The following is a 67,111-nucleotide window of genomic DNA, read 5'->3' as shown; positions in this document are numbered from 1 at the left end:
CAGTAGCTGGGACTACAGGGGCCTGCCGCCACGCCTGGCTAATTTATTTGTATTTTTGGTAGAGAGGGGGTTTCATCGCGTTAATCAAGATGGTCTGGATCTCCTGACCTCGTGATCCACCCGCCTCAGTCTCCCAAACTGCTGGGATGACAGGCGTGAGCCACTGTGCCCAGCCAGTCAGAGAACGTAAAAGAAACAAGAATATTACTGCACAACCAGAAATCAGGTGCACATAAAAATTAAGGTCAGGACCTTGAACGGAATCTTGTCCATTGATATTAGGCCTGCCTTAAAAAAATTCGGACATGGTATCTTTATTAGTACTCTTTTTTTTTTTTTTTTCCTATAGCAGCAATGGTAGAATTTGTATTTTCCCATGGGCAACTTCATTACGCTTATAGACTATTTTTACATTTCAACATTTCCTTTTCTTTGAGTCCTTTTAAGGAGTTGTTAAACAACGCTGAAATTTGCCTTTCAGGATGCTGCTAATGAATCATATTTTCTCAAAGTAGTTTGACATAATGTTTGGTTAAAAGAAATATGTCTAGTATAATTACACTTGTTCATAACAAAAGAGTATTTAAAACTTTAAGAAAAAATATTAGAAAAACTAGTAAAGGAATATGAACAAATATATAATTCATTAGTAATAAATGTGCATGAAATAGTCAGAATTTTAAAAGTTACAATTTTTAAATAGATGATACATTTTAAATTATAATAGAAAAAGGCTGATAAAATGTTAGGTTTAATATTTTACATCAATATAAAGGTGTAAAAACTAGTCTGATGTTACTTATTTTGGAAAGCATATGAAGTAATGGGAATTTTCATACACTGCTCCCAGGATTGTAAATCAGTGCAATTACTTTGAGTATGGCATTATCTGATTAAGATGATGGATCACATTCGAAGACCCAGTATTTGTGCTCTTACCAGAATATACACGAACACACATGCATATCACTGAGTTTTAGTAGCTAAAGTTGAGAAGTCTCTTACATTTCCATCAGTGATAAAATGTATGAATAAATTATGGCACACTTATACAATAGAATACTATAAAACAATCAAAATGAACCAATTAGAGAGACATGTTTACAAAGAAGATAAATAACAAGGAAACTGAACAAAGTTGAACTACATAGATATGAGAGATACTAAGATGGAAAAAAGATTCAGTATAATTCCATTTATATAAAGTATACAAAAATATATTTGTAATGAATTGCAATTTATTACATTGTTGTCAAAATTCTAAAGTGAGACATATGAGTGACTATCATAACAATTAGGATAGAAGGGATGGAGGAAACAAAAGGGAAATGATATCAATGGGAAGGCCCAAATGGGGAGTGTCTGGATTGCTGGCAAATTATATTTTATGACCAAGATGTGGTAACATGACTCTTAATGCTATATTTTTTCTTTACTGTACATTTAGATTTTATTACTTTATATATATGTTACCCATTAATGAAAATACTTAAAAAGTAGAAACATATAATAAATGAATGCATACAAAATAGCCTGAAAAAACATATTCTTATAGACATGGCAATTAGAGTTTTTGCTGAATAAAGAAGAGTAGAGCATTATGATAGTAAGAAATCCAAGATAAAATTTTAAACTTTTCTTTAAATTAATTTAAAAAAGAAAGAGATAAGCAGGAAGTCTATGTCCACACTCTTAATATTATTTTTACTTGGAAACATCAGATTTTGAGCATCTGTATTTTACCAGACACCTTTTTTTCTTATTTCCTATTTAATTATTTATGATAACAGCATTTCAACATGGCAGAAATTAGTGAATTTCCAATAAATTATAGTAATACAGACATTAGATATACAGGACAATTTTTCTAAATTTATCCCTAAATCAAATAATTCTACATATATTTTTACCATTCAAAGATTATAACACCATGCATATGTACACATGTGTGAGGAAAAATATTTTGATACTACAAATTTTTTGAATATTAGAGAAAAATTAGTAGAAAGATAATTTTGTTAAGGCATAAAACATATTTAGTGTAACTACTTTGACTACTGTAATAAAATCACCCAGATTTTGTGACCATAACTGAGAAGGTAAATAAGCAGTCAAGAGAATTTAACTTGGTAATAATGCTATTAAAAGATGAAATGCAGTTTATACACTCTATAAGTGCACAGAGTATTTAAGTTCATATGAAAGTGGAAAAAAATTAAACAGCCAAAAAAAGAGTATTCTTTGCTAGAGGTCACTTTTGCCATAATTTTTAGAATGTGAGTCTTGAGTAAATCATTAGATATATGTTGGTTTTATGTTTTTCTTGATGAAATACTATGTGAGGGTATTTTTCTAGCCCTGATTCTGAGAATAATATAAGAATCATGCCAAACACCATGGCTCATGCCTGTAATCCAAGCACTTTGGAAGTCAAGGCTGGTGGATCACCTGAAGTCAGGAGTTCCAGACCAGCCTGGCCAACACAGTGAAACCCACTGTCTACTAAAAATATAAAAATTAGCAGAGCGTAGTGGTGGGCACCTGTAATCCCAGCTACTTGGGAGGCTGAGGCAGGAGAATCAATTGAACCTGGGAGGTGGGGTTGCAGGTAGCCGAGATTACACCATTTCACTGCAGCCTGGGTGACAAGAGTGAAACTCTGTATGAAAAAAAAAAAAAAAGTAAAGCCATGAGTAAGAATAATAGTGTTCCCCGACGACCCTTATCTCTAGTACTTTGAAAAGAAGACCCAAATAACATTTATTAAATAACATTCTCCCTTTTAGCTGACATCATCATCATTATTACATCATCTACATTGACATGTATCTTAGTAAATGATTTATTTCTGAAATATTTACATACATAATTTGGATAACGTCTATATAATTTCTAAGAGATGTCATTATGGGAAAGTTATATTAGTAAACAGCAAAGTTCAAGTCAAGCTGAATACTTTAGATTTAGAAAGTTAGGTATAGTGCAGTTTAAAATACTTTGCTTAAGAAAACAATTATAGATGATATTAAACTAATCCAAGGAATACTATAAAAAAAGATTTTGATTTTAGTATAAATAAAATCACTTCATAAGAAAAATAAATAAACCATTTCATGATCAAGCTCTTATTTCTAAAGAGAGCATTTTAGGCCTAAATAAATCAAATAGAAGTAAGCCCTCCCTCATATCTTCTCTATGTCATTTGGATAATGATGGAATTCAAAGGCACAGGCAACTGTTTCTACAACATAAGCAAAGTGAAAATTAATTCATGGAATACAATGATGTAGCTGTTGCTGATGAACTATATTTTATCTATTGCAATGATGTTCTGAGATTCAGTGCTGCTCATTGAGTTCCCCTGTGAGCACAGTTTATGGTGAGGACCCAGCAAAAGATAAGCTACTGTCTCCAGAAAGCTACTCACATCAACTTCATTTCCAGTTTCTTTCAAATTGAAGGTAAATTCTAACACAAAGCTTTCATTCTAGTCTCTGACCAAAGTGTTGGGAAAAGAATAAAATTGTTACCATTTTCGTTTCTAACATACTGAAACAGAAAACAAAAAATCCAAAAATCCAAAAACACTTTAAAAAGAACATGATGGTAAGAGTAGTTTTTTCAGTTTCCCCATGGAAAATGATTTATGGAAGGAGAATAAAAGATTATTCTGAACACAAAAGCAATAAGACTGAAAACATGAATTATCAATATTGAGAATCCAATAGACAGAGTTAACCAGTTAGATGCAGTAGAAGAGAGAATTAGTGAATTGGAAGATAGCTACACAGAATGAAACATAGAGAGAAAGAGATGGAAAATACAAGGCCAGAGGGTAACACATTGATGCTACCATCAGAACACCTAATGTACTGCTGGAGTTCTGTCAGATTAGAGGAGAGAAAATTGTGCAAGAGAAATGTTGCAAGGATTTTTCCAAAAGTGATAAAATGTATCCCTCCATATATTTTTTGTAATCTCCAACTTCAGGCATGATAACTAAAACCAAATTAACATCAAATAATACAGGACACTAAAGACCAATAGAAAATCTGAAAAGTAGCTAGAGGTAGAAGATAGAGTATGTTGAAAAGAACTGCATTCTAGATACCACCTGATTTTGACAGAAAATATGGCAGCAGGAATTCAGTGGAATCATGTCTTCAGTGTGTTTCCAAAGAGTGGTAAACCTTCATAAACAGAAATTGAATATGACATTTTTCAGATAAAATAAAAAATACTGAAAATACAAAGTTCAACATGCAAGGAGCAATAAAAATTAATGACAATGAAAAATAAGTGTTTAATTCTAGATAAATGTTGACTGACTAAAACAATTTTGTCTTGTTGGATTAAATGTAGAATTTATAAGATATATGCAAGTAGCAATAAAGAGACTGGAGATAAAGGTGACAGGAATAAATTTAGTCATACTGTGGTTTGGGCTTTTCTTTGTCTGTGAGGAGAATTTAAACATCATAATCAAGGACCCTATAATTCTACACCCAGCTATATATATGCAAAGGAATTGTAGCAAATGATATGTGAAAGAATGCTCATTGTAGCATTATTCTAATAGTTCAAAAAATAAGCTGCCCATATTTACATCAAATAAGGATGGATAATTATATTAAAATCATAAAATGGAAAAATCTACAGAAGTGAAAAAAATTAATCACGTGTACATGCATCTATGTTATTAAATTTCAGTTACATAATCTTGAGCCCAGGATGCCATGAATAGGAACATGTAGGATTGCACCTATACACAGTTCAAAGCAGGCCAAACCAAGCTATTGAGTTTAGGGTTGCATACCTAGTTGGTAAACTAGTAAAGAAAACTTTAAAAAGATCATCATAAATTATGGATGTTGCTTATCATAGGAGGTGTGAAGAAAGGTGTAGCGAATTGGAAAGTGGCATTGAGGTAAACCTAGGCTCTTAACAATGTTCCATGTCTTGCCCTACATAATAGTTACATGAGTGTTTATGACACATTGCTACGTTTTCCATTTATGTTTTGGCCCATTTCTAAGTGTGCAGGTCTAGTTATAATGTAAAAATTAGTAATTAGAAGACATGCTCCATGAAAATTATTATGACTCTGCTCATTATATACTGAAGGGAAAAATCCACTATTTGTATACATTCATGTACAACTGTAAAAGATTTTAATTAGAAACTTTTTTATTTTAATTGTAACTATTGAAAATTTGACATGATGCTTCCTGCCAACCCGAGTTTTCAGCAGATGTTTCTTCTAGCATTAATTATCTACTTCATATGAAAAAACTTTGACATTCTCCATCTATTATTCCACCCTTGGATCCTGAATTCCTGACACAATGAGGGTGGACATGTTTCCCAGTCTCGTCTTGGCAGAATACTTATATCACTTTTGTTTTTCTGCAAGAGAAAATCCTCCAAAACTGCCTTAGATATTTATGTCTCATATGTCTTTGGATTTCATTTTTGTAAGCTAGGTTTGGTGGATGGCTGTGGAGATTGGAGATGGGCCATGTACTGCATTTCGAAGCTATTTTGGCTGATTTAGGTTAGATAAGGCAGTTGCATTCTGACTCCACTAGTTTCACATTCTTCTTCTGGGAATAGTGTAGTAGCCAGATGATGTCCTCATGGTGAATGGAGAAGAGCAAGAAGCTCCAATATGGAAGCCATCTTAAATCTCTGCATAAAGTCTGCTAATTTCCTGTTCCCTGGAACAAATTACATGAGTGAATTTAGAGTCCAAGTTGCAGGTAGTCAACCAGCCTGTGATGGGAGGATACTGCAAGATTATATGACAAAGTGTAGGGTACTTAGAAATATTTGCAAAATTGCTGAATATTTTAATTAAATAATTAATTTAATTAATTTAATTATTTAGAGTTGAGAGTAAATTTACCAAAGGCCTATGTTGGGTACAGGCTCCTGAATCTGGCTGTAAACTGGCCCCAAAACTGGCCATAAGCAAAATCTATGCAGCACTGTGACATGTTCATGACAGCCATGATGCCAATGCTGAAGTTTGTGGGTTTAGGGAATGAGGGCAAGAAACAACTGGCCCACCCAGGGCAAAAAACCCCTTAAAGGCATTCCTGAACCACAAACAATAGCATGAGTTATCTGTGCCTTAAGGACATGTTCCTGCTGTAGATAACTAGCTAGATTAATTCCTTTGTTTCAGCCCATCCCTTTGTTTCCCCTAAGGAATAATTTCTGTTAATCTATAATCTATAGAAACAATGTTTATCACTGACTTGCTGTCTATGACGCTCAACTCTGAAGGCTGTGAGACCCCTGATTTCCCACTCCACATGCTATATTTCTGTGTGTGTGTCTTTAATTCCTCTAGCACTGCTGGGTTGGGGTCTCCACGACTGAGCTGGTCTCAGCAAGTGGCACCCATACATTGGGATCAAACGCACGTCAAAGGGTCACCGGAGTGATGGTTGGAGAACATGGAACTAAGCTGGAGTACACTCAAGTACTCTTAAGCAATCCCCATGGTGAGTAAGAAGGGGAGCTTGGAAGCATATTTTCACACTAATAATAAGGGGGAAGGAGAGTATAATGAAGTAACAGAAGAAATGACAGAGCAGGTTTGTTTGCAAACTAAAGCTGAAGCAGCAAAGGAGGAAGAGGTTCATCCCTACCCCCTCCTTATTTTGAAGGAAAAGAGTGGCCTGACTCTCCAGATCTTTCTTTTCTGGAGGACACTGGGTGAAAAGTAGTTGCCCCAGTGACTGTTTGAGAAGCGCCTTGAGCAACTGCTCTCAGTTCTATTCAGGCAGAAATTCAGCAAGCTAGATGAGAGGGTGATTTAGAAGCTTGGCCATTCCCTGTTAGAATACACCCACCTGATCAACAGGGAAATATTATAGCTACATTTAAGCCTTTAGGGAAACCACATTTAGTTGATTATATCAAGGTCTGTGACGGAATCGGAGGTAATCTGCATAAGGCTATTCTGCTAGCCCAGGCAATGGCAGGACTGAGAGTGGATAAAGGAAATATTCTGTTTCCTGGAGCTTGTTTTAACTGTGAGAAGCATGGTCATACTAGAAAAGAATGTAGAAAAAATCAGCTAGTCAGGCCACTAGACAGGGGAAAATGAAAACTGCTGAGCCTGAAATATGTCCAAAATGCAAAAAAGGAAAACATTGGGCTAATCAGTGTCATTCTAAATTTGATAAAGATGGAAACCCAATTTCAGGAAATGCCATGAGGAGTCTGTCCTGGGCCTCATTCCAAACTGGGGAATTTCTGGCTCAGGCCATTCCCTCACCCCTGTACAATGACTGTCCCCCACTTCAGCTGGTAGTGCCACAGTAGATTTATGCTGCACAAAAGCTGTGAGTCTTCTGCCTGGGGGACCCCTGCAAAAGGCCCCAACAGGAGTCTGTGGACCTTTGCCAGTGGGGATGATAGGATTACTTCTAGGAAGGTCTAGTTTAAATTTAAAAGGAGTACAAATACATACAGAAGTCATTGATTCAGATTACAATGGGGAAATTCAAATTGTTGTATCTACTTCTGTTCCCTGGGAAACAGAGCCAGGAGAGTGTATAGCACAGCTCCTGATTGTGCCATATGTGGAAATGGGGAAAAGTGAAATTAAATGAAGAGGAGGATTTGGAAGCACAAATAGGCAAAGCAGCTTATTGGGTGAACTGAATTACTGATAATGTCCTACCTTTGAAGTAAATATTCAGGGAAAGAAATTTAAAGGTTTGGTAGATACAGGAGAGGACATTTCAATCATTTCTCTAAAGCATTGGCCATCCACATGGCCAATTCAACCCACTCAATTTAACAAAGTTGGAGTTGGTAAAGCCCCTGAAATATATCAAAGTATTTATATTTTGCATTGTGAAGGGCCCAAAGGACAACCTGGAACTAATCAACCAATTATAACTTCTGTACCTGTAAATTTATGAGGGAGAGATTTATTACAACAAAGGGGAGCACAAGTTCTAATTCCAGAGCAATTATACAGCCCTCAAAGTCAACATATGATGCATGAAATAGTGTATGTCCCTGGTATGGGACTAGGAAAAATTTGCAAGGTTTGAAGGAACCTCTTCAAGTGGGAAGACAAAGTTCCCACCAAGGTTTTGGGTATCATCTTTGATGGTGGTCATTGTTAAGTCTCCAGAACCTATACCTTTAAAATGGTTAGCAGATAAGCTAATTTGGATACAACAATGGCCGTTAAGTAAAGAGAAACTGGAGGTTTCAGAGGACCTCTTTGCTGAACAATTAGAAAACCAACAAAAAAACAAAACATAGCTCCAACAATTTCCCCTTGGAGTTCTCCAGTTTTCATAATTAAGAAAAAATCAGGTGAATGGAGAATGTTAACTGACTTAAGAGTCATTAATTCAGTTATAAAACCTATACAGTCAGGATTGACTTCTTCTGCTGTGACCTTTAATAGTCATAGATTTAAAAGACTGTTTCTTTGCTATCCCTTAGCTGAGCAAGACTGTGAAGAGTTTGCATTTACAATTCCTGCAGTAAACAACCTGCAGCCTGCTAAGCATTTTCACTGGAAAGTGTTGCCATAAGGCATATTTAACAGTCCAACTATTTGCCAGATGTATGTAGGGGAAGCAATTGAACCTACTCGTAAAAAATTTTCATACTGTTACATTAATCATTATTTGGAAGATAAACTTTGTGCTGCCCCCACTCAAGAAATATGACTCCAATGTTATGATCACTTGCAAAATTCAATGTCCCATGCTGGTTTAATTATAACTCCTGACAAAATTCAGACTACTACTCCTCACTCCTATTTGGGGACCTTAGTAAACGAGAAACTACAGTAGTGCCTCAGAAAGTAACCATACATAGGGATCAATTGAAAGCATTAAATGACTTTCAAAAATTACTAGGGAACATTAATTGGATATGACCTGCTCTAGGCATTACTATCTATGCCATGAGTAATCTACTTTCTATCCTTAGAGGAGATCCTAGTCTCACTAGCCCTTGACAATTAACAAAGGAGGCTGAGGCAGAGTTACAGTTGATTGAAAAACAAGTCCACGAAGCTCAAATAAATAGAATAGATCCAGAGAAGACTCTAGATCTGCTAATTTTTCCAACTCAGCATTCACCTACTGGTGTTACTGTCCAAGAACAGGACTTAGTAGAATGGCTTTTTCTGCCACATACTAATTCATGGACTCTAACTCCTTATTTGGATCAAATTGCTACTATGATAGGTAATGGGAAAACTCAGATTGTTATTACTTGTATACGATCCTGGAAAAATTATTGTCTCTCTCACAAAGGCACAAATACAACAAGCTTTTATAAATAGTCTTACTTGGCAAACCCATTTAGCTGACTTTGTGAGCATTCTTGATAATCATTTTCCTAAAACGAAACTGTTACAATTTTTGAAATTAACTAATTGGATCCTCCCTAGAATAACTAAATTTAAACCAATTGAAGGTGCTGAGAATGTTTTCACAGATGGGTTAGTAATGGTAAAGCTTCTTATTCTGGCTCCAAAGGTAAAGTTTTTCAGACGCCCTATACTTCAACTCAAAAAAACAGAATTTGTAGCTGTAATTGAGGTATTGACTGCTTTTGATATGCCTATTAATGTGATTTCTGATTCTTCATACTTGGTTCATTTCACACAGTTAATTGAAAATGCTCAGTTATGATTTCATACAGATGAACAACTGATGACTTTATTTACCCAATTGCAAACAGCAGCTAGGAATAGAATGCACCCTTTTACATCATTCACATTAGGGCTCATACACCTCTTCCAGGACCTTTGACTTCAGGGAATCAAATGGCTGATCATCTAGTTGCTACTGCAATATTTAGTGCTAGACACTTTCACAATTGAACCCATGTTAATGTCTCTGGTCTCAAATGCATATACAGCATTACCTGGAAAGAAGCTAAAGGTATTATCCAGTGATGCCCAACTTGCCAAATGGTGCACTCCTCATCTTTTACAGGATTAATTAATCCTTGAGGATTGGGACCTAATTCTCTTTGGCAAATGGATGTCACATATGTTCCCTCATTTGTGAGACTAGCTTATGTACATGTATGTGTGGACACCTTTTCTCACTTTATCTGGGCTACATGCCAATCAGGAGAGTCTTCTGCCTGTATTAAACATCAACTTTTGCAGTGTTTTGCAGTGACGGTCATTGTAGCTTTGATTAAAACAGATAATGTCAGGCTATACTAGCCAAGCTCTAGCTACACTTTTCTCTGTATGGAATATTAAACACATTACCGGTATTCCATATAGTTCTCAAGGACAAGCCATAGTGGAAAGCATGAATCTCTCCCTGAAACAGCGGTTGCAAAAGCAGAGGGGTGGGGATAGTAGGAACTATAGGACACCTCAGATGCAACGGAATCTAGCATTATTAACTTCAAATTCTTTTAGCCTGCCTAAAGGCCAGATGTTATCAGCAGCTGAACAACATCTACAGAAACCAGCTGCAAAGATAGAAGCAGAACAACAGGTTTGGTGGAGAGATCTGATAACAAAAGTTGAGAAATAGGTAAAATAATAATTTGGGGTAGAGGTTATGCTTGTGTTTCTCCAGGACCGAATTCACAGCCAATTTGGATACCATCAAGACACCTGAAACCTTATGAGCCAGATGCCAAGGAAGAGTTTCTGGGAAGATCCCAAAGACCCCTCAGTTACAGCCATGTCAAGACTGATGCTGAGGAAGACCCCGACTGTCACAAGCAACACACGTTGAACACAGCCACCTGCCTGGGGACAGATCAAGAAGCTGTCACAGTTGGTGGAAGAAAACCTGAGGAAAGAGGGACAACCAGTTGCAATGAGTAATTTAATGGTAACTATGATAGTGGTGATCACCACTGCCATGAGTATTCCTTCAACAAGGCTGACACAGAGAACAATTATACTTATTGGGCATATTTATCAATCTTGGATGGCAATAACACCTGGATGTAATCACTCTATGACACACTTAAACATGCTTTCTGACCTTAGTATTTACCATAATAAATCTGCTCCTATAATTTAGGTATACCTCTCTCAAAAACCAATTTGTAAACAGAATTGGACCTGGCCAGAAAAAAATGAACATATTTGTTTAGGAAGATTGCATTGCAGAACAGGCAGAGGTGCTGCACAGTGATTCCTACGGAATCATTATTGATTGGTCCCCTAAGGGGATGTTTAGCTTGAATTGCACCTCTCAGTCTGTGTGCCACAGCCACACTATGTTCAACTGATATGAACAAAATGGTCAGATGGTAGAAATGATAAGAAATATGGCAAGAGTTCCTGTTATCTGGAAACATGGTGGTATAGTGGCACCTCAACCTCCAGTGATATGGCCCACTGGAGGAATTAAACATAAGAATTTATGGAAACTCTTAATGGCTCTTAATAAGATCAAAATTTGGGAAAGAATAAAAAGGCATGTAGAAGGATACTCTACAAACTTGTCTTTGAAAATTGCAAAATTAAAAGAACAAATATTTAAAGCATCCCAGGCACACCTAACCTTAATGCCAGGAACTGGAGTGCTTGAAGGAGCTGCAGACAGATTAGCAGCTAGTAACCCATTAAAATGGATGAAAACACTTCAAAGCTCTGTGATTTCAATGATGATAGTGCTTTTAATCTGTGTTGTTTGTCTTTACGTAGTCTGCAGATGAGGATCTGACTCCTGTGAGAAGTAGCTCACCGTAATAAGGTTGCTTTTGCTTTTATCACTTTGAAAAACAAAAAAAAAAGATGGGGGACATGTTGGGAACAGGCCCCCAAATCTAGCCATAAACTGGCCCCAAAACTGGCCATAAACAAAATCTCTACAGCACTGTGACATGTTCGTGATGGCCATGATGTCCATGCTGAAGGTTGCGGATATACTGGAATGAGGGCAAGAAACACCTGATCCACACGGGGCAGAAAACTGCTTAAAGGCATTCCTGAACCATAAACAATAGCATGAGTGATCTGCACCTAAAGGACATGCTGCAGATAACTAGCCAAACCCATTCCTTTGTTTCAGCCCATCCCTTTGTTTCCCCTAAGGAATGCTTTCAGTTAATCTATAATATATAGAAACAATGCTTATCACTGGCTTGCTGTGAATAAATATGTGGGCAAATCTGTTCAGGGCTCTCAGCTCTGGAGGCTGTGGGACCCCTGATTTCCAACTCTGCATGCTGTATTTCTATGTGTCTGTCTTTAATTCCTCTAGGCCCACTGGATTCGGGTCTCCACGACTGAGGTGTTCTCGGCAGGCTGAAGCATGAGAAACATGTTTGATAAATATTATTCATTGTCCTACAACCCTGAGTGGAATACGACTAATTCCACCTGGATGACCTCCTGGAAACTCATTTTCCAATTCAGGAATTACAAGAAAATAATTTCTTGCATCCCCTAAGGGTGTCAGTGCATGTGTGTCTATGTATTTAGGAGCTTATTAACAATGATGTCATATGAATTTATTGGTTATCAGAAACCAGATTTTAAGGTGTATTTGTCTCCCAGAACTTTCCAAGATAATCTTGGATGATTTTGATATAAGGTTTAGATTCTGGTATTTACATTTGGTATTAAAAAAAACCATACTGGTATTATCCTAGTTATGACCAAGCTCCTTAAACAATTTAGACATTTCCTGCATGATACATTTACTGGGTTTTAAAATTTCCCTATGTAAAAACTGAAGATTCTGGACCCAAATTATGGAGAGGTTAAACAAGGAAAATAATTGCAAAACAGAGAAAAAGAATATGTCTTTATTTGCATACTAACACATGGGAATTCACTTTCACTTCAGCCTCAGTATAAATGTAAAATATTTCAGCATATAGCAAGACAGGCAGTGTATGAGGAGGAGTGAATTTGAGCTGTTTTGAGAATAACAATATTTGTATTTCTATAAAGACAGCTTTGGCCTCATCCATTAGCATATGCTGGTGCTTTCCTGTTGATGTTAGTCACAGAATTTAAAGGCAGACAATGTTATTGCACATTTAGAAATCAAGTGTTTATTGAAGTTAAGGTCTGGATATTAAGGGAATCACAACTAGTGTTATTAAGCCTGCATTTTTCCTTTCTTTTTGTTTGTTCAAACATGGTATGTTTTCTGCTTATTATTTTATCAATTCTGGTAGTATTTGCATGTGTTCTTGGAAATGTTGCCAATGGCTTCATAACTCTCGTAAATGTCAATGAATGAGTTAAGACAGGAAAGATCTCCTCAGCTGACCAAATTCTCACTGCTATAGTGGTCTCCAGAATTGGTTTACTCTGAGGCATATCATTATGTCAGTATGCAATTGTGTTTAATTTGGCTTTATATAGTTCAGAAGTAAGAATTGTTGCTTCTAATGTCTCAGCAATAATCGACCATTTCAGCATCTGGTTGCTACTAGCCTCAGCATATTTTATTGGCTCAAGATTGCCAATTTCTCCAACCTTCTTTTTCTCCACCTGAAAAGAGGATTAAGAATGTTGGTTTGGGCCGGGCGCGGTGGCTCAAGCCTGTAATCCCAGCACTTTGGGAGGCCGAGACGGGCGGATCACGAGGTCAGGAGATCGAGACCATCCTGGCTAATACGGTGAAACCCTGTCTCTACTTAAAAATACAAAAAACTAGCCGGGCGACGAGGCGGGCGCCTGTCGTCCCAGCTACTCCGGAGGCTGAGGCAGGAGAATGGCAGTAAACCCGGAAGGCGGAGCTTGCAGTGAGCTGAGATCCGGCCACTGCACTCCAGCCTGGGTGGCAGAGCAAGACTCCGTCTCAAAAAAAAAAAAAAAAAAAAAAAGAATGTTGGTTTGATGATACTGTTGGGACCCTTGGTATTTTTGATTGTAATCTTGCTCTGGTAACCACGGATGAGGGTGTGTGAAGAAAAGAATATAAAGGAAATTTGTCTTGGAAGATCAAATTGAGGAATGCAATACACCTTTCAAACATGACTGTAACCACACTAGCAAACTTCACACCCTTTACTCTAACACTAATATCTTTTCTGCTGTTCATCTGTTTTCCATGTAAACATCTCAAGAAGATGCAGGTCCATGGCAAAGGATCTCAAGATCTCAGCACCAAGGTCCACATAAAAGCTTTGCAAACTGTGATCTCCTTCCTCATGTTATTTGCCATTTACTTTCTGTGTCTAATCACATCAACTTGGAATCCAAGGATACAGCAGAGCAAACTTGTATTCCTGCTTTGCCAAACTCTTGGCAATCATGTATCATTCCTTCCACTCATTCTTCCTGATTATGGGAAGTAAGAAGCTAAAACAGACCTTTCTTTCAGTTTTATGGCAGGTGACATGCTGAGTGAAATAACAGAAACCCTGAACTCCATAGATTCACAAGGGGAGCATTGTGTGTCTTCTAGAAGAAAAGAAACTGACGGTGTCTCGAACATTTTATATTTCCATTCATTTTTCCTTAGTGTATATATTTACATAACCTCAAAACAGATACCCAGAAAAGTTACATATATATGTACATATGTGTGTGTGTGTGTGTGTGTGTTTTCATGTGTATGAATAACAACATTGACCATAAATTATGAAGCCTAATGTATTTCACATATATGGTAGGTATATTTTATGATAGTTCATTGTGTGGTATTTCATGTGAAAAATTCATTATCTCTATTTATAATTAAGAACTCACAGCTTTTAACAGGAAATCATTGTTGTTTTCCATTGTAATTTGTACCACATATATGTACTTAAATATCACTGCGTAAGCCTCTAATTTTTTGGATGGTAAAAACATTGAATTCTAAATCAATGATGAGTATGAATCTTTGGGGTAGGATTTATTTCATTATGAATTTGTATTTTATGTTTAGTATAAAGCAAATAAAATTATTGATAACTAATGATACACACCACTAAAATATGCGTGACAAACATGTATAGAGTAAATTTTGTATATGTATACAAAAAACAGTACTAAAGAATACTGGATTTTATACCAGTATGTGAATAGCTTAGAAAAAAGTCATTTCTATAATAGGAATGAAGACACATGATCATGATCATTTCAATGCTGTTACAATTTTTTTATGTGTAGTTAGAAAAGTCATTTCTTACACTTTTTGAATTAAAGAAAACCTTTTTTTTTTGAAATTGACATCTGATGTCAATTATTTCCTTTTATTTTGCTTAGCCAACTCTGAGCCCCTGAATCTCCAATATTCTGCTTTGTCTCCCATTCCTAATATTTTTTTTAAAAAATTCAAATATTCCCTCTCTATAAAGAAGCTCAATGTAAAGAGGGTATAGAACTATGGATCATAATTGAATGAAAAGTTCTGCAAATATTAAAAATTATCTGTCTAGTCTATATATTGATGACAGGAAAGGTATTAATGATATGTTATATTGTGGGGGTGGCAGTGAGCTGAGGATCCTCAGGCATCTCCTTCTATTTTTATTTTGTTTCTCTACATAGTTTCTCCAGCATTTAGCTCAAGGCCCCAAGGGCACATGTGACAAGAAGGCACCAGCTTTTTAAACCTTGGAAGTTCTTCTGTGTCAGTTCTGTTACATAAAATTTACTTAAACACATCATAAAGCCCCGGTTTGAAGTATAGGAGAATAGACTATGTCTATTCATATGAGGTGTGTTGAAGCACTTGGACATGTTTTCAAGCCACCAATCTTGATGATTCAGAAATGTGCTCCCTTTTTCAGTTTCATCCTGATAAAAATGTATAATGTCTGGATGATGCCAATATTTGCCCCAATTCCATCCTGAGATTTTCTCCATAAGTCAGAATCTGTAGACTAACCTGTAAAACTAATGACTGTCAACCTATTCTAAATGAAATAGTTGTCCAAAGAAAGAGGAAAACATGATAAGCATTAAAAATATATACACAACATTTTTTGCTTACACTAATGATCAAATAACACACATGGAACCGAGCCTCCCACAGATGCTTTCTATGAATTCTGGATAAAAATATTAAGAAAAAATAAACAGTCATCTGAAGGCAATGGAGTATGAACAAAATAGGCAGATACTGGAGAACGGTCAGCACTTGAAAGAAGGTAATATCAAGGAGCGAGTTTCCTGATTTTATAGCTGGCCCTAGTGTGCACCATGCAGGGGACTAAAATGTCAATAGAAAAACTGTAGACTTACTGGGTTGAAGAAACAGAGGACTGAGTTTGGGATAACATGAGCAGCAGGAGGACAGGAGAGAATCTGGGAAAGGAGAAGGCCAGAAAAGGGGAGACCCAACTTCTGAATATAAACTATTCAAACTTTGAATGGTCCCTATACCATGCATATATAGGGCAGACTTCATGTAGCCCAGTTAAAATAATTAAATTGAGATTTCAGTTATCATGAAGCACAGTGAAGACAGAGATAACAACAAAACACATTTAGGCGAAGATACTCTTTTCTTGAAAACCCAAACCACATTCTATCGCCTTACATAACAGTCATATTTCTTGTCCATTCTTGTTTCTAGCATGGTTCTAACTCCTACTTTTATTCATTACATTAATCAAAGTAATTCTCTTTCATAGAGAAAACAGGAAGTTATGTAATTGAGGACTCTTAAAAATAACTATTTTGGCAGATGTGCAAAATTCTCAAGCACATATATTACAAATTTCTAAGGTCATATACATCCTTTTTACACTTGCTCGAATTAGCCTACAAAACTCCCAAGTTTGTTAATGTAATCCAAACAGCCACTCCATAAATGTAAAATAAGAATAAAAGTTACATATATTTACTTATTTATTTATATAACCTGTGATTGGTGACCACATTTCAGTATTCCATCTTACCTAGAAATTATCCAGAGATTTTCACGAAGTCACTGAATTTAATATTAGTCTAAGGTCTTAAATTGAACTAGGAATCTTGAAAGTTGAATTTAAGCTGATAGGCTACAGAAAATAATTGCTGTCGATATGTGGAATTTTTCATAATTTGTATTCAGTTTATTTGAAAACATTATTTTATATTTTTTGGTATTTTAACATTATGTGGGCATATTAGTTTACCTTATCAGTAAACCGATACAGGAAGTTTAGGTGTTTCTTTTATTAAAATGTATTTTTAAGTTTTGTGGATACATAGTAGGTGTGCATATTTATTGGGTACATGGTATGTGTTGATACAGGCACATAAAGTGTAATAATCACATAATGAAGAATAGGGTAGCCATCCTCTCAAACATTTACCCTCTTTTGTTACAATCCAGTTATACTCTTTTACTTATTTTAAAATGTACAAGTAAGTTATCATTGACTATAGTCACCCTGCTGTGCTATCAAATAGTAGGTCTTATTCATTCTTTCTATTTTTTTTTTTTTTTTTGGTAACCATTAACCAGCCACACCTTCCCTTTAGCCCCCACTACCTTTGCCTTTCTGTGCAAACCTTGCAGTTATTTCTGACTTATTCAATTTAACATAATACTCTCCAATTGTCTGTCAAAGCTTGCTGGGAGGTGTCTTCCAATCAGGAGGAACAGAGGTCAACGACCCACTTGAGGAGTCAGTCTGTCCCTTGGCAGAGGTCAAGCGCTGTGCTGGGAGATCTGCAGTTCTTTTCAGAGCTGGCAGGCAGGAATGTTTATGTCTGCTGATACTGTGCCCACAGATGCCCTGTCCCCCAGGTGCTCTCTCCCAAGGACATGGGAGTTCTATCTATAAGTCCCTGATGGCAGCTGCTGCCCTTCTTTAAGACATGCCCTGACCAGAGAGGAGGAGTCTAGAGAGGCAGTCTGACTACAGTGGCTGTGCAGAGCTGTGGTGGGCTCCGCACAGTACAAACTTCCTGGTGGCTTTGTTTACACTGTGAGGGAAAAATTACCTACTGAAGCCTCAGTGATGGCGGACGTCCCTCCCTTGACCAAGCTTAAGTGTCCCAGGTTGACTTCGGACTGCTGCACTGGCAGTTAGAATTTCAAGTCAGTGGATCTTAGCTTGCTGGGCTCCAAGGGGATGGAATCTACTGAGCTAGATCACTTGGCTTCCTGCCTTCAGTCCCCTTTCCAGGGGAGTGAATGGTTCTGTCTCGCTGGCATTCCAGGCACCACTGGGTTATGAAAAAAAAAACTTGTGCAGCTAGCTTGGTGTCTGCCCAAATGATCACCCACTTTTGTGCTTGAAACCCAGGGCCCTGGTGGCATAGGTACTGGAGCAAATCTGATTTGTGAGTTACGAAGACCATGGGAAAAGCGTAGTATCTGGGCTGGAATGCACTGTCCCTCTTTGCATTGTCCCTCACTGCTTCCCTTGAGCCCACTGTCTAACCAGTCGCAACGAGGTGAGCCATATAAGTCAGTTGGAAATGCAGAAATCACCCAACTTCTGCATATATCTCATTGGGAGTTGCAGACCGCAACTCTTCCTATTCAGCCATCTGGCCAGCCACTCTGCTATTTTTTTTTTTTATTGGTTCATAATTTAGTTTTTCTGCTTAAGCAAGTTTTATGCACCACATTTACAGTGTTATACTAGTCTGTGTTTGTCTCCTTACTATTACCAGTGAGTGTTGTAGCTTCAAGTGATTATTTATTGTTCATTAATGTCCTTTTCTTTCTGACTGAAGTAATCCCTTCAACATTTCTTATAGGACAGATCTGATGCTGATGAAATCCCTCAGCTTTTGTTGGTCTGGAAAACTCTTTATTTTTGTTTCATGTTTGAAGGATATTTTCTCCAGTTACACTATTCTAGGCTAAAACATTTTTTTCCTTCAACACTTTTAATATGTATGCCACTCTCTCCTGGCCTTTTTCGACTGAAAAGGCTGCTGCCAAATGTAGTGGCGCTCCATTGTACATTCTTTGTTTCTTTTCTTTTCCTGCTTTCAGAATCCTTTCTTTATCCTTGACCTTAGGGAAATTGTTTATTAAATTCTTTGAGGTAGTCTTCTTTAATTTTTTTCCCAGCAATGTTTGTGAGGATAAAGGAATAATTCCTATTGAATTGCAATAGTCCCTTTTTTGAAATCAATTGACCATGAATGTTGGTGTTAATTTCTGAACTCTCAGTTGTGTTTCATTGTTCTTTGTGTCTACCGTAATGTAAGTACCATAGAATCCTGATTAGTGCAGCTTTGAAGTCAGCTTTGAAATCAGAAAGTGTAATCCACCAAATTTGTTATTTTTTAATAATTTCCTTTGGTATTCTGGCCATTTGACGTTTCCAGATATATTTTAGGAGTGGTTTTCTACTTTCCACAGAAAGTAGAAACCCCCTCTCTGCTGGGTTTTGATAGGGATTGCACTGAATATATAACTGCAATCTATACAGACTCTCCCTGTGCTGGATTTCAGTTCAGCTGGTCATCCTTGCTTGTACAACTCTGTGATGAATTGGAAATATAATTTTGGCCTTTTATTTCTCTTATCTTAGTTGTAGCAGAAGGATATCATGCTTTTCTGAGCCATGTGTGTTCTGCTCAAAAATAGAAGTTCTCAACCAGGTGCGGTTGTTCATGCCTGTATCCAAGGGCTTTGGGAGACCAAGATGATGGGACCACTCAAGAACACGAGTTGAAGTCCAGACTGGGCAACATAGGGAGACTCTGTCTCTACAAAAAATAAAAATAAAAAAATTAGCTGGGTGTTGTGGTGCATGCCTGTAGACACAGCGACTCCAGAAGCTAAAGTGCAAGGACCACTTGCATCCAAAAGTTCGAGGCTGCAGTGAGCTGTGATCAAGCCACTGAATTCCAGCCTGGGTGACACAGCAGGACCCTGTCTCCCTTGCTCCCCCACCAAAAAAAAAAAAAGGAAGTTCTCACTGGTATCTTTTATGTATCAAGTAACATAAGATCATATGAAAAATTAATAATTGTTTCTTCCTGCCTGTACCATAGAGCTAAAATTGAAAGAAGTTATACATAGTATACTAACTCCTCATAAAGACTACCCAAAGAGAATATTATTATCCTCTGAATTTTACAGATGATTATACTGAGGGACAGAGTAGTTGTGAAATGAAGTCTCAGACCACAGTTATATGAAACAGAAAATCTGGTTTCCTATCTTGGCAGTCTGACTCCTAAATCCTCTCTTAGAAACAGTTATACTAAAAAATGGAAAAGAAATAAAATCCAAGATTGGAGACTGATTTTAATATCTATTCCTCTTAAACCATTAATTAATCAATAAATTAAATAAGGAAATATAAAACCAAGTATTTACATACAAAGAAATCTAGACCTTTCAATGGAAAATGTTTTTCAAGTAGTCCACAATAGTGACACAATTGCTGAGAATTTTAATTAAAAACTTAATATTTAAGAATTAGACTCAAGAGAAAAACTTATTCAAAGGCCTCAGCATGAGAGATAAGTTTGATAAATATTGAAAATGGGTTGAAAAGCCCAAATGGGAAAATAGGGCTACGTCTACCTGGATGATCTCCCCGAAATTAATTTTCCATTTTAGATATTATAGGACAACAATTCCTTCTGTCCATGAGAGGATGAGTATGTGTGTATGTGTGTGGCTGTGTTTGTATTAATGAGCATGTTAACAGTAAGTTATATAAAAGTATTAGTAGCTGCCAGGTTTTAAGAATTATTGGCCTTTCTGAGGTTCCCAAGAAAACCTTGAATGCTTTTGGTAGGAAAAGTTGGGATTCACTCTACATGTTACTGGCACTGAAAAATTAAATCTACTTTGGTGGTGATCCTAGTTATGTCCAAGCTCCCTTTACTGGGTAATACAACCAATTTGTCATCTATGTATTGGGCTGTAAAATTTCTCTAACAACTGATATTGCTGAACACAAATTATGGAGAGGTTAAACAAGGAAAAAATTGCAGATCAATTTAAAAACTCTTCATTGGGAGTCTAGTAGATGAGAATTCACCTTTCACTTCAACACCTATATGGAAAATTTTATCTTACAGCAAGGACATTGTGTTTGAATAGGAGTTAATTTGAGCTGTTTTGGAAATTATCATGTTTTCCATAAAGGCAGCATTGATTTCATCCATTAGCATACTGAGATGCTTTCCTGTTTGACATTGGTCACAGAATTTAAAAGGAATGAGAACATTACTGCACATTCAGGAATCAGGTACACATAGAAGTTAAGGTCAGGACCTTATAGGGAATCTTGACCAGTGATATCAGGCCTGCCTTTAAAACATTCAGATATGATAAATTTACTACCAATCATTTTTTCACTAACAACAATAATACATTTATATTTTCCCATGGATGCCTACATTAAACTTGTAGACTATTTTTATATTTCAACATTTTTTCTTTGAGTCCTTTGCTGTTAACTAATTATATTTTTTCAAAGTCATTTGACCTAATGATCAATTAACAGAAGTATCTCCATTATAATTACATTTGCTTATAACAAAAGAGTATTTGAAACTTGAAGAAAAAAGGTTAGACAAATTTATAATAAAACATAAATAAATATGCATAATATATAAGGCATTCTTAATGTGTATATGAAATAACAGTCAAAGAATGAAAAAAGATTAATGTAATTTTTTGAAGTAAAAATACATTCTGAATAAAAATAGAAAAGGGCTTGGAAAATGTTGTTTAATAATATTTTATATAAATACAAAAGTGTAAATGTTAGCCTGACATTACTTATTTTGGAAAGGATTTGACACAATGGGAATTTTCATACACTACTCCTAGAATTATAAATCTGTGCCATCATTTCAGCTGAGTATGGCATTATCTCATTAAAATACACATTTGAAAGTGTCGGAAATTCATGAATTTCCAATAAATTATAATATGATGGATGTTAAATATAGTAAGTATATTAAAAATGTTTCTCTCAATGAAATATTTATATTCATATTTAGCATTCTAACTTCACAATACTATTCTTGTGTACACTGGTGTGTTGGGTAAAGTATTTTGTTACTATAATTTTTTTGGCTCTGCGTTAGAGAAAAATATCATAAACAGGCAAATTTTTTAAGGTATGAAACTTATTTAGCATGATCTTTGAGTATGTTCGTGCATATTTAATGCTACTTTGACTGCTAGAGTAAAATAATCCAGATTTAGTCACCATGGTTAAGAATAGGAAAAAGCATTTGCAAGAATTTGGCTTACTAATGATGCTATTGAAAGATGAAATAAAGTTGATATAATGTATTATTGCACAGAGTATGTATCCATGTTCATATTGAAAAATGCCCCAAATCTTCAAAATAGAATCCTAATTGTTGCAGGTCATTTTTGTTATCAATTTTTAAAATGTAGTGAAAGAAAAAAAGCAAATAAATCATGAAAATATGTTCATTTTACATTATTCTTGATGAAACACCATATGAGGGTATTTGTCTAGGCCTGATGCTGAGAATCATAGAAGAATTATGAGGCAATGAGTAAGAATAACAGTGTTCTCTCATTACCCTGAATTCCGGTACATAGAAACAAGGCTGAAATCACGTTTATCAAAATAGCATTATCCCTTTCACCTGCCATCATCATTATCATCATCATCTGTATCTTCATCTAGCTCATGAAATGATTCTTTTTGAAATATTTAAATACATAAATTAGAAAATAAGTAATTTAAAAATGATCACTATTGTGGGACAGGTACAGTAGTAAACAGCCAAATTTAAGTCAAGCTCAACACTTTAGATTTAGAAATTAAGTGTATTTTATTTTAGAATATATTACTTAAGCAAATAATTATTTATGGATGACCTTCAACGAATCGTCCTTTCACTATGATCACTATAGAAACAATTTAGATTTTAGTGTAAATAAAATTCCCTAACATGAAAGATAAAGCAAATAACACATTTTAAGAACACATTTTTATTTCTAAAGAGCGGATTTTAGGACCAAATTGTCTAACAGAGGTAAGACCTCAGATCTTCTGTTACACTTGAGTGAGTGATGATGGAGTTTGAAGATTATAGTTCTGTAACCAGAACTATATTCAAGGATAGGGAATGAAAAGTGGAATTTCACAGAAGCACCAGATTCAGTTTTGTTTTCATGGAAATTCAAGCCTACTTATGTCAGATGTCCTTCATTTTTTTGATAAACTTGTAAGTACTGCTTTACTATTTGATCACTTAAAGTTTGTTATAAACTAAGAAGTCTTGATTTCTTCTAATAAAAACAGTAAAATTTAAATCATGGAATAGAATGGTGTAGCTGTGGTTGAGATACTGTATTTTAATAATTGTATGAAATTTTGAGATCCAGTACTGCTAAATGAATTTCCCTGTGAGGAAAGTTTGTGATGATGACCCAGAAACAGACATGCTACTATCCAAAAAAAAAACTATTCACATCAAATCAATTTCTAGTTTCTTCCAAGTTGCAGGGGGATGCCTAGCCTTTCTTTTATTCTCTTCTTTGACAAAAGTATTACAAAAAGAAGAAAATCATTACCATTTCATGTCAGGAAAGTGGCATGGAGATGGAACTAGACTGTTTTCCATATTCCTTCTCTTGCCCTGCATCATGGTTACTTGAGTGTTTATGATATATTGTTGAATTTCCCATTTTTAAATTGGTTTATTTCTAAGTGTGACTTATAACTTTAATATACAAATTTATAATTAGGAGAAATGTCTCATAGAAATTACTATTACTTGTCTCATTCTATACTAAGGGTAAATATCAACTATTTGTATACATTCTTATACAGCTCTTAGTTGAAATGGGAACTTTCTTATTTAGTTGCAACATGAGGAAATTTGAGATGATGTTATTCCAAGACCAGATCTTTCCAAAGGATTTCTTCCAGCCTTAATTATCCACCTCACAGGAAAAACCTTTGCCATTCCCCATCCATTTTTTCTTTTGGCTCCTGAATTCCTGACACAACAAGGTTGTACATATTTCCCACACTCTTGGTTTAGCAGAGTTCTTTTATCAGTTATGTTTTTCTGCAGGAGAAACCCTCCAAAACTACATTAGACATATATGTCTCGCATGTCTTTGGATTTCATTTGTTTGTTTGTTTGTTTTTGGAGATGGCGTCTCATTCTGTTATCCAGGCTGGAGTGCAGTGGGGTGATCTTGGCTCACTGCAACCTCTGCCTCCCAGGTTCAAGTGATTCTCCTGCCTCGGCCTCCCTAGCAGCTGGAACTACAGGTGCACAGCACCACGCTCAGTTAATTTTTGTATTTTTAGTAGAGACAGGGCTTCACCATGTTGGCCAGGTTGGTCTTGATTTCTTGACTTAGTGATGTACCCTCCTTGGACTTCCCTGCTGTCAGCACTGATTTCATTTTTCTAAGCTGGGTATGGTGGATGGCTCTGGAGATTTGAGATGGGCCAAATTCTGCATCTTGGAGATAGAGTTTTGCCAAATTAGTCTGAATCAGGTGATGGCAATCTGACTTCATTAGTTTCTCATTCTGTGTCTGGGAACAGTGTACTAACCAGGCGATATTCTCATGGTAAACGGGAAGAGGAAGAATCCCCAGCATGGAAGCCATCTCAAAGCTCTATGCAAAGTGTAGTAATTTTCTGCTTATCAAAGCAAGTTAAATGATCGATTTGAAGTTCAGGAGCAAGGTAGTCAGTCTTCCTGTGATAGGAGGATACCGCAAGATTATATATCAAAGCGTCTGGTACTCAGGAATTCTTAGAAAATTGATAAATATTTTATCTAATAATAAATATTTAAACATTTGACTTGAGAGAAACTTTACCAAAGTCCTAAGAATCGGAAATATGTTTGATAAATAAATATTATTCATGGGCTGAAAACCCTGAGTGGGAAAATAGGACTAATTTCATCTGGACAATCTCTTGGAAACTCATTTTTTATTTTGAAAATAATGAGAAAATAATTTGTTCCATTCATAAGTGGTGTGCACGTGTGTGTATTTGTGTGCATATTTATGAGCTTGTGAATAATGAAATTATACAAAAGTATTAGCAGGAGGCAGATCTTATGGAGTATTGGCCTGACGGTGGTTCTCAAGAAAACCTTAGCTGCTTTTGATAAAAGCAGTTTGGATTCTGTGTATTTAAATCTGGCATTTTAAAAAGTCCATATTGGTGATGGTCTTAGTTATGACCAAGCTTCCTTTAAGGATTTAAACATTTACTATATGATCTCTGTACCGGGTTATAAAACTTCTCTAACAACTGAAGTCTCTAAAAACAAATGATGGAGAGGTTACACGAAGAAAAATTGTAAACACTGAAAGTGAATTTGTTCTTATTCGTGTACTAACAAATGAGGATTCAGGTTTCCCATCAATTTCAGTATGAATAATTCCAGTCTATAACAAGAACAGACCATGAATGAAATAGTTAATTTGAGTTGTTTGAAAATAAGAATGTTTTCCATAAAGAGATGATTGAACTCATCAATTAACATGCCATAGTGATTTCTGGCTTGACACTGGTCACAGCATTTAAAAGTAAAAAGAATGGGCCGGGCGCGGTGGCTCAAGCCTGTAATCCCAGCACTTTGGGAGGCCGAGACGGGCGGATCACGAGGTCAGGAGATCGAGACCATCCTGGCTAACACGGTGAAACCCCGTCTCTACTAAAAAATACAAAAAACTAGCCGGGCGAAGTGGCGGGCGCCTGTAGTCCCAGCTACTCGGGAGGCTGAGGCAGGAGAATGGCGTAAACCCGGGAGGCGGAGCGGAGCTTGCAGTGAGCTGAGATCCGGCCACTGCACTCCAGCCCGGGCAACAGAGCGAGACTCCGTCTCAAAAAAAAAAAAAAAAAAAAAAAAAAAAAAAAAAAGTAAAAAGAATGACCCAGCACATTCACAAATTAGGTTTGCATAAAATTTAAGGTCAGGACATTCAAGCAATCACAACCAGTGATATTACATTGAGAGGTGAAGCCAGCTGGACTTCTTGGGTTGAGTGGGGAATTGGACAACTTTTCTCTAGCTTGCAAGAGGATTGTGAAATGCACCAATCAGCACTATTTAAAAACCCACCAATCAGCACTCTGTAGCTAGCCAGAGGCTTGTAATGCAACAATCAGTGCTCTGTAAAAAGCACCAAACATTGCTCTGTAAAATGCACCAATCAGCGCTCTGTAAAACACACCAATCAGCAGGATCCTAAAAGTAGCCAATCGCAGGAAGGATTGTAAAAAGGACACTCTGATAGGACAACAATGGAACCTGGGAGGGGACAAATAAGGGAATAAACCTGGTCACCCCAGCCCACAGCAACAACCTGCTCAGGTCCCCTCCCATGTTGTGGAAGCTTTGTCCTTTGGCTCCTCAAGATAAACCTTCCTACTGGTCACTCTTTGGGTCCATGCCATCTTGAAGGGCTGTAACACTCACTGTGAAGCTCCGAGGCTCCATTCTTGAAGTCAGCCAGACCATGAACCGACATGCAGGAACCAACTCCGGACACAATACCAGGATTTAAAAAATTTCTTTTTGTCTGTTCAGACATGATAACTTTTCTACCCATCATTTTTTCCATTCTAGTAGTGGTTATATTTGTTATTGGAAATTTTGCTAATGGCTTCATAGCGTTGGTAAATTGCATTGAGTGGGTCAAGAGACAAAAGATCTCCTTTGCTGACCAAATTCTCACTGCTCTGGCAGTTTCCAGAGTTGGTTTGCTCTGGGCATTTTTATTAAATTGGATTTCAAATGTGTTGAATCTAGCTTTTTATAGTATAGACATAAGACCTACTGCTTATAACCTCTGGGTAGTAACCAGCCATTTCAGCAACTGGCTTGCTACTAGCCTCAGCATATTTTATTTGCTCAAGATTGCCAATTTCTCCAACCTTATTTTTCTTCACTTAAAGAGGAGAGTTAAGAGTGTCATTCTGGTGATGCTGTTGGGGCCTTTGCTATTTTTGGCTTATCATCTTTTTGTGGTAAACATAAATCAGATTGTACGGACAAAAGAATATAAAGGAAACATGACTTGGAAAATCAAATTGAGGAGTGCAATGTACCTTTCAGATGCAACTGTAACCACGCTAGTAAACTTAGTACCCTTCACTCTGACCCTAATATCTTTTCTGCTGTTAATCTCTTCTCTGTTTAAACATCTGAAGAAGATGCAGCTTCATGGCAAAGGATCTCAGGATCCCAGCAGCAAGGTCCACATAAAAGCTTTGCAAACTGTGATCTCTTTCCTCTTGCTATGTGCCATTTACTTTGTGTTCCTAATCATATCAGCTTTTAGTTTTGAGAGTCTGGATAACAAACCTGTCTTCATGTTCTGCCAAGCTATTACATTCAGCTATCCTTCAGCCCACCCATTCATACTGATTTGGGGAAACAAGAAGCTAAAGCAGACTTTTCTTTCAGTTTTGCTGCAAGTGAGGTACTGGGTGAAAGGACAGAAGCCTTTATCTCCATAGATTCACGAGAGGGGCATTGTGTGTCTTCTAGCAGAAAACAAACTGGTGGTGTATGAAACATTTTCTATTTCTTACCGTGTTTTCTCTAATGTATGTGTATGAGTAATTTCCAAACATATACCTAGAAAAGTCTTTTACCTAAAGTTATTCTAAAAATGTGTGTGTGTGTGTGTGTATGTGTGTGTGTGTATATATGTGTGTGTGTTTATGTGGATATGAAAAACTTAAGAACATTGACAATAACATACTCTTTTTTGTTTTTTCACACAAACTGCCAAATTATATAAAATATGACAAAAATTTCTCAGAATTAGGAAGAGATTTATTTCATACATGTATTTTATGTTTCACTTGTAGAATTTATGATGGCTGCTTATAATTATTAAGAACTAACAGCTTATCTCAGGAAAAATACTGCTGTTTTCTATTGTCATTTGAACCACACAAATATACCACAGAGCGTTTAAAATTCATTGTTTGAACCTCTAACTTTTTGAATGGTAAAGACATTCAATTCTAAATAAATAATGAGGATCTATCATTGGGGTTTTATTTCATTATGAATTCCTATTTTATGTTTAGTAAAAAGCAAACAGAATTGTTAGAAAACATTGCACACAATAAAATTTAAGTTACAAGCATATGCAGAGTAAATTTTTTCTATATCTCCCGTAAACTGTACTGAGGAATATTTGATTTCATACAAGTATGTGAATAGCTTAGAAAAAAGATATTCTATAAGAGGGATGAAAAATCATGATCATGATCTTGATCGTTATTATCAGCTTACGTATGCTATTACAAAAGTCATTTCTTCCAGGGTTTGAATTAAAGAATATCTTGTTTTGAAATTGAGCTCTGATGTAAATTATTTTTCATGTTTTTTCTAAAGCACTTTTAAGCCCCTGAATTGCTAATTATATCCTTACCTTCTATTTATAAAATTCCTTCTAAACTTTAGAGAGCTCAAATCTTCTCTTTTCTAAAAAAAAAAAAAAAAAAAAAAAAAAAACAAAAAAAGAAAACCTATCAATGTAAAAATGCTATAGAAATTATGGAAAATAATTCAGTGAAAGTTTTTGTAAATGTTAAAACAGTATCTATAAAATCTATGTATTAATTATGGGATGTGCCTTAACATTGTAATTTTGTTGTCAGTGATGAAAGTGTGTTGACATATTCATTACTAGGAAGTTCTATTATAAGAAAGAAATGTACAGTCTTGGTCACAGCTAAATTCTATATGACTGTATTAATTCTTGGTGTTATAAAATTTTAACGATCTTATTTAAACCTTAAAATAAATCATCCCCACACCTGATTTATGTATTTTTTAATCATATATCTCCCTCAGTACAATGTCAGAACCGTAAACAGTGAGATCATATCTCTCTTGCTTTCTGTTGACTCCCATGAACTAGAACCCAGCAACAAGAATAGATGGTCAAAAATAATATTTTAATGAACAAATAAATGGGTGGATAAAATGGATAAGTTGATGTGGTAAACCAATGAATAGGAAACTCATCACAAAATCTGCGTTGCATGAATTCCCCTGTTCTGGTCTCAGTTTAAGTTTACCGGCTTATCCAAGAAGAATCCTTCCTCAGAGGAAAAGTTTGGCTATTCCACAATTTTAGGGGAAATATCACAATAATATAGTCTTGATGCAGCTGTATCAGGTGTCTGAATTGGAGACAAGGTAGAACATCAAAATTAGGTGGCACCTATTACAATACTTTTAAAAAGCATATAGAAGACTTTGGTCTATTTGCATATGTATTTTTTTCTATTGTGAATTATATATTTGTAATATGATATATTCTAGTTGATTATTATATAAACAAAAATGGCATTTCATTTCAAAAAATTGAGTTAGTAACCAGCTACTTCACAGTGAGGTGCTCTGCTGTTTTGTCTTACATCACTTGTCCCTTGGTGGAGGTTGTGAAAGTCAGACCTCATGCCCACAGTGTGGTAATACATTCCAGTCCCAAATGGAAGGATGATCTGGATCAGGCCAGGTACTAGCCAGGGGAATAGGAGACAGTGAATGGAACCTGAGAAATCACATGTTTTTGTCCAATACCGCCCCCTCCTTGTGCCACTGAGATGTGCTCATGCCTTCCAGTCATGGCTGACTTTATGAGCATATGACTTGCATAGTTGTACAGGGTTTTGTGCTTATAGGGGCTTGTGCTTAGAGGTATTCTATGCTTGGATTAATTTTCTGCACTTGCTGTTTAGTTTGTCAGACAGAGGTTACTCCTCTGCTGAAGAGGGAATGGTCTTGCAATAATTCCACAGAGATTTATTCTCCCCTCTCCTACAGGCTTGTCAGTGACATGAACAGAGTCCTATAATGCCCACTGTGCATGCCTCTAGCAGCTTTGACTTGTGTTGGATCACCTGGCACAGTGGCCAGAGCAGCTTGGACCACAGCCCATATCTGCTGTAGAGCCCTCTTTTGTTCTGGGTTCCACTTGAGACCAGTAGCCTTTGGAAACTTCATTAATGAGTCAGAGCAATATTCTCAAATGTGGAATATGTTGGCTCCAAAATCCCAATAGGCCCCCAAAATATTGTGTCTCTTTTGTAGTGATAGGAAATATATAGGGGGAGCAAAATGCCGTTACTTTAACAAAGGTTGTTTTGACATGTGGACTAGGGCCACTGAAGGCTTTAAAACATCACCTATGTGGTAAGTCCCTGAATCTTCTCAAGTTTATTTCTTTTCTTTTGGTATTTTACTTCCATTCAACTTTAGGATATTTTACTATATTTAAGAAACTTTCCATTTCCCGATTATTGTACCAAGTAATATATTATTATTGTTGTTATTATTTTGAACAGGTTCTCATTCTGTCCCTGAGGCTGGGGTACAGTGGCAGGATCACAGCTCACTGCAGCCTCAACCTTCTGGGCTCAAGTGATTCTCCTGCCCCTGCATTGCTAGCAGCTGAGACTGCAGGGGCACAACACCATGCCTGACTAATTTTTGTGTTTCCTGGAGGGATATGATTTCACCATGTTTGTGTGGCTGGTCTCAGACTCCTGGACTTGAGTGATCTGCTCCTGTCAGTCTCCTAAAGTGCTGTGATTAGTCATGTGCCACAGAGCCTGGGATGTAATATTAATATATTAAATTAGCACGATGTTTTAAAAAATGCAAGTTAAACTGAGAATAGAAGTGACATAGCTCTGACATAAAACAGTGAAGCAGTGTTATTATTCTAAACACAAGGCAAATTGTTTTGATTTTCCCTCTTAATGGGTGTAGATTAAGAAATGTTCAACAAATCACGAGCGCCGTATAAAGTGCCAGAAGCTCTGCTCTGCTCCATGAAGATAGCATATCCTGGAAAGCATTGGTGAGTGCTGATTTAAGTTTATGGTAGTCTGCATTCATTCTATAACCCATCTGGTTTTGATGGAGGCCAGATAGGTTAAGTGAATCGGGTTATAGAAAGGACTATCATCCTCTGTAACTTTCAAGTGTTTTGTCACGGCAGTGACCAATTCCAATTCCTTAGAGAATGCAGTTATTATATTTTATACATTGTGTTGCCAGTAGAGGAGAATTTCAAAGGCTTTCCCTTGGTCCTGCTATAATAATGTTCCTTACTCTACAATTCAGGAAGAATGTGACAGTTCTGCCAGCTGCCATACATATCCATTTCAATTACACATTAGGAAGTTGTAATAACTACAAACGGATTAGATCCACCTTGGGATGGGCATGAGCCGAAGCTCTAGGTAGCATCTGACCTTCAAAACTCCCACTGCAGGCTGGATGTGATGGCTCATGCCTGTAGTCCTAGTACTTTGCGAGGCCAAGATGAGAAGATCATTTGAGAGCAGTAGTTCCCTGTGCAGCATATGGAAACCCCGTCTCTACAAAAAATTTTTTTTAAATTAGCTGGTGTGATTGTGCATGCCCATAGTTCCAAATACTTGGGAAGCTGAGGCAGGAGGATTGCTGGAGCCCAGGCATGCAAAGCTGCAGTGGGCTATGATCCCGCCTCTGTACTCCAACTTGGGTAACCGAGGGAGACTCTGTCTCAGAAGAAGAAAAAAAAAGAAGTGTAAGTTCTCACTGGTGTCTTAAATATCAAGTAAAACAGTATCAAGTCAATAATTAACAACCTTTGGTTCCTGCCTATAGCAAACAGGTAAAATGCAAAGTAGTTACACAAATAGTATATTAACTCCTAAGAAAAATGACCAAAGACAGTTGTATTATCTTTTTTTTGTTGCTGTTTTTTGTTGTTGTTGTTGTTTTTGAGATAGAGTCTTGCTGATGTAAATTATTTTAGTATTTTTTCTAAAGCACTTTTAAACCCCTGAATTGCTAATTATATCCTTATCTTCCATTCAAAAAATTCCTTCTAAACTTCAGATAAAAGAATCCAAATCTTCCTTTTTCTAAAAAAAAAATTATCAGTGTAAAAATAGTATAGAAATTATGAAAAATAATTCATTGAAACTTTTTGTAAATGTAAAAATGGCATCTATGAAATCTGTGTTTTATTTATAGGATGTATTTTGGAGTTATAATTTTGTTGTCAATGAAGAAATGAAAGTGTGTTGACATATTAATAGGAAGTTCTATTATCAGATGGTAATGTACAGTCTTGTTCACAGCTAAATTCTACATAGCTTTATTAATTTTTGGTGTTAGGAAATTTTAACAATGTCAATTAAACCTTAAGATAAATTATCCCCACACCTGATTTATGTTTTTTTTAAACTCATGTATCTTCCTCAGTACAATGTAAGAACTGTAAAAAAAGAGATTCTAGCTCCCAGGACCTAGAATCCAGCACCAAGAATAGATGGTCATAAATGATATTTTAATGAACAAATAAATGGGTGGATAAAATGGATAAGTTGATGTGGTAAACCAATGAAAAGGAAACTCATCACAAAATGTGCAATTGCATGAACTCCCCTCTTCTGGTCTCAGGTTAAGGTTACAGCCTTACGTAAGCAGAATCCTTCCTCGAAGGAAAAGTTTGGCTATTCCACAATTTTAGGGGAAATATCACAATAATATAGTCGATGCAGCTGTATCAGGTGTCCAAATTGAAGACAAGGTAGCACATCAAAATTAGATGGCACCTATTACAATATTTTTAGAAAGTGTATAAATGACTTTGGTCTATTTGCATAAGTATTTTTTCTATTGTGAATTATATATTTGTATTATATTTTCTAGTTGATCATTATTTAAACAAAAATGGCATTTCATTTCAAATAATTGAGTTAGTAACCAGCTACTTTACTAAAATATTTTTTAATGTATTACCTGTTATTAAGGTGATGACATTTATTTAGAAGTCAAGTTCAAGACAAAAATGGCAGGGACATATGGAAATTGAGACAGGAACAAACGTGAAACAATGTGTGGTGATGTGTGGTGTGACTCTGCTGGCAACCACTTCACAGTGAGGTGAGAGAGACAGCATGGTGGTCATCAGATGCGTGCACTTGGCTCCAGCACTTTTCCAGAAGGGTTACAAGGGGAAACCACAGCCTGCATTAGTCCAGGGATGAGAGAGTGAGAAGGGAGAATGGAGAATGTATCTGTTCAACTGTCTTCTGTCTTTGATTTCCCATTGGCCATCGTTTACCAGAGACAGAACTATCATCTCTGCTGTTCTGCCTTTCATCATCCAGTCCTTTGGTGGAGGTTATGAAGGTCAGATCTCATGCCCACAGTGTGGTGATGCATTCAAGTCCCAAATGGAAGGATGATCTGGAACAGGCAAGGTGTTGACCAGAGGAATAGGAGAGAGTGAGGGGAATCTAAGAAAGCACGTGTTTGTGTCCAATACCACCACTTGTGCCACTGAGATGTGCCAATGCCCTCCAGTCATGGCTGCTTTTGAGCATCTGACTTGCACAGTTGTACAGGGTTTTGTGCTTCTAGGGGCTTGTGCGTAGAGGGACTGTATGCTTGGATTAATGTTCTGCACTTGCTGTTTTGTTTATCAGACAGAAGATACTCCTCTGCTGAAGAGGGAATGGTCTTGCACTAATTCCATAGGAATTTGCTCTCCCCTCTCGTACAGGCTTGTTAGTGATATGCACAGAGTGCTATAATGCCCACTGTGCATGCCTCTAGCAGCTTTGAATTCTGCTGTATCATCTGGTACAGTGGCCGGAGCAGCTTGGACTAAAACCTGTATCTGATGTAGAGCCCTCTTTTGTTCTAGGTTCCATTTTAGACCAGTAGCCTTTGGAAGTTTCGTTAATGAGTCAGAGCAATATTTTCAAATGTGGAATATGTTGGCTCCAAAATCCCAGCAGGCCCCCAAAACATTGTGTCTCTTTTGTAGTGATGGGAAATATATGGAGACAGCAACATACTGTTTACTTTAGAAAAGACTGTTTGGACATGTGGACTGGGGACACTGAACGCTTTAAAACATCACCTATATTGTAGGTCTCTGAATCTCCTCAGGTTTATTTCTTTTCTTATGATATTTTCCTTCCATTCAACATTAGGGTATTTTATTGTATTTAAGAAACTTGTCATTTCCTCATTATTGTACCAACTAATATATTATTATTATTGTTATTATTTTGAACAGGTTCTCATTGTGTCCTTGAGGCTGGAGTGCAGTGGCGGGATCACAGTTCATTACAGCCTCAACCATCTGGGCTCAAGTGATTCTCCCACCTCCACATTGCTAGCAGCTGGGAAAGCAGGAGCGCACCACCACACTGGGCTAATTTTTGTATTTTCTGGAGGGCTAGGATTTCACCATGTTTCCCAGGCTGGTCTCAAACTCGTGGGCTCAAGTGATCTACCCATGTCGACCTCCAGAAGTGCTGGGATTACAGTCATGTGCCACAGGGCCCAGTCTTAATATTATTAATATATTAAATTAGGTCGATGATTTAAAAAAAGAAAAGTAAATTAAACCGAGAACAGAAGTGACATAGCTCTGACATAAAACAGTGAAGCAGTGCTATTATTCTTAATACAAGGCAAATTGTTTGATTTTCCCTCTTACTGGGTGTAGATTAAGAAACATTCACCAAATCACGAGCCCTATAAAAAGTACCAGAAGCTATGCTCTGCTCAGTGAAGATAGCATATCCCAGACAGCATTTGTGAGTGTTGATTTAAGTTTATGGTAGTCTGTATTTATTTTATAACCGATCTGGTTTTAGCAGAGGCCAGAGAGGTTAAGTGAATTGGGTTATAGAAAGGACTACCATCCTCTGTAACTTGCAAGTGTTTTGTCATGGCAGTGACCAATTCCATTCCTTAGGGAATGCGGTTATTATATTTTATACATTGTGTTGCCAGTAGTGGAGAATTGCAGAGGCTTCCTCTTGGTCCCACTATAATAATGTCCCTTACTCTACAGTTCAGGAAGAATGTGACAATTCTGCTAGCTGCCTTAGATATCCATTTCAATGACCCATTCAGGAAGAGGTAATAACGACAAACTGAGTAGATTCACCTTGGGATGGACATGAGCCAAAGCTCTAGGTAGCATCTGACCTTCAAGCACTCCTCCTGCAGGCTGGATGTGATGTCTCATGCCTGTAGTCCTAGTACTTTGGGAGGCCAAGGTGGGAGGATCTTTTGAGAGTAGGAGTTCTCTGTGCAGCATATAGAAACTCCAACTCTACAAAAAATTTAAAAAATTAGCTGGCGTGGTGGTGCATCCCTATAGTTCCAAATACTTGAGAAACTGAGGCAGGAGGATTGCTTGAGCCCAGGCACTCAAGGTTGCAGTGGACTATGATCCTGCCACTGTACTCCAGCTTGGGTAACAGAGGGAGATTCTGACTCAGAAGAAAAAGAAAAAAGAAGTGTAAGTTCTCACTGGTGTCTTAAATATCAAGTAAAACAAGATGAAATCAATAATTAACAATCTTTGGTTCCTGCCTAGAGCAAACAGGTCAAATGGAAGGTAGTTATACAAATACTATATTAACTCCTAAGAAAACGAACCAAAGACAGTTTTATTATTATCTTTTTGTTGTTGTTGTTGTTGTTTGTTGTTTGAGATGGAGTCTTGCTCTGTCTCCCAAGCTGGAGAACAGTGGTGTGATCTCGATTACCTACAACCTTCACCTCCTGGGTTCCAGTGATTCTCCTGGTGCAGCCACCTGAGTAGCTGGGATTATAGGTGTGCATCATCACACCTGGCTAGTTTTTGCATTTCTAGTGGATACAGGGTTTCACTGTATTGGCCATGCTGGTTTCGAACTCCTGACCTCATGTGATCCACCTGCCTCGGCCTTCCGAAGTGCTGGGATCACAGGCCTGAGCCACTGCACCAGCCTATTATCTGCTTTTTTTTTTTTTTTTTTTTTTTTTTTTGAGATGGAGTCTCGCTCTGTCACCCAGGCTGGAGTGCAGTGGCCGGATCTCAGCTCACTGCAAGCTCCGCCTCCCGGGTTTACGCCATTCTCCTGCCTCAGCCTCCCAAGTAGCTGGGACTACAGGCGCCCGCCACCTTGCCCGGCTAGCTTTTTGTATTTTTTAGTAGAGACAGGGTTTCACCATGTTAGCCAGGATGGTCTCGATCTCCTGACCTCGTGATCCACCCGTCTCGGCCTCCCAAAGTGCTGGGATTACAGGCTTGAGCCACCGCGCCCGGCCTTATCTGCTTTTTATAGGTGATTATACTGAGGCAGGGAGTAGTTGTAAAATGGAGTCTCAGATCATAGGTTTACCAAGCCAGGAATCTGGTTTCCTGTCCTGGCAGTGTGACTCCAAGATCCCCTCTTAGAAACCATTATACTATAAAAACTGAAAAGAAATAAAATCCAAGATTGGAGACTGATTTTAACATCCATTCATCTTAAACCATTAAGTAATAAAAAATAAATTATACAGAGGAAAATAAAACTGAATATTATACACAGAGAAGTGTAGACTCTTCAATGGAAAACACTTTTAAGTGCCCAAAGAATAGTTATAAAATTGCTGAGTATTTTAATTAAATAACTAGTATTGAAGTATTAGGCTCAAGAGAATAACTTAGTCAAAGTCCTAAACATGAGAGATTAAGTCTGATAAGCATTGAAAATGTGCTGAAAAACCCGAGTAAGAAAATTATTTTTTCATTTTAGTAATTAGAGGACAGTAATTTTTCCCAACCATGAGTGGTGTGTGTGTGTGTGTGTGTACGTGTTTGTGTTAATGAGCATGTTAACAATAAGTTATACAAAAGTATTAGCTAGCAGCAACCAGATTTTAAGGAATATTGGCCTTCCTGGGCTTCCCAAGAAAACTTTGTATGCTTTTGATAGGAAAAGTTGGAATTCACTAAATCTGGCATGGAAAAAAATGAAGATTCAACAGTGGTCATGATTCTAGTTTTGACCAAGCTTCATATAACAATGTAGGCATCTGATGTACGATTTATGTATTAGAATAGAAAATTTCCTTAACAACTGCCATTGTGAATACAAATTATGGAGAGTTTAAACAAGGAAAAAATTACAAAATGATGAATAAGAAAATGACCCGATTTACATGCTAGCAAATGAGAATTCAGCTTTCACTTCAACATCAGTATGAAACATTTTATCTTATAACAAGGGCATATTATTTGAATAGAAGTTAATTTGAACTGTTTTGGAAATTATCATGTTTTCTATTAAGACAGCCTTGAACTCATTCAATAGCATGCCCCAGTGCTTTCCATTTTGACATTAGTCAGAGAATTTTTTTTCTTTCTTGCTTTTTTTTTTTTTTTTGAGATGGAATCTTGCTCTGTTGCCCAGGCTGGGGTGCAGTGGCCTGATCTCAGCTCACTCCAAACTCCGCCTCCCGGGTTCATGCCGTTCTCCTGCCTCAATCTCTCTAGTAGCTGGGACTACAGGGGCCTGCCGCCACGCCTGGCTAATTTATTTCTATTTTTGGTAGAGAGGGGGTTTCATCGCATTAACCAAGATGGTCTGGATCTCCTGACCTCGTGATCCGCCCACCTCGACCTCCCAAAGTGCTGGGATGACAGGCGTGAGCTACCATACCCAGCCAGTCAGAGAACATAAAAGGAACAAGAATATTACTGCACAACCAGAAATCAACTGCACATAAAAATTAAGGTCAGGCCCTTATGGGAATCTTGTCCATTGATATTGGGTCTGCCTTAAAAAAATTCGGACATGGTATCTTTATTACTACTCCTTTTTTTTTTTTTTTCTATAGCAGCAATGGTAGAATTCGTATTTTCCCATGGGCAACTTCATTATGCTTATAGACTATTTTTATATTTCAACATTTCTTTTTCTTTGAGTCCTTTTAAGGAGTTGTTAAACAATGCTGAAATTTGCCTTTCAGGATGCTGTTAACGAATCATGTTTTCTCAAAGTAATTTGACATAATGTTTGGTTAAAATAAATATATCTAGTATAATTACACTTGTTCATAACAAAAGAGTATTTAAAACTTTAAGAAAAAGTATTAGAAAAACGAATAAAGGAGTATGAATAAATATGTAATTCATTATTAATAAATGTGCATGAAATAGTCATAGAATTTAAACAGAGTAACACTTTTTAAATAAACGATACATTCTAAATTATAATCAAAAAAGGCTTATAAAATGTTAGGTTTAATATTTTATATAAATATAAAGGTATAAAAACTAGTCTGATGTTACTTATTTTGGAAAGCATATGAAGTAACGGGAATTCTCATACACTACTCCCAGGATTGTAAATCAGTGCAATTACATTGAGTATGGCATTATCTGATTAAGATGATGGATCACATTCGAAGACCCAGTATTTGCACTTTTGTCAGAATACACATGCACACACATGCATATCACTGAGGTTTAATAGCTAAAGTTGAGAAGTCTCTCAAATTTCCATCAATGATAAAATGTATAAATAAATTATGGCACACTTGTACAACGGAATACTACACAACAATCAATATCAACCAATTAGAGAGACATGTTTACAAAGAAGATAAATAAAAAGGAAAGTGAACAAATTTGAACTACATAGATATGAGAGATACTAAGATGGAAAAAAGATTCAGTATAATTCTGTTCATATAAAGTATACAAAAATATATTTGTAATGAATTGTCATTTATTACATTGTTGTCAAAATTCTAAAGTGAGACATATGAGTGACTATCATAACAATTGGGATAGAAGGGATGGAGGAAACACAATGGAAATGATATCAACAGGAAGGCCCAAATGGGGAGTGTCTGGATTGCTGGCAAATTATATTTTATGACCAAGATGTGGTAACATGACTCTTAATGCTATATTTTTTTCTTTACTGTACATTTAGGCTTTAATTCTTTATATATGTGTTTCACGATAATGAAAATATTTAAAAAGCAGAAACATATAATAAATTAATGCATATAAAATAGGCTGAAAAAACATATTCTTATAGACATCATTGTAATTAGATTTTTTGCTGAATAAAGAAGAATAGAACATTATGATAGTAAGAAATATAAGATAAAATTTTAAACTTTTCTTTAAATTAATTTAAAAAAGAAAGAGATAAGCAGGAAGTCTACGTCCACATTCTTAATGTTATTCTTACTTCAAAACATCAGATTTTGAGCTTCTGTATTTTACCAAACACCTTTTTTTCTTATTTCCAATTTAATTATTTATGAAAACATTTCAATGTGGCAGAAATTAGTTAATTTCCAATAAATTATGATAATATAGACATTAAATATACAGGACAATTTTTCTAAATTTATTCCTAAGTGAAATAATTCTGCACATATTTTTACCATTCAAAGATTATAACACCATGCATATGTACACATGTGTGAGGAAAAATATTTTGATACTACAAATTTTTTGAATATTAGAGAAAAATTAGTAGAAAGATAATTTTGTTAAGGCATAAAACATATTTAGTGTAACTACTTTGACTGCTATAGTAAAATCACCCAGATTTTGTGATCATAGCTGAGAAGGTAAATAAGCAGTCAAGAGAATTTAACTTGGTAATAATGCTATTAAAAGATGAAATGCAGTTTATACACTCTATAAGTGCACAGAGTATTTGTTTAAGTTCATATGAAAGTGGAAAAAAATTAAACAGCCAAAAAGAGGGTATTCTTTGCTAGAGGTCACTTTTGCCATAATTTTTAGAATGGGGTAAATGAAAAAAAGGTCTCAAGTAAATCATTAGATATATGTTGGTTTCATGTTTTTCTTGATGAAATACTATGTGAGGGTATTTTTCTAGCCCTGATTCTGAGATTAATGTAAGAATCGTGTCCAGCACCGTGGCTCATGCCTGTAATCCAAGCACTTTTGAAGTCGAGGCTGGTGGATCATGTGAAGTCAGGAGTTGCAGACCGGCCTGGCCAACATAGTGAAACCCATTGTCTACTAAAAATATAAAAACTAGCTGGATGTAGTGGTGGGCACCTGTAATCACAGCTACTTGGGAGGCTGAGGCAGGAGAATGGCATGAACCCGGGAGGCAGAGTTTGCAGTGACCCATCGTGCCATTTCACTGCAGCCTGGGTGACAAGAGTGAAACTCCATCTGAAAAAAAAAAAAAAAAGTAAAGCCATGAGTAAGAATAATAGTGTTCTCCAATGACCCTTATCTCTAGTACTTTGAAGACTCAAATCACATTTATTAAATAACATTCTCCCTTTTAGCTGACATCATCATCATTACTATCATCATCTACATTTACATGTATCTTATTAAATGATTTATTTCTGAAATATTTACACACATAATTTGGATATCGTCGATGTAATTTCTAAGAGATGTCATTATGGGAAAGTTATATTAGTAAACAGCAAATTTCAAGTCAAGCTGAATACTTTAGATTTGGCAAGTTAGGTACAGTGCAGTTTAAAATATTTTGCTTAAGAAAACAATTATAGATTATAGATGATATTAAACTAATCCAAGGAACACTATAAAAATATTTTGATTTTAGTATAAATAAAATCACTTAATAAAAATAAATAAACCATTTCATGATCAAGCTCTTATTTCTAAAGAGAGGATTTTAGGCCTAAATAAATCAAACAGAACTAAATCTTCCCTCATATCTTCTCTATGTCATTTGGATAATGATGGAATTCAAAGGCACAGGCAACTGTTTCTACAATGTAAACAAAGTGAAAATTAATTCATGGAATACAATGATGTAGCTGTTGTTGATGAACTGTATTTTATCTATTGCAATGATATTCTGAGATTCAGTGCTGCTCATTGAGTTCCCCTCTGAGCAAAGTTTGTGGTGAGGACACAGCAAAAGACAAGCTACTGTCTCCAGAAAGCTACTCACATCAACTTCATTTCCAGTTTCTTTCAAATTGAAGGTAAATTCTACCATGAAGATTTTATTCTATTCTCTAACCAAAGCATTGGGAAAAGAAGAAAATTGTTACCATTTTCATTTCTAACATACTGAAACAGAAATCAAAAAATTCAAAAAACCAAAAGCACTGTAAAAAGAACATGGTGTTAAGAGTAGTTTGTTCAGTTCCCCCATGGAAAACGATTTATGGAAGGAGAATAAAAGATGATTCTGAACACAAAAGCAATAAGACCGAAAACATGAATTATCAATATTGAGAATCCAATAGACAGTGTTAACCGGTTAGATGCAGTAGAAGAGAGAATTAGCAAATTGGAAAATAGCTACACAGAATGAAACATAGAGAGAAAGAGATTGAAAATACAAGGCTAGAGGGTAACACATTGATGCTACCATCAGAACACCTAATGTACTGCTTGGGTAACACATTGATGCTATCATCAGAACACCTAATGTACTGCTGGAGTTCTGTCAGATCAGAGGAGAGAATCGCACAAGAGAAATGTTGCAAGGATTTTTCCAAAAGTGGTAAAATGTATCCCTCCATATATTTTTTGTAATCTCAAACTGTAGGCATGATAACTAAAACCAATTAACAAAAAATAATAAAGGGCACCAAAGATCAATAGAAAATCTGAAAAGTAGCTAGAGGTAGAAGATAGAATATGTTGGAAAGAACTACATTCTAAATACAACCTGATTTTAACAGAAAATATGGAAGCAGGAATTCAAAGGAATCATGTCTTCTAAGCATTTCCAAAGAGTAGTAGACTTTCATAAACAGAAATTGAAAATGCTATTTTTCTGATACAACAAAAATTACTGAAAATACAAAGTTGAACATGCAAGGAGCAATAACAATTAATGACAATAAAAAATAAGTGTGTAACTCTAAATTAATCATGACTGTGTAAACCAGTAGTGTCTTGTTGGATTAAGTGTATAATTGATATATGCAAATAGCAATAAAGAGACTGGAGATAAAAGTGACAGGAATAAATTTAGTCAAACCATGTTTTGGGCTTTTCTATGACTGTGAGATAATCAAGGACCCTGTAATCCTATACCCAGCTATATATATGCAAAGGAATTGTAGCAAATGATATGTGAAAGAATGTTCATTGTAGCATTATTCTAATAGCTCAAAAAAATAAGCTGCCCATATGTATATCAAATAAGGATGGATTCATAATTACAGTAAAATCATAAAATAGAAAAATCTAGAGAAGTGAAAAGAAATGAATCACATGTACGTGTACCTATGTGATGAAATTTCAGATACATGATGTTGAGCCCAGGAAGTCATGAATAAGAACATATAGGATTGCACCTCTACACAGTTCAAAGCAGGCCAAACCAAGCTACTGAATTTTGGGTTGCATACCTAGTTGGTAAAGTATAAAGAAAATTGAAAAAAATGATCATCATAAATTATGGATGTTGCTTATCACAGGTGTGAAGAAAGTTGTAGGGGATTGGGAAGTGGCATTGAGGTAAACCTAGGCTCTTAGCAATGTCCATGTCTTGCCCTACATAATGGTTACATGAGTGTTTATGATACATTGCTATGTTTTCCACTTTCATTTTAGCCCATTTCTAAATGTGCAGTCTAGCTATAATATAAAAAATATTAATGAGGAGAAGTGTTCCATGAAAATTATTACTCTGCTCATTAGATACTGAATGGAAAAATCCACTATTTGTATACTTTCATGTATAACTCCAAAAGATTTTAAGTAGAAGTGATCTGATTTTTGTTGCAACTTTTGGAAATTTGACATGATGTTAACTGCCAACTCCAGATTTTTCAATAGGTTTTTCTTTTAGGTTTAATTATCCACTTCATATGACAAAACTTTGACATTCTCCATCTATTTTTCCCTTGGATCTAGAATTCCTAACACAACAAGAGTGGACATATTTCCCACAGTCTTAGTTTAGCAGAATATCTATATCGCTTATGTTTTTTCTAAAAGAAAAAATCCTCCCAAACTGCCTTAGGTATTTGTGTCTCATATGTCTTTGGATTTCATTTTTCTAAGTTAGGTTCGGTGGATGACTGCGGTGATTGGAGTTGGGCCACGTACTGCATCTTGAAGCTAGTTAGAGTTTGGCTGATTTAGGCTAGATCAATCTATGGCATTCTGACTCCATTAGTTTCTCATTCTTCTTCTGGGAACAGTGTACTAGTCAGATGATGTCCTCATGGAGAATGGAAAAGAGCAAGAAACTCCAATATGGAAGCCGTCTTAAATCTCCGTGTAAAGTCTACTAATTTCCTGCTGACTGAAGCAAATTACCCGACTGAATGCGGAGTCTAAGGTCAAGGTAGTCACTCTGCCTGTGATGGGAGGATACTGCAGGATTATATGACAAAGTGTAGGGGACTTAGAAATATTTATAAAATTGCTGAATAGTTTAATTAAATAATATTTAAACAAAAAGCAGACTTGAGACTAAATTTACCAGAAGCCTAAGCATGAGAAACATGTTTGATAAATATTATTCATTGTCCAACAACCCTGAGTGGAATACGAGTAATTCCACCTGGAGGACTCGTTTTCCATTTGGGGAATTATAAGAAAATAATTCCTTCCATCCCCTGAGGTTGTGAGCATATGTGTGTCTATTAATCATTATCAGAAACCAGATTTTTAGGTGTATTGGCCTCCCAGGACTTTCCAAGATAATCTTGGATGATATTGATAAAAGGTTTAGGTTCTGGTATTTACATTGTGTATTAAAAAAACATATTCATATGATTCTAGTTATGACCAACCACCTTAAACAATTTAGACATTTACTGTTTGATATCTGTATTGGGTTTTAAAATTTCCCTATGTAACAACTGAAGATGCTGAACACAAATTATGGGGAGGTTAAACAAGTAAAAAAATTGCAAAACAATAAAAAAGAATATGCCTTTATTTGCACACTAACACATAAGAATTCACTTTTCACTTCATCCTCAGTATAAAAAATTTCAGCATACAGCAAAGACAGACACTGTATGAAGAGGAATGAATTTGAGCTCTTTTGAGAATAACAATATTTTCTATTTCTATAAAGACAGCTTTGGCCTCATCCATCAGCATATGCTGGTGTTTTCCTGCTGACATTAACCACTGAATTTAAAGGCAGAAAATGTTATTGCACATTTAAAAATCAAGTGTTTATTAAATTTCAGGTCTGGCTATTAAAGGAATCACAACCACTGTTATTAAGCCGGCATTTTTTTCTTTCTTTTTGTTTGTTCAAACATGATATGATTTCTGCTTATTATTTTATCAGTTCTGGTATTGTTTACATTTGTTCTTGGAAATGTAGCCAATAGCATCATAGCTCTAGTAAATGTCATTGACTGGGTTAAGACACAAAAGATCTCCTCAGCTGACCAAATTCTCACTGCTCTGGTGGTTTCCAGAATTAGTTTATTCTGGGATAAATTAGTGTATTGGTATGCAACTGTGTTTACTTTCACTTTATTTAGTTTAGAAGTAGGAATTGTTGCTTCTAATGTCTCGACAATAACCAAACATTTCAGCATCTGGTTGCTACTAGCCTCAGCATATTTTGTTTGCCCAAGATTTGACAATTTCTGCAACCTTATTTTTCTCCACCTAAAGAAGAGGATTAAGAATGTTGCTCTGGTGATACTGTTGGGGCCCTTGCAATTTTTGATTCATAATCTTGCTCTGGTTACCACAGATGAGAGTGTGTGGACAAAAGAATATGAAGGGAATTTGTCTTGGAAGGTCAAATTGAGGAATGCAATACACCTTTCAAACATGGCTGTACCCACACTAGCAAACTTCACACCCTTCACTCTGACACTAATATCTTTTCTGCTGTTAATCTGTTCTCCGTGTAAACATCTCAAGAAGATGCAGCTCCATGGCAAAGGATCTCAAGATCTCAGCACCAAGGTCCACATAAAAGCTTTCCAAACTATGATCTCCTTCCTCATGTTATTTGGCATTTACTTTCTGTGTCTAATCACATCAACTTGGAATAGTAGGACACAGCAGAGCAAACTTGTGTTCCTGCTTTGCCAGACTCTTGCAGTCATGTATCCTTCCTTCCACTCATTAATCCTGATTCTGGGTAGTAGGAAGCCAAAACAGACCTTTCTTTTCATTTTGGGGCCGGTGACATGCTGAGTGAAATAACAGAAACCCTCAACTCCGTAGATTCACAAGGGGAGCATCGTGTATCTTCTAGCAGAAAACAAACTGATAGTATCTGGAATATTTTATATTTCCATTGGTTTTTCCATAGTGTATGTATTTGAGTAATTTCAAAACAGATACCTAGAAAAGTCTTATAGGTATATATATATATGTGTGTGTGTGTGTGCGTGCGCGCACGCATGTGTATGAATAACAACACTGACCATAAACTACGAAGCTGAGTATATTTCACACATATATGTATGTATACTTTATGATAGTTCATCATGTGATATTTCATGTGAAGAATTTATTATCTCTCCTTATAATTAAGAACTTACAGTTTTTATCAGGACGTCATTTCTCTTTTCCATTTTAATTTGTACCACATATATGTACTTAACTGTCATTGTTTGAACCTAATTTTTTGGATGGTAAAAACATTCAATTCTAAATCAATGATGAGAATGTATCTTTGGGGCAGGTTTTATTTTATTATGAATTCTTATTTTATGTTTTGTAGAAAGTGAATAGAATTTTTGTTAGATAATGATGGACACTATAAAATTTGAGTGACAAACATATGTAAATTTTGTATATGTATACCAAAAACAGTACTAAAGTGTACTAGGTTTAATACCAGTATGTGAATAGCTTAGAAAAAAAAACACCATTTCTATAATAGAAATGAAGAAACATGATCATGATAATTTCAGTGCTGTTGTAATTTTTTATGTGTAGTTAGAAAAGTCATTTCTTCTACTTTTTGAATTAAAGAAAACTTCTTTTGAAGTTGACACCTGATGTCAAGTATTTCAATTTATTTTGTTTAGACATCTCTGAGCCCCTGAATTTTCAGTGTTCTCCTTTATCTCCCATTCCTAATATTCCTCAAAAAAATTCAAATATTCCCTTTCTTAAAAAAATCTCAATTTAAAGAGGTTATGGAAACTATGGATCATAATTGAATGAAACATTCTGAAAATGTTAAAAATCATCTGTCAAATCTATATCATGATGACAGGAAATGTATTAATGATATGTTTTACTGGGGGTGGGCTGTGAGCTGAGGCTCCTCAGACATCTCTTTCTATTTTTAGTTTGTTTTCCCCCATAGTTTCTCCAGCATTTGGCTCAAGGCGCCGAGGGCACATGTGACAAGAAGGTGCCTGCTTTTTAAACCTTGGCAGTTCTTCTGTGTCAGTTCTGAGACAGACGGTACACTAAAACACATCATGAAGGCCCGTTTTGAAGGGTAGGGGAATAAGCCTCCATCTATTCATGTGAGGTGTGTCGAAGCACTTGGACATGTTTTCAAACTACCAAATTTGATAATTCAGAAATGTGCTCCCTTTTCCAACTTCATCCTGATACAAATGTATGATCTCTGGATGCTGCCAATATTCTCCTCAATTCCATCACCAGCCTTTCTCCATAATTCAGAATCTGTAGACTAAGTTGTAAAACTAATGACTGTCAATGTATTCTACATGAAATAGTTGGCCAGAGAAAGAGAAAAGCATGATAAGTAGTAAAAATATATACACAGTTTTGCTTACACTAATGATCCAATAACACCCATAGGACCAAGCCTCCCACAGATACTTTCTATAAATTCCGGATAAAATATTTTAAAAACAGCCATCCATAGGCAATGGAGAATGAACAAAAGAGGCAGATACTGGAGAGTGGTCGGCACTTGGAACAAGGGAATAGCAAAGAGTGAGTTTCCTGATTTTATAGCTGGCCCTAGTGTGCACCATGCAGAGGACTAGAACGTCAGTAGAAAAGCTGTAGACTTACTGGGTTGAAATAACAGAGGACTGAGTTTGGGATAACATGAGCGGCAGGAGGTCAGGAGAAAATCTGAGAAAGAAGACGGACAGAAAATGGGAGCTCCAACTACTGAATATAAACTACCCAAACTACTGAATATAAACTATCCAAAGCTTTGGCTGGTCCCTATACCATGCATGTGTAGGGCAGACTTCATGTAGCCCAGCTAAAATAATTAAATTGAGATTTCAGTTATCATCAAGCACAGTGAAGACAGAGATAGCAACAAAACACATTACTTTAGGCAAAGATACTCTTTTCTTGAAAACCCAAACTACATTCCATTACCTTACATAACAGTCATATTCCTCGTCCATTCTTGTTTCTAGCATGGTTCTAACTCCTACTTTTATTCATTACATTAATCAAAGTAATTCTCTTCCGTAGAGAAAACTGGAAGTCAGGTAATTGGAGTCTATTAAAAATAACTATTTTGGCAGATGTGCAAAATTATCAAGCACATATATTACAACTTTCTATAGTCATATACATTCTTTTTACACTTGCTTGGTCTACAAAACTCCCTTGTTTGTTAATGTAATCCAAACAAATAACCATTCCATAAAATATAAGAATAAAAGTTGCATGTATTTATTTTTTATTATATAACCTATGATTGGTGACTACATTTCAGTATTCCACTTTACCTAGAAATTATCCGAAGATTTTCATGAACTCACTGAATTTAATATTAGTCTAAGGTCTTAAACTGAACTAGGAATATTAGAAATTAAATTTAAACTGACAGGCTACAGAAAATAATTACTGTCAATTTGTGGAATTTTTCATAATTTGTGTTTAGTTTATTTGAAAACATAATTTTATATTTTTTGGTATTTTAACATTATATGGACATATTAGTTTACCTTATCTGTAAACAGATATAGGAAGTTTAGGATTTTCTTTTTTTTTAATTTATTTTTAGTTGTGTGAATACATATTAGGTGTATATATCTATTTGATACATGAGATATATTGATACAAGCATGTAATATCACATAATGAAGAATAGGGTGGCCATCCCCTCAAACATTTACTCTTTTTTGTTTACAAACAATTCAGTTATGCACTTTTAGCTATTTTAAAATGTGCAACTAAATTATCATTTACTATAGTCACTCTGCTCTACTATCAAATAGTAGGTCTTATTCATTCTTTCTTTTTTTTTGTAATCATTAATCAGACACACCTTCCCTTTAGACTTCACTACCTTTCCCAGCCTTTGTTCACCATCCATGTACTCTCTATGTCCATGAGTTCAATTGTTTTGATTTTTAGATCTCTCAAATAAGTGAGAATGTGAAATGTTTGCCTTTCTGTGCAAGCATTACAGTTTTGTTTCTGACATATTGAACTTAATATAATAATCTCCAATTTTATCCATATTGCTGCAAATGACAGGATCTCATTTTTTAATGGCTGAATAGTACTCCATTGTATATGTGTACCACATTGTCTTTATCTGTTCATCTGTTGCTGGACACTGAGGTTGCTTCCAAACCTTGGCTATTGTGAACAGTGCTACAACAAACATGGGAGTGTAGATACCGGTTTGAAACACTTATTTCCTTTCTTTTGGGTATATGCCCAGAAGTGAGATTGGAAAATATGGTAGCTCTAGTTTTAGTCTTTTGAGAAAACTTTCAAATGTTTTCTATAGTGGTCATACTAATTTATATTCCCACCTGCAGTGTGCAATAGTTCCCGTTTCTCCACATCCTCACCAGCACTTGTTACTGCCTGTCTTTTGGATATGAGCTGTTTTAACTGGGATGAGATGATATCTATCTCATTTTAGTTTTGGTTTGCATTTCTCTGATGATCAATGATGTTGCGCGCATTTTCATATGTTTGTTTGACATTTGTGTATCTTCTTTTTAGAAATGCCTATTCAAGTATTTCACCCATTTTTTGATCAGTTTGTTAGGTTTTATTTCCTATATAGTTGTTAAAGCTCCTTTTATATTCTGGTTATTAATCCCTTCCCAGATGAGTAATTTGCAAATATTTTCTCCCATTCTGTGGGTTGTCTCTTCACTTTGTTGATCATACCCTTTGCTGTGCAGAAATTTTGTGTTTTTTTTAACTTGATGTGATCCCAATTGTGCATTTTTGACTTGGTTGCCTGTGCTTGTGGGGTATTACTACTCAAGAAATTTTTGCTCAAGCCAATGTTCTGGGGAGTGTCTCTGATGTTTTCTTATGGGAGCTTCATGGTTTGAGGTCTTAAACATACATCTTTAATCCATGTTGATTTGATATTTGTATAGACGTGTAGGTCTAGTTTCATTCTTCTGCATATGAATATTCAGTTGTCCCAATATCATTTATTGAAGAGACTGTCTTTTCCCAGTGTATGTTCCTGGCATCTTTTTCAAAAATGAGTTCACTGTAGGTGTGTGCATTTGTTTCCAAGTTGTCTGTTCTGTTCCATTGGTCTATGTGTCTGTTTTAATGCCAGTACCATGCTGTTTTGTTTACTATAGCCTCTGTAGTAGCTCTGATGTAGGCTTTTACAGCTATAAGTTTCCGTCTTAGTATTGCTTTTGCTGTGTTTCATAGATTTGGTATGTTTTGTTTCCACTATCATTTGTTTCTAGCAAATTTTCAATTTCCTTTTAAATTTCTTTGTTGACCTACTTGTCATTCAGGAGCATATTGTTTCATTTCCACGTGTTTGTATAGTTTCCAATATTCTTCTTGCTATTAATGTCCAGTTTTATTCCATCGTGGTCAGAGTAGATGTTTGGTAATATTTCAGTTTTTTGGATTGTTTAAGACTTGTTTTGTGATCTAACATATGGTCTGTCCTTGGGAATAATCCATGTGTTGAAGAAAATAATGTTTATTCTGCAACTTTTGGATGAAATATTATGTAAGTATCTAATAATCAATTTGTTCCATAGTGCAGATTAAGACTGATGTTTTTTTGTTGATTTTCTGTCTGGAGGACAGTGTCTGAAAGTGGAATGTTGAAGTCTCCATCTATTATTGAATTGGGGCTGTTCTCTTTGATTTGCTCTAATAATATTTGCTTTATATATCTGGGTGCTCCAGTGTTGAGAACATATATATTTACAATTATTTACATATCCTTCTGGTGAATTGACACTTTTATCCTTATATGGTGACCTTCTTAATCTCCAGATAGTTTTTGTCTTGAAATCTATTTTGTCTAATATTAGTATAGGTACTCTACTTTTTTTCGGTTTCCATTGCCATGGAATATCTTTATCCATCCCTTTATTTTCTGTTTGTGCATGTCTTAATGGGTGAAGTGTGTTTTTTACAGGCAACAGATTGGAGTTTTATGATGTTGTTGTTTTCTGTATTTCCATTTAGCCAGACTATGTCTTTTGATTAGAGAGTTTAGTCGATTTACATTCAATGTTATTAATGGTAATAAGGTCTTACTTCTGTCATTTTATTATTTATTTTCTTGCTATGTTGTAGTCTGCTATTCTTTCCTTCCTTCCTATTTCTCTTTAGTGAAGGTTATTTTCTCTGGTTATATGATATAGTTTTTTGCTTTTTATTTTTTGTGTATCCATTCTATGCTTTTAGGTTTGAGATTACCATGAGGCTTGCAAATGCTATCTTCTAACCCATCATTTCAGACTAATAACAACTTAGTGTGGTTTACATAAGCAAACAAACAATCACAAAAACAAAACAAATGAGGACTCTGCACCTTAACTCCATCTTCTCTGGTTTTAACTTTTTGTTTTCACTATTTATATCTTATTGTACTCTCCATGTCTTCAAAGATTGTTGTAGCTATTTTTAAAAATTATACTTTAAGTTCTGGGATACATGTGCAGAACACGCAGGTTTGTTACATAGGTATACATGTGCCATGGTGGTTTGCTGCACCCATCAACCCATCATCTACATTAGGTATTTCTCCTAATGCTATCCCTAGCTCCCCACACTCCAAAAGGCCCAGGCGTGTGATGTTCCCCTCCCTGTGTCCGTGTGTTCCCATTGTTCAATTCCCACTTATGAGTGATAACATGCGGGGTTTGGTTTTCTGTTCCTGTGCTTGTTTACTGAGAATGATGGTTTCCAGCTTCATCCATGTCCCAGCAAAGGACATGAACTCGTCTTTTTTTAGTATTCCATGCTATACATGTGCCACATTTTCTTTATCCAGTCTATCATTGATGGGCATTTGGGTTGACCCAGGTCTTTTATATTGTGAACAGTGCTGCAATAAACATACATGTTCATGTGTCTTTATAGTAGAATGATTTATAATCCTTTGGATTTGTACCTAGTAATGGGATTGGTGGGTCAAATGGTATTTCTGGTTCTAGATCCTTGAAGAATCACCACACTTAGTATTTTGAGATGCGTTCCATCAATACCTACTTTTGAGTACGAAGGTTTTTGAGGGTTTTTAGCATGAAAGGGTGTTGAATTTTTTGATGGCATTTCCTGCATCTATTGAAATAATCATGTGGTTTTTGTCATTGGTTCTGTTTATGTGATGGACTATGTTTATTGATTTGCATACGTTGAACAAGCCTTGTATCCCAGGAATGTCTTCCCCAATGGTTGAACTAATTTGCACTCCCACCAAGAGTTTAAAAGCATTCCTATTTCTCCACCTCTTCTCCAGCATGTGTTGTTTCCTGACTTTTTAATAATCACCACTGTAACTGTCATGAGATGGTATCTCATTGAGGTTTTGATTTGCATTTCTCTAATGAGTAGTGATGATGAGCTTTTCTTTCATATGTTTGTTGGCTACATAAATGTCTTCTTTTGAGAAGTGTCTGTTCATATCCTTTGCCCAGTTTTTGATGGGGTTGCTTGTTTTTTATCTTGTCAATTTGTTTAAGTTATTTGTAGATTCTGCCCTTTGTCAGAGGGATAGATTGCAAAAATTTTCTGCCATTCTCATTCTGTAGGTTGCCTGTTCACTCTGATGATAGTTTCTTTTGGTGTGCAGAAGCTCTTTAGTTTAATTATACTCCATTTGTCAATTTTTGCTTTTGTTGCAATTGTTTTTGGTGTTTCAGTCATGAAGTCTTTGCCCATCCCTATGTCCTGAATGGTATTGCCTAGGTTTTATTCTAGGATTTTTATGGTTCTGGGTCTTATATTTAAGTGTTTAATCCACCTTGAGTTGATTTTTGTATACTGTTTAAGGAAGGGGTCAGTTTCAGTTTTTTTGTATATTGCTAGCCAGTTTGCCCAACACCACTTATTAAACAGGGAATCCTTTTCCCATTTCTTGTTTTTGTCAAGTTTGTCAAAGATCAGATGGTTGTAGATGTGTGGCGTTATTTCTGAGGCCTCTGTTCTGTTCCATTGGTCTATATATCTGTTTTGGTACCAGTACCATGCTATTTTGTTTACTGTAGCTTTGTGGTATAGTTTGAAGCCACGTAGTGTGATGCCTCCAGCTATGTTCTTTTTGCTGAGGATTGTCTTGGCTATATGTGCTGTTTCTTGGTTCCACATGAAATTTTAAGTAATTTTTTCCAATTCTGTGATTAAAGTCAACGGCAGCTTAATGGGGATAGCATTGAATCTACAAATAACTTTGGGCAATATGGCCATTTTCATGATATTGATTCTTCCTGTTCATGAGCATGGATCGTTTTTCCATTTCTTTATGACCTCTGTTATTTCCTTGAGCAGTGGTTTGTTGTTCTCCTTGAAGATGTCCTTCATATCCCTTGTATGTTGGATTCCTAGGTGTTTTATTCTCTTTGTAGTAATTGTAAATGGGAGTACCCTCATGATTTGGCTCTCTGTTTGTCTTTTACTGGTTTATAGAAATACTTTTAATTTTTGCAAATTGATTTTTTATCCTGAGACTTTGCTGAAATTGCTTATCACCTTATGGATGTTTTGGGATGAGATGACAGGATTTTCTAAATATACAATCATATCATCTGCAAACGGAGACACTTTGACTTTCTCTTTTTATTTGAATACCATTTATTTCTTTCTCTTGTCTGATTGCCCTGGCTAGAATTTCCAATACTATGTTGAACAGGAGTGGTGAGAGAGGGCATCCTTATCTTGTGCCGGTTGTCAAAAGGAAGGCTTCAAGTTTTTGCCCATTCAGTATATTGGCTGTAGGTTTGTAATAAATTGCTGTTAGTATTTTGAGATGCATTCCATCAATACCTACTTTTGAGTACGAAGGTTTTTGAGGGTTTTTAGCATGAAAGGGTGCTGAATTTTTTGATGGCATTTCCTGCATCTATTGAAATAATCATGTGGTTTTTGTCATTGGTTCTGTTTATGTGATGGACTATGTTTATTGATTTGCATATGTTGAACAAGCCTTGTATCCCAGGGATGAAGCCAACTTGATCGTGGTGGATAATTTTTTTGATGTGCTACTGAATTTCGTTTGCCAGTATTTTATTGAGGATTTTTACATTCAGGTTCATCACGGATATTGGCCTGAAATGTTCTTTTTTTGTTATTGTGTCTATGCCAGGTGTTGGTATCACGATGATGCTGCCCTCATAAAATGAGTTAAGGAGGAGTCCCTCTTTTTCCATTGTTTTAAATAGTTTCAGAAGAAACAGTACCAGCTGCTCTTCATACCTCTGGTAGAATTTTATTGTTTCTGTTTCTGTGAAGGTTGACTTTGGACTGCTGTACTGGCAGTGAGAATTTCAAGCCAGTGGATCTTAGCTTGGTGGATACCAAGGGTATGGGATGCATTGAGCAAGACCACTTGGTTCCCTGGCTTCAGCCCCCTTTCTGGGGGAGTGAATTGTTCTGTCTTGTTGCCATTCCAGGCACCACTGGGGTATGAAAAAAAAGCTTATGCAGCTAGCTTGGTGTCTGACCAAATGGTCACCAGGTTTGTGCTTGAAACCCAAGGCCCTGGTGGCATAGGCACTGGAGGAAATCTACTGGTTTGCGGGCTATGAAGACCATAGGAAAAGCATAGTATCTGGACCAGAATGCACTGTCCCTCATTGCATGGTCCCTACTGCTTCCCTTGGCTAGAGGAGGGAGTTCCCTGCCCCTTGCACTTCCCAGCTGAGGCGATATCCCACCCTCCTTTGGCTCGTACTCTGTGGGCTGCACCCATTGTCTAACCAGTCCCAAACAGATGAGCCATGTAACTCAGTTGGAAATGCAGAAATCACTCACCTTCTGCGTTGATCTCGCTGGGAGTTACACACTGGAGCTGTTTCTATTCGGCCATCTTGCCAGCCACTCTGCTATTTTTTTTATTGGTTCATCATTTGGTTTTTCTACTTAAATGAGGTTTATGCACCACATTTACTGTGTTATGCTAGTCTGTGTTTTTCTGTCTCCTTACTATTACCAGTGAGTTTTGTAACTTCAAGTGATCACTTATTGCTCATTAATGTCTTTTTCTTTCTGACTAAAGCAATCCTTTTAACATCTCGTATAGGACAGATCTGATACTGATGAAATCCCTCAGCTTTTGTTGTTATGGAAAAATCTTAATTTCTCTTTCACGTTTGAGGGATATGTTCTCCAGTTGCACTATTCTAGGTTAAAAATCTTTTTTCCTTCAGCACTTTCAAAATGTCATGCCACTCTCTCTTGGTCTTTTTCCTCTGAAAAGTCTGCTGCTGGATATACTGGAGCTCCATTGTACATTATTTGTTTATTTTCTTTTGCTGCTTTCCGAATCCTTTCTTTATCCTTGAGCTTAGGGAAATTGATTATTAAATTCCTTGAGGTAGGCTTCTTCAACTTTTCCCAGCATTGTCAGTTGAGAAAAAGAATGAACTCCTATCGAATTGCAGTAGGTCCTTTTTTTGAAGTCAATTGATAATGAATATTGGTGTTAATTTCTGGACTCTCGTTGTGTTTCATTGTTCTTTTTGTCTACCATAATGCGAGTACCATAGAATCCTGATTAGTGCAGCTTTGAGGTAAGCTTTGAAATCATAAAGTGTATTCCTCCAAATTTATTATTTTTTAACAATTTCTTTTGGTTTTCTTGTCAGTTGGCATTTCCAGATACATTTTAAGAGTAGTTTTCCACTTTCTGTGATAAAACATCTGCTGGGATTTGATAGGGATTGCACTGAATATATAACTGCAATCTACAAAGACTCTCCTTGTACTGGATTTCAGTTCAGTTCTTGCTTTTAGAGCTCTGTGATGAATTGAGAAAATAATTTCGGCCTTTTATTTCTCTTATCCTAGTGGTAGCAGAAGGATATCATGCTTTTCTGAAGCTTATGTGTTCTGTTCGAAAACGGAAGTTCTCAGCCAGGTGTGGTTGTTCATGCCTGTATCCAAGCACTTTGGGAGGCCAAGATGAGGGGATTACTTGAGAACAGGAGTTGAAGACCAGACTGGGCACACAGGGAGAGTCTGTCTCTACACAAAAATAAAAACAAATTATCCTGGTGTTGTGGTGCATGCCTGTAGTCCCAGTTACTCTAGAAGGTGAGGTGGGAGGACCACTTGAGCCCAAAAGTTTGAGGCTGCAGTGAGCTGTGATCAAGCCACTGCACTCCAGCCTGGGTGACAGATCGAGACTCTGTCTCCCTTCCTGCCCTCCAAAAAAAAGGACGTTCTCCCTGGTAACTTTCATGTATCAAGTAACTCAAGATCATATGAAAAATTAATAATCTTTGGTTCCTGCCTGTACCAGACAGGTAAAATTGAAAGCAGTTATACAAATAGTATACTTACTCCTCATAAAGAACACCCAAAGAGAATATTATTGTCATCTGAGTTTTCCAGATGATTATACTGAGGCAGAGAGTAGTTGTAAAATGAAGTTTCAGAGCACAGCTATATGAAGCAGAAAATCTGGTTTCCCGTCTTGGCAGTCTGACTCCAAAATCCTCTCTTAGAAACAGTTACACTATAAAAATGGAAAAGAAATAAAATCCAAGATTGGAGACTGATTCGAACATCTATTCCTCTTAAACCATTAAGAAATGAAAAATCAATTAAACAGAGAAAAATGAAACCAAATATTCATATACAAAGAACTCTAGACTCTTTAATGAAAAACGTGTTTTTCAAGTGACCCAAAATAGTCACACAATTGCTGAGTATTTTAATTGAACAATAAATACTTAAATATTAGCTAGACTCTAGAGAAAAACTTAGTCAAAGGCCTCAGCATGAGAGATAAGTTTGATAAATATTGAAAATGGGCTGAAAAGCCCAAATGGGAAAATAGGGCTATTTTTACCTGAATGATCTCCCTGAAATTAATTTTTCATTTTGGAAATTAGAAGACATCAATTCCTTCCATCCATGAGGGCATTTGTGTGTGTGTATGTGTGTGTGTTTCGATTAATGAACTTGTTAACAATAAGTTATACAAAAGTATTAGTAGCCACCAGGATTTAAGGACCATTGGCCTTTCTGAGGTTCCCAAGAAAACCTTAAATGTTTTTGGTAGGAAAAATTGGGATTCATTCTACATATTACTGGCATTGAAAAAATAAACCTACTTTGGTGATGATCCTAGTTATGCCCAAGCTCCCTTTACCAGGTTATACAACCAATGTGTCATCTGAATATTGGGTGTAAAATTGATCCTACAACTGAAATTGCTGAATACCAATTATGGAGAGGTTAAACAAGGAAAAAAAAATGCAGAACAATTAAAAAACTCTTCATTGGCATGCTAGTAGGTGAGAAATCAGCTTTCACTTCAGCAACAATGTGGAAAATTTTTTCTTACAGCAAGAACATTGTGTTTGAATAAGAGTTAATTTGAGCTGTTTTGGAAATTATCATGTTTTCCATAAAGACAGCATTGATTTCATCCATTGGCATATTGAGATGCTTTCCTGTTTGACATCGGTCACAGAATTTAAAAGGAACAAGAACATTACTGCACATTCAGGAATCAGGTATAGGAGTTAAAGTCAGGACCTTAAAGAGAATTTTGACCAGTGATATCAGACTTGCCTTTAAAAAAATTCAGACATGGTAAGTTTACTACCAATCATTTTTTCATAAGAACAATAATATATTTATATTTTCCCATGGACACTTATGTTAAACTTGTAGACTATTTTTATATTTCAACATTTTTTTCTTTGAGTCCTTTTAAGAGTTGTTAAACAATCTTGAAATTTTCCTTACAGTATGCTGTTAACTGATTATATTTTTTCAAAGTCAGTTGACATAATGATTGATTAAAGGAAGTATCTCCAGTATACTTACACTTGCTTATAACAAAAGAGTATTTGAGATTTGAAGAAAAAAAGGTAAGATAAACTTATAATAAAATACAAATAAATATGTATAACGTACAAGGCATTATTGTGTGTATGTGAAATAACAGTCATAGAATGAAAAAATATTAATGTAATTTTTTTGAAGAGAAAATACATTCTGAATAAGAATAGAAAAGGACTTGGAAAATATTGTTTAATAATATTTTATATAAATAAAAAAAGTATATATTAGGCTGACATTACTTATTTTGGAAAGGATATGTCACAATGGGAATTTTCATACACTACTCCGAGAATTATGAATCTGTGCCATCATTTCGGCTGAGTATGGCATTATCTCATTAAGATGAAAGATCACATCCTAAGACCCAGTATTTTCACTCTTATCAGAATACATATACATACACATGCATATCACTGAGTTTCAATAGCTAAAGTTGAGAAGTCCTCCAAACGTCTATCAGTTCTCCAAATGAATAAAGAAATTGTGGCAGATTTATACAATGGAATACTATACAGTGATCAAAATTAACAAACAAGACTGATATGTTTACAACAGAATAATACAATAAAGAAAATGAACAAATTGGGGCTACATAGATAATAATACTCGCAGATGTGGGAGGAATTATCAAGATGGAAAACACATTTAGTATAATCTCATTTACATAAAGTTTGAAAAACATTATTTTTAATACATTGTAATTTATTACATTGGTGATAAAACTCTACAGTGAAACATATAAGTGATCATCATAACAATTGGGATAGTCAGAAGGGAGGAAAATATCAACAAGAAGACATATATGGGTATATGGGTATTGCTCACAAATTCTATTTTCTGACCAAGGTGTGGTGCCATTGATGTTAACATTATAATTTTTTCTCTTTCCGGTTATTAGGTGTTATTACTCTCTATATGTATGTTATGCTCCACAATAAAAAATGTTAAAAAAGCAGAAACATAAAGTACATTTCTAAGTATAAAATTAGGGTGACACAGCATATTCTCATAGATACCATTGTAATTAGAGTTTTTGCTGAATAAAGGAGAATAGAGTGTTAGGGTACTAAGAAATCCAAGTTAAAATTTAAAACTTTTCTATTTTTATTTTGAGACAGGGTCTCGCTCTGTTGCCCAGGCTGGAGTGCACAACTGCAATCTTGGCTCAATGCAACCTCCACCACCTGGGCTCAAGTGATTCTCCCATCTCAGCCTCCTGAGTAGCTAGGACAATAGGCGTGCACCACCACGCCCTGCTAATTTTTTCTATTTTTTTGTAGAGACATGGTTTTGCCATGTTGCCCAGGCTGGGCTTGAACTCTTGTGCTCAGGCAATCCACCTGTCTCAGCCTCCCAAAATGCTGGGACTACAGGTGTGAGCCACCAGACCTAGCCCAAAACTTTTCTTATATTAATTTTTAAAAAGGAGAGGTAAGCAAGAACTGTGAATCTGCCTTCTCAGTGCGAATAAGAATTTGAAACATCAAAATTTGAATATTTATTATTGACACACACTTTTGTAAATTCCAATTTGATTCTTTATTATACACATTTGAAAGTGCTAGAAATTCATGAATTTCCGGTAAATTATAGTACAATGGATATTAAATAAATTAAATATATCCAAAAGTGTGTCTCTAAATGAAATATTTATATTCATATAATTAGCATTTTAATTTCACAATACTATTCATGTGTACCCTGATGTGTTGGGTAAATATTTTGTTACTATAAATTTTTTGGCCCTACATTAGAGAAAAAAATCATAGAAAGGCAAATTTTAAGTTATAAAACATATTTAGCATGATCTTGGAGTATGTTTGTGCATATATAATGCTACTTTGACTGCTATAGTAAAATAATCCAGATTTAGTCACCATAGCTAAGAATGTGAAAACGCATTTGCAAGAATTTGGCTTGCTAATGTTGCTATTAAAAGAATAAATAAAGTTGATATTCTGTATTCTTGCATAGGATATTTTTCCATGTTCTTATTCAAAAACGCCAAGAAAAAAAAATCCCAAAATAGAGTCCTAATTGTTGGAGAGGTCACTTATGTTATCAACTTTATAAATTGTAGTAAAAAAATAAAAGCAAATAAATCATTGAAAATGCATTGGTTTTACATTATTCTTGATGAAATACCATATGAGGGTATTTGTCTAGGCCTGATACTGAGAATCACAGAAGAATCATGAGGCCATGAGGAAGAATAATAGTGTTCTCTCATCACCTTGAACTCCAGTACTTAGAAACAAGCCTGAAATCACATTTATCAAATAGCATTCTCCCTTTCACTGCCATCATCATTGTAATCATCTATATCTTCATCTATCTCATGAAGTGATTTGTTTTTGAAATACTTAAATACATAACTTGGAAAATAAGTAATTTTAAAAAGATCATTACTGTGGGAAAGTTACAACAGTAAACCGTAAAGTTCAAGTCAAGTTCAATACACTTAGATTTAGAAATTAAGTGTAGTTATTTTACAATACATTGCTTAAGCAAGTAATTATTTATGGATGACCTTCAACCAATCCTCCTTTCACTATGACCACTATAGAAACAATGTAGTTTTTCATATAAATAAAATTCCCTCATAAGAAAGATAAAGCAAATAACACATTTTGTGAGCAAGCTTTTATTTCTAAAGAGCTCATTTAGGACCAAATTGTCAAACAGAGGTAAGACCTCAGATCTTCTGTCACACTTGAGTGAGTGACAATGGAGTTCAAAGGTTATAGTTGTATAACCAAAATGATATTCATGGATAGGGATTAAATGGTGGAATTCCACAGAAGCAACAGATTCAGTTTTTTGTCCATGGGACTTAAAGTGTGCTCATATCAGATGTCCTTCATTTTTTGATAAACTTGTAAGTACTGCTTTACTATTTGATCTTTTAAAGATTGTTATAAACTAAGAAGTCTTGATTTCTGCTCATAAAAACAGTAAAATTTAAATCATGGAATAGAATGGTGGAGCTGTGGTTGAGAGACTATATTTGATTAATTTTAATGACATTTGAGATCCAGTACTGCTCATTGAATTTCCCTGTGAGGGGAGTTCATGGTGATGAACCAGCAACAGATAAGCTACTATCCAAAAAAAGCTATTCACATTAAATCAATTTCCAGTTTCTTCCAAATTGCAGGAGGATGCCTAGACATTGCTTTTATTCTCTTCTTTGACCAAAGTATTACAAAAGGAAAAATCATTACCACTTTCATGTCAGATATACTAAAAGTTTAAAGAAACTCTTTTTTAAGAACTTGGTTTTAGGAATACTTGGTTTAGTTTCTCCATTAGAAAAATAATTTATATAAGGAGAGCAAAAGTTCATTTCTCCTTCTAAAACAATCAGACAAAAAAAGTTATCAATTTTGAGAATCCAATAGAGTTAACAACTAGTTAAACAGAAGAACGAATTAGTGAATTGGAAGAAAACTACCCAGAATGAAGCATAAAGAGACCAAGAGATAGAAAATATAAGGCTGGAGGGTCAGAGACATTGAAGCTACAGCTAGAACAGCTAACATGCTTCTGCAGTTCTGGAAGAAAGTTGGGCAGAAGCAATGTGGAGATTTTTCCAAAAGTGATCAAATGTATCAGTTCATATATTTTTAGAAACCATCAGACTTCAGACAAGATAATTAAAACCAAATTAACATAAAATGACAGGACATCAAAGACCAATAGAAAATCTGAAAAGTAACTAGAGGAAAAGATAGAGATTATGTTAAAGAGAATAACTGTCTAAATGACAACCTAATTCTTAACGGACAAAAATGAAGCTCGAGTTCAAAGGAATCATGTCTTCAGTGTATTTCAAAAGTGGAATAGATCTTGATAAACAGAAACTTAAAATATACCTTTTCAGAGAAAGGAAAAATTGTTATTGTTATTATTTTTGTTTGTAGAGTTGGAGTCTCACTCTGTCGTCCAGGCTGGAGTTCAGTGGTAGGATCATGCCGTACTGCAGTCTGGAACTCCCGAGCTCAAACCATCCTCCCACCTCAGCCTTGCGAGTAGCTTCGCTATGCCTGGCTAACTTTTTCATTTATTGTAGAGGCTGTTTCGCTGTGTTGCACGGGCTGGTCTCAAACTCCTGGGTGCTCCTACCCCAGCCTTACAAAATGTTGGGATTATAGGTGTGAGCCACCCTGCCTGGTCAATAAAGGGTCTTATTGAAAATACTAAGTTGAATATGCAAGAAGGAATACAAATTAATGAAAGTGACAAATATGTGCATAATTCTAAATGAATGTTTACTGTAAAAAATAATAATGTCTTTTTGGGGTAATTATATAATTGATAAGACATATGCAAATGGCAAAAATAGAAAGGAGGTAAAGGTGACAGGAGTAAGATTAGTTAAATTATTTTTTGAACTTTCTGTGTCTATGAGGAAATTTTGAACAATGACAATGTAATGCTACTCATAGGTATATATACAAAAGAATTGTATCAAATGACATATGAAAGAATGTTCTAGTAGAATTATTCATAACTATTCAAAAAAGAAGCTGGCCAAATATATATTAAGATTGGATGAATCATTACAGTAAATCCATACAATGGAACAACATAGAGAAGTGAAAAAAAATCACATGTACTTGCAACTATGTGACTAAATTTCAGAAACATAATGTTGAGTTCAAGAAGCCACAAACAAAAAGAACATGTAGGATTGCACCTACACACAGTTCAAAGCAGGCCAGACCAAGCTATGCAGTTTAGGGTTGCATACCTAGGTGGTAAAGTATGAAGAAAATCAAGGAAATGATCATCATAAATTATGGATATTGCTTATCTCCAAAGATGCAAAGAAATGTTTAGGGGCTTGGAAACTGGCATGGAGGTGGACAAATGCTGTTTTCAGTGTTCCTTGTCTTGCCCTGTGTCACAGTTACTTGAGTGCTTATGATACATTGTGGTATTTCCCATTTTTGTATTGGTTCATTTCTAATTGTGCATTATAACTTTAATATACAAATTTGTAATTAGAAGAAATGTCCATAGAAATTATTATTACTGGTCTCATTATATACTGAGGGGAAATATCAACTCTTGGTATACATTCTTATACAACTCTAAGATAGTTGAAATGGGAACTTTCTCATTTAGTTGCACCATAAGCAAATTTTAGATGTTATCCTCCAACCCCAGATCTTTCCAAAGGCTTTCCTCTAGCCTTAATTATCCACTTCACAGGAACAAATCTTTGCCTGTGAAGTGGATAATCTATTTTTTTCTTTTGGCTCTAGAATTCCTGACAAAACAAGCTTGTACATATTTCCCACACTTGGTTTAGTGGAGTTCTTTTATCAGTTATATTTTTCTGCAGGAGAAAATCCTCCAAAACTACATTAGATATTTATATCTCACATGTTGTTGGATTTTGTTTTTGTTTTGTTTGTTTGTTTGTTTTGTGAGACAGAGTCTTGCTCTGTCACCCAGACTGGAGTGCAGTGGCACAATCTCAGTTCACTGCAACTTCCGCCTCCCAGGTTCATGCCATTCTCCTGCCTCAGCCTCCTGAGTAGCTGGGACTACAGGCACACGCCACCATGCCTGGCTAATTTTTGTATTCTTAGTAGATATGGGGTTTCACCCTGTTGGCCAGGATGGTCTCCATCTCTTGACTTCATGATTCGTCTGCCTCGGCCTCACCCACACTGGGCCTGGATTTCATTTTTCTAAGCTGGGTTTGGTTGGTGACTGTGGTGATTTCAGATGGGCCAAATTCTGCATCTTTGAGGACGTTAGAGTTTTGCCTATTTAGTCTGGATCAGGTGGCAGCAATCTGACGTCATTAATTTCTCATTCTCCTTCTGGAAACAATGTATTAGCCAGGCGATATTCTCATGGCAAATGGAAAGAGGAAGAATCCCCAGTATGGAAGCCATCTCAAATCTCTATGCAAAGAGTATTAATTTTCTGTTCATCAAAGCAAGTTAAATGATTGAACTCCAAGTTCAGGGGAAAGGTAGTCAGTCTTCCTATGATGGGAGGATACTGCAAGATTATATATCAAATGGCCTGGTATTCAGGAATTTTTATAAAATTGCTAAATGTTTAACATAATAATAAATATTTAAACATTAGACTTGAGAGAAACTTTACCAAATCCTAAGAATTGGAGATATGTATGAAAAATAAATATTATTAATAAGCTGAAAACCCTGAGTGGGAAAATAAGACCAATTTCATCTGGAAACCTCTTGGAAATGCATTTTTTAATTTGGAAATTAAAAGAAAATAAATTGTTCCGTTCATAAGTGGTGTGCCCATGTTTGTATTTGTGTGCATATTTATGATCTTGTGAGTAACAAAGTTATACAAAAGTATTAGCTGCTAGCAGATCTTGTGGAGTATTGGACTGCCTGTGGTTCTCAAGAAAATCTTAGATGCTTTTGATAAAAGCAGTTTGGATTCTGTATATTTAAATATGTCATTGAAAAATGTCCATATAGGTGATGATCTTAGACATGACCAAGCTCCCTTTAAGAATTTAGACATTTACTATATGATCTATATATTGGGTTACAAAACTTCCCTAACAACTGAAGTTGCTAATGACAAATGATGGAGAGGTTACACAAGGAAAACTTGCAAACACTGAAAGAGAATATGTCCTTGTTTGCATACTAGCAAATGAGAATTCAGGTTTCATGTCAACTTCAGTATGAATAATTCCAGCCTAAAACAAGAACAGACAGTGAATGAATGAATTAATTTGAGTTTGAAAATAAGAATGTTTTCCATAAAGAAATCATTGAACTCATCAATTAACATGCCATGGTGATTTCTGGCTTGGAAATTGTGACACTTGTCACAACAATTAAAAGTAAAAAGAATGTCCCAGCACATTAAAAAATCAGATGCATATGGTATTTAAGGTCAGGATAGTCAAGCAATCACACAGTTATATTATATTGAGAGGTGAAGCCAGCTAGACTTCCTGGACGGAGTGGGGACTTGGAGTACTTTTCTGAAGCTAGCAAGAGGATTGTAAAATGCTCCAATCAGTGCTCTGTAGAATGCACCAATCAGTGCTCTGTAAAATGCACCAATAAGAAGGATCCTAAAAATAGCCAAACGCAGGGAGGATTGAAGAAAGAGCACTCTGATAGGACAAAAAAGGAAAATGGGAGGGGACAAATAAGGGAATAACAGCTGCCTGGGTCACCTCCTACTCTGTGGAAGCTTTGTCTTTTCACTCTTCACAATAAACCTTGCTTCTGCTCACTCTTTGGGTCCGTGCCATCTTTAAGAGCTGTAACACTCACTGTGAAGCTGTGTGTCTCCATCATTGAAGTCAGCGAGACCACGAACCCACCTGCAGGATCCAAGTCTGGACACACTACCAGCATTTTTAAAATTTCTTTTTCTCTGTTCAGGCATGATAACTTTTCTACCCATCATTTTTTCCATTCTAGTAGTGGTTACATTTGTTATTGGAAATTTTGCTAATGGCTTCATAGCATTGGTAAATTCCATTGAGTGGGTCAAGAAACAAAAGATCTCCTTTGCTGACCAAATTCTCACTGCTCTGGCGGTCTCCAGAGTTGGTTTGCTTTGGATATTATTATTAAATTGGTATTCAACTGAGTTGAATCCAGCTTTTTATAGGGTAGAAGTAAGAACTACTACTTATAATCTATGGACAGTAACCAGCCATTTCAGCAACTGGCTTGTTACTAGCCTCAGCATATTTTACCTACTCAAGATTGCCAATTTCTCCAACCTTATATTTCTTCACTTAAAGAGGAGAGTTAAGAGTGTCGTTCTGGTGATACTGTTGGGGCCTTTGCTATTTTTGGTTTGTCATCTTTTTGTGGTAAACATGAATGAGATTGTACGGACAAAAGAATATGAAGGAAACATGACTTGGAAGAGCAAATTGAGGAGTGCAGTGTACCTTTCAAATACGACTGTAACCATGCTAGCAAACTTAGTACCCTTCACTCTGACCCTAATATCTTTTCTGCTGTTAATCTGTTCTCTGTGTAAACATCTCAAGAAGATGCAGCTTCATGGCAAAGGCTCTCAAGATCCCGGCACCAAGGTCCACATAAAAGCTTTGCAAACTGTGATCTCCTTGTCGTTATGTGCCATTTACTTTCTGTCCATAATGATATCAAGTTGGAGTTTGGGAAGGGTGGAAAACAAAGCTGTCTTCATGTTCTGCAAAGCTATTAGATTCAGCTATCCTTCAGCCCACGCATTCGTCCTGATTTGGGGAAACAAGAAGCTAAAGCAGACTCTTCTTTCAGTTTTGTGGAACGTGAGGTACTGGGTGAAAGGACAGAAGCTTCAATCTCCATAGATTGACAAAGGGGGCATGGTGTGTCTTCTAGCAGAAAACAAAGTGGTGGTGTGTGAAACATTTTCTATTTCTTACTGATTTTTCTGTAATATATGTGTATGGATAATTTCCAAATGTGTACCTAGAAAAGACATTGACCTAAAATTAGTCTTAAAAAGTATATATATATATATATATATACACGCACATATATTTATATGTGCGTGTACATATATATGTGTGTGTGTTTATGTGTGTATGAAAGCTTAGAACATTCACAATAACTTGACCTTTTTGTGTTTTTTCATACAGACTACAAAATTATACAAAATATGACAAAAATTCCTCAGAATTATGAAGTCACGTGTATTTCATTCATGTACTTTATATGTCATTTGTAGAATTTATGATATCTATTTATCATTATTAAGAACTAATGGCTTATCCCAGGAAAAATATTGCTCTTTTCTAATGTGATTAGAACAACACAAATATGCCATATTGTGCTTAGAATTCACTGTTTGAACCTCTAACTTATTGGATGGTAAGGTCATTCAATTCTAAATCAATAATGAGGATGTATCTTCGGAGTTTTATTCCATTATGAATTCCTATTTTATATTTAGTAAAAGGCAAACAGAATTATTGTTAGGAAACAATGCACACAAGAGAATTCGTGTGATAAGCATATGCACAGTAAATTTCGTGTATGTCTGCCATAAGCAGTACTGAGGAATATTAGATTTCATACAAGTATGTGAATAGCTTAGAAAAAAATCTCTTCTGTAATAAAGGGATGAAAAACCATGATCATGATCTTGATTGCTATTATCAGTTTCCATATGCAGTTAGAAACATCATTTCATCTAGCTTTTGAATTCAAGAAAAGCTGTTTTTGAAGTTGAGATCTGATGTAAACTATTTTAGTATTTTTTCTAAAGCACCTCTAAGCCCCTCATTGCTAATTATATCCTTATCTTCCATTTATAATATTCCTTCTAAACTTCAGGTAAGAGAACTCAAATCTTTTCTTTTCTAAAAACAAATCAATGTAAAATTAGTATAGAAATTATCGACGATAATTCAGTGAAACTTTTTGTAAATATTAAAATGGTATCTATGAAATCTATGTATTAATTATAGGATGTGCCTTAATGTTGTAATTTTGTTGTCAATAATGAAATGAATGTGTGTTGGCATATTCATTCATAGGAAGCTCTAATATAAGAAAGAAATGTACAGTCTTGTTCGCAGCTAAATTCTACCTGACTGTATTAATTCTTGGTGTTATGAAATTTTAGCTATGGGATTTAAACCTTAAGATAAATCATCCCCACACCTGATTTATGTATTTTTTAATCATATATCTTCCTCAGTACAATGTTAAGAACCTTAAAAAAAGAGATCATGTTTGTCTTACTTTCCGTTGACTCCCAGGAACTAGAACCCAGCACCAAGAATAGATGGTCAAAAATGATACTTTAATGAACAAATAAATTGGTGTATAAAATGGATAAGTTGATGTGGTAAACCAATGAAAAGGAAATGCATCACAAAATCTGCAGTTGTGTGAATTCCCCTGTTCTGGTCTCAGGTTAAGGTTACAGTCTTATCCAAGCGGAATCCTTCCTCAGAGGAAAAGTTTGGCTATTCCACAATTTTAGGGGAAATATCACAATAATATAGTCTTGATGCAGCTGTGTCAGGTGTCTGAATTGGAGGCAAGGTAGAACATCAAAATTAGATAGCACCTATTACAATATTTTTAAAAAGCATATAAACAAGTTTGGTCTATTTGAATATGTATTTTTTTATTGTCAATTGTATATTAGTAATATGATATTTTCTAGTTGATTGTTGTTTAAACAAAAATGGCATTTCATTTCAAAAAATTGAGTTAGTAACCAGCTACTTTACCGAATTTTTTTTAAATGTAATACCTGTTATTGAAGTGAGGACTTTTATT

The 67,111-nt window shown here is 35.7% G+C and overlaps 3 protein-coding genes and 1 pseudogene across 3 annotated transcripts; all 4 read left to right on the top strand.

The window, feature by feature from the left end:
* The first annotated feature begins 13,831 nt into the window (after positions 1 to 13,831).
* On the top strand, positions 13,832 to 14,453 carry LOC104674189 (annotated as a pseudogene).
* An 11,950-nt stretch (positions 14,454 to 26,403) lies between these two features.
* Positions 26,404 to 27,333, top strand: LOC104674188 (taste receptor type 2 member 31-like). The gene has a single exon (XM_010378448.1). The coding sequence runs from the start codon at positions 26,404 to 26,406 to the stop codon at positions 27,331 to 27,333; it is 930 nt and encodes a 309-aa protein (XP_010376750.1).
* Positions 27,334 to 43,849: 16,516 nt separating this feature from the next.
* LOC104674187 (taste receptor type 2 member 19-like) lies at positions 43,850 to 44,810 on the top strand. The gene is given in 1 exon segment (XM_010378447.1): positions 43,850 to 44,810. A coding segment is annotated over 1 exon segment (900 nt). The 5' UTR covers positions 43,850 to 43,910.
* A 19,429-nt stretch (positions 44,811 to 64,239) lies between these two features.
* On the top strand, positions 64,240 to 65,166 carry LOC104674186 (taste receptor type 2 member 43). The gene has a single exon (XM_010378446.2). It carries the CDS (start codon positions 64,240 to 64,242, stop codon positions 65,164 to 65,166), a length of 927 nt encoding a protein of 308 aa, XP_010376748.2.
* The last annotated feature ends 1,945 nt before the right edge of the window (positions 65,167 to 67,111 follow it).

The sequence above is a fragment of the Rhinopithecus roxellana genome, chromosome 10, assembly GCF_007565055.1.
Source record: "Rhinopithecus roxellana isolate Shanxi Qingling chromosome 10, ASM756505v1, whole genome shotgun sequence".
NCBI classification, from domain to species: domain Eukaryota; kingdom Metazoa; phylum Chordata; class Mammalia; order Primates; family Cercopithecidae; genus Rhinopithecus; species Rhinopithecus roxellana.
The sequence above is the reverse complement of the archived record's forward strand: the minus strand, read 5'-3'. Positions and strand labels throughout refer to the sequence as shown.

Excerpts from the sequence above, each read along its gene's own strand:
- LOC104674188 (XM_010378448.1), top strand. The coding sequence starts at position 26,404 with ATGATAACTTTTCTACCCATCATTTTTTCCATTCTAGTAGTGGTTATA.
- LOC104674186 (XM_010378446.2), top strand. The coding sequence starts at position 64,240 with ATGATAACTTTTCTACCCATCATTTTTTCCATTCTAGTAGTGGTTACA.